The sequence below is a fragment of the Falco peregrinus genome, chromosome 4, assembly GCF_023634155.1.
Source record: "Falco peregrinus isolate bFalPer1 chromosome 4, bFalPer1.pri, whole genome shotgun sequence".
Taxonomy (NCBI): Eukaryota; Metazoa; Chordata; class Aves; order Falconiformes; family Falconidae; genus Falco; species Falco peregrinus.
Window position 1 is genome coordinate 75,355,487 of NC_073724.1, and position 72,089 is coordinate 75,427,575.

The 72,089-nt window shown below is 37.9% G+C and overlaps 2 long non-coding RNA genes across 3 annotated transcripts; one reads left to right on the top strand and one right to left on the bottom strand.

Annotated features, from left to right (window-relative positions):
• Nucleotides 1-12,410: 12,410 nt before the first annotated feature.
• LOC114011068 (uncharacterized) lies at nucleotides 12,411-37,035 on the bottom strand. The gene is made up of 4 exons (XR_003552809.2): nucleotides 36,976-37,035; nucleotides 36,269-36,339; nucleotides 32,013-32,407; nucleotides 12,411-12,798 (listed from the first exon to the last, which is right to left on the bottom strand). It is a non-coding gene; the product is annotated as an uncharacterized LOC114011068 (long non-coding RNA).
• Nucleotides 13,721-40,786, top strand: LOC114011069 (uncharacterized). 2 transcript variants are annotated; one of them, XR_003552810.2, is made up of 4 exons: nucleotides 13,721-13,934; nucleotides 21,054-21,175; nucleotides 25,908-25,975; nucleotides 40,443-40,786. It is a non-coding gene; the product is annotated as an uncharacterized LOC114011069 (long non-coding RNA). The 2 variants fall into 2 exon arrangements; XR_003552811.2 differs by lacking the exon at nucleotides 40,443-40,786 and adding an exon at nucleotides 27,514-27,585.
• The last annotated feature ends 31,303 nt before the right edge of the window (nucleotides 40,787-72,089 follow it).

Sequence of the window (72,089 nt, forward strand, 5' to 3'; positions counted from 1 at the left end):
TGGTTTTGAACACTTTCAGGAAAGGGACATCCTCAACTTCTCTGGGCAACCTGTTCCAGTGTCTCACTACCCTCACAGTAAATAATTTCTTCCCTATATCTAATCTAAATCTACCCTCTTTCAGCTTAAAGCCATTCCCCCTTATCCTATCAGCACATGTCCTTGTAAAAGGTCCCTCTCCACCTTTCCCGTAGGGCCCCTTTAGGTGCTGGCAGGCTGCTATAAGGTCTCCCCGGAGCCTTCTCTTCTCCAGGCTGAACAACCCCAACTCTCTCAGCCTATCTTTATGGGAGAGGTGCTCTGGCCCTCTGAACATCTCAAACCTGAAATTCTGGAAGGAAAACCTAAGATTATTTTTGAAGGCTAACAGTAGCCTATGGCTACTCCTCCACTCCTTTCCTCCATTTTGCAATCCATGCAGAGCAACAGATCTCTTTGAAGGCAATACAGACAAGGAACTCGGATATCCCTGTGTCCCTCCTTCATCTTCTCCCCTCCACAGTGCATGACTGGAAAAGTTCTGGTTATCCCTGACAGACATTGGAGAGGATTGATTGTGTTCATTGTGTCCCCAGTCAGCATTTCAGTCGTGGATTGATAGATTTTGGGATGCTATGTATTGTGAATCACTTAATCACAGGTGCTAGTTCTGTGTTTCCCTCTGGTCCTTGTCTGCAAGAATCACAGTTTCTCTCATTACCCTCCACTCATGTCAGATCTTCTGGATGTGGCTCATTGAGACTTAAATGTATTTCAGATTTCACAGCTGGATTTGCTGAAAGCATGTAGTGGGGGGATGACTTGGAAGTCAATAACAGTTTCACAGTTGACTTCACTTGAAAGAGAGCTCAAGCCAAAGCTCAGTGCTGTTGAAAACTGTACCGTACATGTTTCAGTTCCCCTACTCTTTCTTCATGAACTTAATTTTTAAAACAGTTTTCCTTCTTCCTCTGGGAAGACACTATCTACTATCTCCACGAAACATTATAACAAAACAATTTAAAAAATAATGATGCCTGTGTCCTTTTATAACCACTTCAGTTTATAAATGATTTCTGCTATCTCTTGAAGTCTGTACTGTCTCATAATGTCTTGCCATTGGTTTATTTCATTACTTCCCTGAGTGTATAACAATATATATTAATATAATGAAATTCATACTTTGGAGTGCTGACTACTGAGCTATTTGGAAATCAAACCAATACACAATCTTAATGAATCAGGTATTTAAGAAAAATCCTTGATACATGAAAATACCAGTGCAAGATTCATCTACATGGTTTCTAACATCAGACTAAAAGCAAGAAGACATGCAACATTCATTTTCTTCTGATAGAACTAAAAGCACAATAATGGTACTTCAGTGGCATTAGTGATTAAATTAATACTGGCTGGAAGTAGTGTTACTTTTTGCGTTAACTAATAAATAGCTAAACATAGTTCAGGTACATTCACATTCCTTCCACCCCAAAGAAAATGTTATGTCATAGCCTTTAAGTTTGTTTTATTGGTCTCCTGAGACACAGTAGGAAGAGCCTGAACACTGCCTGAGCCAAAGTGCCTGGGAAATCCTGCAGGTAAGTGCTCTGTGCTGCTGTCTGCTGCTCAAATGGTGGAATGAGACTGAAACAGCAGAGTTCATGCTTGTGGTGACTACACAAGCTTCTCTCCTCCTCAACCCCCTGGCAGCTCTTGCCCCATGATTAAGCTGTTAAATTTCAGATAATGTTTTTGATGTGGAGGTTACAGCTGTTACTATTTAACTGAAAAGTAATTGGATTAATTACCTAATATATTTGAAACTTAACAAATTACTTAACATGTTTGAGTAGCTCACCACAGCTGAACCTGTCTGAAGTCTGGGTGGCAAAACCAAGGCCAGGGAAGGACCAAAGTTGTTTGACAGACTGCGGGGCTGTGTGCTCGCTTCAGGCTCAGTGTGCCCACAGGACTCAACCTCCTGCACTATGCTGATGTCTGGCATCTGGCACCTTAGTGACACAGGACACAAATTTTTCACTGAATTGGAAGAGACGAGCTGAAAGACCCAAAGTCGAACTTCCCTTTTATTCAATTCAAAGTCACCATGCCAGATAGAAGGGTTCAGCCTGAGCAGAGAGGCAGCTTTACCTTGCCCCAGGTGGGAACACAGACTCAGATCTAATGGATGAAATCACTGAGGCTTTTGGACTGGTCCAGGCTAAGAAAGAAATGGTATAGGTTATGGCAGAGTTTCTCTTAAACAGAATTAGGCAACATTCCCCCTCCTTGAAATGGAGATGAACCTATCTGAGAGGATTCGTGAGCTCTAGGGCTTCACTATGTCCCAAGACCAAAATCTGAGATACACATGTGAATGTAAGAGGAAGATGAATAGGCCTGAGGTGCCAAGCGCGGTGGCTGAAGATCTGTTTATAGTCCAGTTGTCTATGTATCTGTCAGAACAGATCCATTGTCCAATTCACCCATTATTTTCCAGATGCTGCTTTTAAATGCAGCTTTTGTGCAGGAGGTTCACCTTTTTATTTCTATAAATTTAATTGCTGGTTCAAATGCCCAACTACAGGATCTGTTATCTACTCCCTAGTCCAGTGACTTTATACATATATATAAAATATGAGGTAGGACAATCTGAAGAGGTCAAACTGAAAGAAAATATCTGAAAATATGCCATACCAGTGCATACAGTGCTCCCTTAGAAAGGAGGGGGAGTTTGGATTAAAATTACTGCTTCTGGTCAGAGGAAGAATATGAATTTGACCATCCCTGAACTACAGAATAGGTTAGTATCATTTAAGCTTGGTTTTCTTTCAAAATGACCAATTTGTTGCTTCAGCCAAATTGAGAGCTCAGGATTATAAATAAGGAATAGAAATAGATCTCTCTCTTCACCTTAGAATTAAGCATGAATTTTTCATGACTGATGCATCCTTCAGTATTTCCTCTTAACTGTTTTAGTTCTCCCCCTTTTTCATGCAACAGTCTTCCTCAAATTTCCCCTTAAACTCTTTGTATTTGGAGCAGAGCAGTCAAAATCAGTGGTGCAAATATCAACAGGTGCAAATGCTGACAGGTGCCTAGATGTCAGACTTAGCTCCTACATTATTATTATTTTTCAGATGGAGAGTGGGATTCAACAAAACTTTTAGCAACCAAAACGCTGTCAAGGCAAATTACAGGAACTCTAGGAGGAATCGCTGTTCAGAAGACAAAATCTTACCCATTACTGTGATGATCAAACTTTTCATAAGTGGTCACTAAACAAGAGATTTCAAATGGAGTTATAACTTCCCCACCCCCACCGCCCCTCCCTGATGTCCTATCTGAGCCGTTATGCAACAGGTTGCAGTAAGGCTGGAAACTCCCAGTCACTTCTATGACAACTGGAGCTGTACTTTGGGCCTGTCCAACACCAAAATGCCAAGCCCTCAGGAAAAAAAATAAATCAAATAATTGTGCATCTCTGACCGGCCCATTCAAATCAGGAGAAATTTGAACCTAAGATTTTTTTGTTTCATTCCTTTTCTGTCTCTGAAACGGGAGCGTGACTGGGGTCTTCTTATAAGGGCATTGTGAGGTGGCATTCATTAACATTTGATGACCACAGTGATGGAAAACATGATGACAATGATAGCTCTACCCTTAAAAAAGTGTTTGAAACATGAAAAGCAATTTTTTAAACTCATTTTTAGCCCATTACTACATTCAGGAAAGTTTGATATCCTTAACATGCATCCATTTGCTGAAATGTGTTATTGAAGGGTGTTACGAGCAGTTGCTGTGCTCCACTCAAGAAGAGGTGGCAATTTGGCATCATAGAGTTACGTCAGAGAAGAGTGATAGATTGTAATTGCTTCATGATTGCCTTTGTGTTTCGATACCATCAGGTGAGAGGTGTTGGTGGTGGGCGCAGCATAGCTGTCATTAAATATAACCAGGCTGAATGCTTGATGAAGTGTGGGGTGGTAGCTGAAGAAAAGCTAAAGCAGACTAAGTATGTGGAGGCAGACCTTTAAAAACAGTCTTGATGTAAATGAGGAGAGGCTTTGTTAGCAGATCAGCAGATTGCAGAACTGTTCAATCCCCAAACAGTTTGCAAGGAAAGCATTTCATGCTATGCTACTGTAGCATGATAATTTTTATCCTATGGTTTTATAGCTGAAGCTGTGATATTATGTGTGTATATATGTACTCATACAGGCAAACCTTGTGTAAAGAGATTAATGGAAACAACAATAAATATGTTTTCAACATCATGCAGCTAGCAAAAAATGAGGATTGTATCCAGAAATGCATTAGGTCTACACAAATAGATTAATTTTTGGAGCATTTATTGTTATTATTATTATTGTTATTATTTTTATTTCTAAGCCTTGCGAGACTTCACATTCTTTCAGATAAAAACATGCCTATCAGCTTTGCAGTTTGATTGCCTTATGGGCATAAAGCTTTGCATATTTACTGCCCATGAATCATACAAGTATGTGAAATCCAGTGAAGATTCAATTTTTCCTGCTAGATGCACCTCTAGCCGTTTAATTAAAATATGTATTATTAATAAAACTAGATTTAAGTCATATTTTTTACTGAATATGACTGAAACATTAAGGGCAAATTGTTTCATACTTTCATAGTAATTTGCTTTTAATGTTTTGTGCCTTAATCAAGGTAATCCTAGGATAAGGTTTGTAGTGCTTGTGACTTCATGATGTTTAAGTTACTGAAAACAGATTTAAGAGTCTTCCAAGACAAAGTCACATTTACTTATGAAATTAGCTCCAAATCTCTGCTGTATATGGAACCCTAAGTAACAGCAAAATGCAATAAAACATACCTATTTAGAAAACTGTGCTTGGTGCACAGATTGAAGTCTATTATTAAATTAATTTTCACTAAATATGAGTCAGGTTATTGCTTTATTCCAACCACTGTGAAGCCTTTAGATATCACAGCTACCCTGTGCACCTAACTGTTCTAACATTTCACGGAAAATTTCCCTGGCTTTCCTGTAGTGTATTGTACATAGCAATAGTGATAGCTGCGGTGTAACTCATTTACACATACCTCTTGGTAAGGGATCAATAATACTCTGATTCATCTTATCTTGCTTACCATTTAATTCTGCATACGTCTGGCTTTGTCTAATGAAGCTTTTGGTTGCAACATGCTTATTAATTACTGTTAAGAAATATTTTCATTTTTAATTTTAACCCTTGAGTTATATCATAAACCTAATGGAAGTGTGAACAGTGGGAATTTGAGAGGATATCTTCCCTGAGAAGGCTGTAAAATGTAATTTAAACAAATCACTCAATTGCGATAAAGAAATCAGATATGAAAGTCTTAAGTGTATTTGTCAATCAAAAGCAGTGATTAAGTGAATAAGGGGAAGAATTTATATATTTTATATTCAATTAACTCTTTTTTTTGTCCTGTGAAAGATCACCGTATCCCTCTGCACAAGTCTGTTGGAAACCATGGTTTATTATTTCACTGCGTATTGCTCAAATTAATACACATCAGTAAGTTTCCTTGACATTACAGGTGTACATAACACTTTGACAGCTGAGAAAAAACACAGGGAAATCTGTGAGAGGTCTCCAGAGAGGAAACTACAGCTCTGTCATGAGACCAACCTCCAGAGAACTCATGAAAACTACGAGAGAGAAGATTCCCATTTCATCTCAATTTAGCACCAAATGTTAATACTATTGGGAAAACAAAAGTAAATGTTTGCGGCAAAAATACAACCAATTTTTAGAAGTCAAGTACAGGAAAATCCTTTGTATTCTGAAGTATGCCTTTGTCACACAGATATCTGCATATAGAAAGTACACCTTATACTTTTCATATATTAATGTGTTGCTGATTTTCATAATTACTGTCTTTACTATGACCATTTAAAGGTCATTTGACAACATGGGATATGCCAAATAAAAATAACATATATTAGTATAAGAAATAAAAATAATTTTAAAAATCTTGACTAATGACTTTTACTAAAAGCACAGTTTGCTAAAATATCCACTTAGTAAAATCAGAACAAAATGACACATGTATTTTCTTTTTCTTTGCCTACTTGGTTTTTGAACCTTCAAGAGTCTCAAAGTTTTCTATACAAATGTATAATTAGGAGAATATTTATTTTTAGAAAAGGAAAATCAAGATTTCCATCTAATGACTTCTGAAACTGGGGCTTTAAGAAAAACTGTCATGAGAATGACAATAACATTTTAAGAACAGCAATGCTGTCCTGGCTGCCAGATCTCTGGTTGAACACTTATTTCCATAAAGGAAAAGAGAGTATGCACTCTATATAGATGAAATATTATAAAATTACAGGTACCACAAAGACAAAATGTATTCAGGAGTACCAATTTGATTTGTTATTGGCAAATTGTTCTTTCCTCTGGGGAGCAACACAGTAAAAAAGCAAGACACAGTCTTGGAAATTTAAAACTGTGATGCAAATTCATCATAATCAGAAGTGGTATTATAATGATACATATCTGCTATATAACTGTATAGCTGTGTACACTGTTATCTTAACATTACCAAAACACATTTGACATATTTTGTAAAATAATAATACTGACATGTTCTCTCAACTGAATTGTTTATAATAATATACAGATAATCTGTTACTTTTGCATCATATACTGCATAAATACCATACCCACTACATAAATTTCATAAATAATATTCTGAAATACATACTCTAAATTCAGAAGACATTTAGATTGTCATATTTGTCTTTTCTGGTTTGTTTGAATGATTAAGTTGATCTCTCATGAATGCTAGAGGACGGTGAAAGTTAAACTCACATGCCTAACACCTTTTAGGAAATTTTAAAATAAATCTTTCATAAACATTCATTTCAGAAATTTGTTCTCATACAGTTTTGCAAAGAAAACTCCTGTTCCGTTTTCACTTCTTATTGTAAAAACTAGTCTTTAAAATGGAGTTATTTGCTTAGAGTACAGAAATGACATATTCCTCATTCACCAATCACCCCTGAAAACCTGCATTGCTGTTTTAGTAGTAGTAAATAAATTCAAAATTGGATCAACTGACAAATACTTGTGATATGTTTGAGAACCTTGGTTAAACAAACAAATAAAAAAGTTAAATTCATTATATACATTGTTTTGTAATGAATTATTCATCTAAGCCTACTTTGTACCTGATTTGTCATTGTTTGAATTAGTGTAGGAACTTCAGACCTTTGGTGCAAAGCAGTAAAAATGTTATTTTTATCCAATGCAGCCTTGAAAATGCAAAGGAGTAAGAGAGATATCCATGACATTAAAATAATTTATGCCATTGCAGTCACACCTATCAGACAATGATTTTCTTTTCTATTGATTTCTTGCACTGGTTTAGAAGAGGTATTTCAGTTGTCCCTGCAGTCCACATTTTCCATTGCCAAATATACATAAGAATTTATCTCTTATATCAAGATTTTTCCCTAGCAGTAGAACTGAAAATACAATGCTATTCTACTGAATATGAGTAAGGAACAATTATGAAGTCAAATTACTGTTTATAACATAATGCATTGATTTCGCCTATTGATTTTGTTCCAGATTTTGGAAATTCTTTCATCTCAGCACGGCTATTTTACAACAGATCTTATTGCTATGGTCCTGTTTTCTGGTGCAAGTATGATATGTGAAAGAACAGATCCTACTTATCTGTGTAATTAGTCATTCTGTTATCTGGAACCTTAGAACAAATGAACTCTTAAAATGTTTAGTTTTCTGATTAAAGGTATGTGCACAATATATTTCACCTTTAATATGACTGTCAGATCAGCAAATCTGTTTAATACTTGCTGTTTTCCCCCTTAATAATACTCCAATGCTACCGTAAAGAAAACTCATGTTTGAAGTTTAATTTCTGTTTCTACAGTATTTAACCTAACTACATGGGAAAAAGTTATTAGGAGCTACCACAGCAAAGAATAACTGAAAATACTAAAATGGCACTGATGTATGTGAATAATGATGAGTACTTCCCCAAATGTTATTTATTTTTTAATATCTGTTAATAGCTGATATAGAAGGTGAGCGACAGTCGGACAGACAGACAGCAAGTTCAGTTTGGCAAAAGAACTTGGACAGGATTCATCTAACCAACCACAGATACCTGCACCTGAAAAGTTCTTCCTAAAGCCAACGGAAAGAAAGAAAAAAGACACTTCCAGCGTGAGATTCATTTCATCCTAAAGTAGATATCTAGCTTAGGTCAGATGAGAAATACCCTAGAATAATTCAGACACTTCTTTGTAAACACCTACATAGTTGACACGTAGAGCCAGATGGAAACAATATCCTCCCTTCTGTTCATCAGGATGGTAAAAATGTCTTTATTTCATTAAATGTTTTTAGATATATCCTCTTTCACCCTGAAAAAGGGAAAATCAGTCAGTTTCTCTCACCACAGTCATTCACCTCTGGAAAAGTAAGAAAGAGCGGCTGCAGAGAAAGTCTTTGCCGGGACTGAGAAAAGTCTGTCTTATGAAGGAGGAGCAGATGATTCCCGTGGTTTGTTTTTGCTGCAATAGTCCCTGCAGCTCATTTCTCTTTAAGCAGTGCACTGTTTAGAGGACCGACCTCACCACTAGGTTGGCTGGCCAGAGGGATTATACCACAGGTCACAGGGGTAAAGTGGTATTGGTTATTCACGTTTAGCAAATGGAAGGCATTTGCCTGTTGCTAAAGAGGTGTCTGCTGTTTTTACTGATCACAATGGTATTGGCACGTAGTGCACAAATCAATACACACACTATTCCTCCTTGTACAGCAAATTTTATTGCACTGCTGGTATTTTTGACCTCTTGGAGTGAACTCAATGCTTTTGGTGGGCCCATGGGGCAAGCGTATTTGTAAAGTGCTTCACTAATTCACTGTGGGAACAACTTTCTGCTCTAGTAGAACATACTTTTAGTAAAATCAAAGAGTCTCCACTCCAAACATACACACATAAAAGAGAACATATTGTTCCGTCAATAATGGAACTAATGAGTTTATTTTCCATTGGATTGTCTCCTGTGTACCCCATACCTTTCTACTACAATAATCTTCTGTCCAGGTGACACTTTCACCATAACACCTTATCTGTCCCTCATACCATGACAGCTCTAGAATACTCTCAGGTGCTCACCTTGCCCAGCCCACTCACCAAAGTACTCTGTGAATTATCTCACAACCCCTGCTGCAGAGCAGAAGATAGCATCCCTGAGCTGTTTGTCTGAAGCGTACATTCATGCTTGTTCACTGACCAAAAAGTAAAGTATGTGAGGCTTTGCCTGTTCCTTTGTTGGAGGATTCCTCCATTACATCTACCTCTTCTTTCCCACTGTGTGAAAAACATATTCTTTGCATGTTTTTTACATATTTGGACTTAGATTCAAATGTCAGAGGCCAACTGAAGGGCAAATTTTAGATGAATATATAGCAGAGTCTTCCTGGGAAAACAGACAGGGCAATGGGACAGAGCACTGGGACATTTGTCTGGTTACCACCTTTTCATCTTTTCTTACCATTCTTTTCTGTAGAACTTCTTCAGCACCTATATCTTCCCCGCTGCTGACTCAAGAGGAACAGCTTTCCATGGGCTAACAGACCATATGACGGTTTGCTCTTAAGACATTGAGTACAACAATTTCAAGAACTAGTCACTAGGGCTATACTTGTCTTTATTTAGGCTGTAGCATCATGGAATCTCCATGAAGTCAAGCACGTTCGTTGATGGGATTTGTCTGATCAGAGATAGGTATCTACCACAGAGATACATGCATATGAGATCGTCACTGTAGGCTTCCCATATGTGGAAATAAATCAGCGTAATTAATTTTATTCTAATGCCAGCAATGAAACTTATTGATGTATGCCATGGTTTAACCCCAGCTGGTAACTAAGTACCATGCAGCCGCTTGCTCATTCCCCCCTCACCCACAGGGATGGGGAGGAGAATTGGAAAGCCAAAACACAGCACTGCACTAGCTGCTAAGAAAATTAACTCCATCCCAGCCGAAACCAGGACATGTATGAAGGCCTGAAAGTACCTTTTATATACTACTGACTCTGAAGCACCTCTATAAGTCACTTATAAATTAAGATGGCATGACTTCAAACCAGAATGCCTCCAGTTCTTGGATAGGCAGCCTAAACTGAGCCTGAGCCACATGAATTTCATTTGTCTTTGTAGCAGGTGACACTGGGGAACTCTTAGGAAGAAACCCCAGCCAATTTTTCTGACTAGTATTGGTGAGGTACCATCTCTGACCTTGAAAACACTAGTGAGAAGCAGAATCACAGAATTGCACAATCATTTAGGTTGGAAGGGAGCTCACAAGAACATCTAGTCCAAACCCCCTGCTCAAACAGGGTCACTTAGACCAGGTCGCTCAAGACTGTGTCCAGTCAGGTTGTGAGTGTCTTTACAGATGGATACTTCACAACATCCCTGGGGAACCTGTGCCAGTGTTCGACCATCCTTACAGTAAAGAAGTGCTTTCTTGCATTCTCACATATCTGTCTCACAATTCTGTCTGTCAAATGAAACTAAGAAAAACAGTTCTACTTCATAGGCTTTAAAGGCTTTGTGAGTTAATTCAGAACTATAATAATGGTAATTGATATACATATATAGAAATATATACATTTAAATATATCTGAAATGTATATGAATAAACATACATATACAATCTACCTCTTTAGGTGTCATGGTTTACATATATTATCTTAGAAAACTTCATCCTACTTTAAATCTCAAAGACCAATACTTAGCTTAGCTTAGCTTAAGTGAAACCCAGACCTTCCTGTATTTCTCTGAAAGTGATTAAAATGCATGTAAAATATTTCCTGTTGATAAACTGTATCCAAAATGACTAAGTATTTAGGATCTAAGGTACCACAGAGAATGAGTATTTGATAACTGAGCTGACACTGTCCAAAATACATATAATATTGCAAATGAAGATCATTAGCAGCTCTGTTTTGAATCTATGCAAATTGTCTTGTATCAATGTACTGTAATGAACTACTCAGCACTGACTGTCACATAGTTCCACATATGTAACCATATTATGTCTCCCATTTTGATCCCGATCCTTTTTTGATCCCTTTATTTGGGGCTTGTGAGTCTATGTTTGGAGTAAAGGTATTGCTTGGCAGAGTCAAGGAAAAGGCACATCAAAGGAAATTCCAGTTACTTATAAGGAAGATATTCTTCACTATGAGCTTGTGTAATCTGCATCCTTGGAGATACTCAAAACTTGCCTGGAAAAGAGCCATGAGTAACCTGCTGTAACTTTAAAGCTGGCAGTGCTCTGAGAGAGGGGCTGGGCCAGATAACTTGTAGTGGTACTGTAAATATAAATTATTCTGTGAACTTATACAGGGGAAGGAAGGAATTAGGGACAAAATACATCCCCATCCTCCCTTGTTTTCACCTGCTTCAAATTCTCTTGATTCCCTTCCAGTACAAAGGCAGCTGTTTCCAGTGCAAGTGCGCAGGTAAAGGGCTTCATGCAACAGGAATGGTCCTGGCTGAGAGATATGGCCAGGTGTAGCAGAACTTTTGCCCTCTAACAGGGTCATAGGAACCCCAACAAATAGGTCAGTAGCTTATGTTACTGCTGGCTTCCAGATTAAGCCTATGCAGATACTGTTGATAGTGGTACCCTGGCAACCCCTTGGCCCTTTGCAAGCACAATGGTTTATGGCAACAAATTGAGCTGTGAATTTTATCAGCTAGTCCTAAATAACTTTGCTATAAGAAATCTCCAACCACCCAAGAAAGACTATAGAAAGCAGTGGAGAATACAGAAATAAATGTGTATGTATATATATTTAACTATATATCTGTACCCAACTAAAGATGAAGGCTGGAGTCCACACAGGTCAGTGGACTGCCCAGACTAATGCTGGACAAAACCCTTGCCTGACCATTTGTGACAGTACTGAGCTGAAGTTTCTGTCTTGCAATACTTCTTTAAAAGCAAGAGAAAGAAAAACGCTCAGTAAAGGAAGGATGACAACTACAGCATTTGATCTGAAGACTCTGGGCTAGAAGACCTCATAGAAGATTTTAGCACTGTTCAGTTATCTCTGATTAGTCTTACAGGAGAACTGATGTGGTCACAATGGTCAGGGAGAAATAGGTACTCTAAATGTCCTTGTTCTCTGCTGCAGCATGCAGCATAGTTCATAACAGTTATAACACTCTATGTTAATGTGTACTATGTTAGTACATCCTAAATGTTAATTAATTTGAAGAAAAGAAAGAAAACAAAGAAATTGTAATCTGAGAAAATTATTTTTTTTCTAGGGGAAATACAAACAAGCAGCAGACATCTGTTTATTATTGGTTCAATGGTTCAGAATTTGCTGCTGAAGAGATGACATTAATAGAATTCCCTGGGACAAGGAAACTTACATTGTCATTGAATCCATGCGTTGTTGCAGAAAAACAGATGCGCAAACAGCTAAGGGTGAGGGAAACGGTTCTGTGACTCCAAAAAAGAAAGAAAAAATGATAGTTCCAAGTCTTTAGATGTCTATTCAGAGGCTGGCCATATGTCACATTAACATGTGACTGTAACAGGTTGCTTCAATAGTGCAAAGAACCAGGTGTGCCTCCTTCCTAAGGATTTTTCTGTGTTCACTGGGTCCTGAGCATCCTCTGCCACGGTTTCTAGATTTCCTGTTCTTCATGTGGCCACAATTTATGGTGTTTCCAGGAGTAATTTGTACCAAAGATGTGTCCAGCCCACTTTGATACTCCGGTAATCTGCCAATAGATGAAGGTTTAATTCTATTAGTCACTGCAAACATTGCAGCAGTCACATGTTAGTGTTATCGCACTCATGTCTGGACCAAATAGCTGCAGCCATAAAGCCTTTACTTTTCATTGTATTTGGTCATGTCTGACATTTGCTGGTTTTTGCTTTCCCCATTGTAGCTAAGTATTACTCAAAATTAAATTAACTTTGCGGTTGGTTGGTTGTTTTATTTTTAGAATAGCCACAGTAGAAATTCCTTTCCTGTTAGATGTGTTGATATGCAAAACTGATGACTATAAGGTCGTCTGCTCTTTTGAGGTCATCGGAGCCTCCAAACCAAGAAAGCAGGGGTTCAGTTCTGCAAAATGTGGGAAATGGCTCACTCCCAGATAATTTTATATTCATCACAGGAATGTTTAAAGCCTTCCCTGCTGAATAAGCCCTTATATCCAGTTGTGTCACTGGATATAGCACTGATCTGCAGTCCAGGCCAGGATTCCCATCTTCAAGGATATTAAATTTCCTCCCACAAGAGTTCAGGGACCATTGAACATTGAACATATGGACATTCCAGCATTTTGGTCTTCTTTTGTTTTCCCCCATTACGAGGTGTAAACACAGGCATAAAACCCCCTAAAGTTATTTTCAAATAAAAATGCTGAAAACTGAGAGGGTTCACTGCCGCAGTGGAAATACATCAGGTTAAGGCTATTTTTAGATTCCTCACAGCAACAGCTGGACAGCCTTTAAAATAAATAAATAGAAAGTTGTCCTAAAAAGAGAATTTTAAGTATAAAATCATCACTTTGTTATCAGAGAATGGCAAATCCCACTAGCAAATGCCCAGCTTTATATTTCTTTAATAGTTAGAAGTACTGCAAAGCCTGAACTGGGTCAAACTGCTTTTAACCTGGCTGAAAAAATCTAAGGATGGGATTGTTCAATTCTATCAATTCTTCATTTCCTATTACCAGAAATCCTGTTTGGGGGTTTCAATATATGAAAGGTAAAAAGATCAGAAGGCAACACAGAAGCAGGTAAATATTGACAGATCCAAAGCACATACCAGTGTCCTACTGAGAGTAAAAACAACTGCCTGTGCTGCTCAGGGACCAAGTCAATCCTATGGATGGGAGCTGTCAGGGTAAAACTTTGCTGTTTTCTCATTTTTTGCTGTATAAATGTGTCCCTTCTATTAGATTTCTTTATCCCTTTTAGCCTTTCTAAATGACAATTAAGTCTGCCTACCCTATCAATAGCAGGTAATTTATTTGTTTCTACAGTTTAGCCTGACCTTCATTGATTTTATTGGAGTAATTTGCTGGAAATGATTTTTTAATGTTAGATTTATTACAGAGCACTTCATTGTCCGATAAATGAAGTAAATTGTATTTTAAAAGTAGCAAAATGAAAGAACTGCTGAAATTTGAATGAGTTTTTTACAAGCTTATTAGCTCAAAAGGTCCCTTATGCATCTCTTGTATGGACCTCAGTTTGCAGACAAGAGATTTTATTCTGGGCTTGCGTATGCTAGTTTCCCTAACACACAATCCTGAACTGCACAGAAACAGACCTGGTTTCTGTGAGAAGCAGTACTGTAGGGTCACTGGCCATCCACGGTGAGGGACTGTGCCCTCCCTGCTCATCCTGACTTGTGCTGTGTGCACTCTCATTCAATTCAATGGGGCTGATACTCTGTAAGAGGAAACATGTTGAAAATGACCCTTTTAATTTGTTGACGTATTACTCTTTTTATTGTCTGTATTCCTCAGTTTTAAAACCTCTTGCTTGCTCTGTTTTAACCAGCTGCAGTTGGGAGTAGGATCTGTGACTTGCTCACCTTTCAGATCTGTTTTCTGTAGTGGTTCAATTGCTCTGCATACAGACACTGCAAACTGTCCTGGACAACAGTAAGTTGTGAATGACCACTTCTACGTCTCAGCATAGCTTTAGGTCAGGTTCTTACCTGAGTATGACAGAGACATAAGTTTCCACTGCATTCAGATTAAAACAACAGGATTTGTTATGTTGTGTGTACTTAATCTTTCAAGCCTTTTTGTGCACACAAAGTGTTGCCACACTATTCTATACCAAGTAAAGTTCATTTTCAGAAGCTTCCTCTGAGGCACTGGATCTCTGTGCTGTCTCAATAAGGGCTCTGCCTTCAAGGCATGATTGCAGCCTTGCAGGATGATGAGCAATACTGGCATATCCTGCACTCCTGCATAACACCTTCCTCCCACTATCATCATTGCATTGTGGAGCTAACATATAACATTTTCTGCCACCGTGGTGTTCATGCCACTTGAGTAAAATTGGTGTACACACAGTTTTTATCTGCTCTTTCTACTTAAATTGCAAGATCTTCAGCACATGGATTATCTGCTATTTTCTATCTGTGAATGCTTAAAACACTGGACACACTTAGAAAGTGAAGGAACACCTCTCACTTTTTTTGTGCGCACCCTACCATAATACGTGATCAACAACAGGAATAACATTAATAACAATAATAATACAGTAAGAAAAACTGCAATTATAATGGCTTGCATGAACAGGAAAGGCATCCCTTTGCTAAATTTACACGGTTTTGTTTGTTTGTAAGTTCACATTTTTTCAGGGCAGATGGCAAAAGTTAGAGTTGTAAAAGCTGTATTTAGACACCTAAATAAAAATGTTATGACTGTCAAAGTCACCATTCATGTTAAGAGAACCCACTGTTCAGATGCCACTTAGTCAGGGTCCTGAGTGCCCTAACCACTAATTTTTCTGCAATGGCCAAAGATGCCATTAACAGTTTAAATGGCTCTTTAGGCAGGTGCCTCTGAGACCCTTATGTGGCACTTCAGAAGAGGGATTCCTCTATGTACCATACTACACCTTCTTTGTTCACCTGTCTCTGAAGCCAGTGTAATTCCCCTCAAATGAGAAACCGATGGCCAATCATTTTACAGAAAGAAATCAAATCAAATGGGTTGCAACTGAGGGAAATGCTGTGCTAGTGAGAGCTGGTGTTTCTCTGTGCTTCTACAAAGGAGTGCATGAAAAATTAAATCTTGGGTTTCAATTGAGAATAAGGGATTCAGGTCTCTGCTGTTCTCTATCTGAGCAAGGACTGTGAAACAGCATCCCAACTGAATGCGTTAATCATTGGAGTGACAAAAGTGTTCCTAATCTAGGAAAGGAAAACCAGCTGGTTTTTTTGGATGTCTTGGTGCTCTGGGCATGCGTGCCTCAGTTTAAGTGACTGATCTCCATGTGCTCCTTTGCACTGCTCCCCAAGATAGATTGGACATCTTTCTACTTACGTGTCTTCAGAGGATCCTTGGTGTGAGTACCTAACTGCCCGTGTGCCTCCTACCTGGCTGCCTGACCCATAAAGCTCAACTTATTTCCAACAGCCTGGTCTGCTGGTCTATTGGTCTATCTAGAAGCAACATGCGCTCAGTACTTTTGAAAATAAAGTGACTAAAATGTTAAGTCTGACTTTAGTATAACTTTTGGCACCTAGATCTGAATGGTTTTAGGTTTTGTGGGTATTCGTAGGCAAGTCATACCAAAAACCCCACAACCGTATGAGGAATAGCTGTGCAATAGGCAGTCTCTTTTGTTATTTAAACAGCATTTGAAGTAACTTCCACAAAATATATGCCAGTGGTCTCACTTTATTTCATACTGTGTATTTTTTGAAGATTACACCAGCATGTGAAGCAAAACTTAAAAATACAAACCCATGAAAATGTTTGAATACAAAACCTAGAGTGCTTTCCTTTTAAATTTCCTAGCTTGTTTCTTGTCTCTGTTTCTGCCATCATTATTGATATAAGGAATCCATCAACATATTTTTATGGATGATTAAGAAAGGCTGACCTTTCCTTTGCAGGTACAAATAGGTAGTTATTCAGAGGCTGTAAATGAATGACAAGATAATTCTATCCATTTAATATTGAAGTGATGTTGATAGTATCATTCTTCTCATGTTTGAAACGGGAAAGTACAGAGACCTTTCTCCCTCACTCTGTTCTGCTTTATGTGATGGATTTTCTCTCTGACTAATCGCTGTCACATTAACCTGCACTATTTCATCCTTCAGAGCTGTCAAGATAATGACGATAATCGAAGTGGCTCATTGTAGGTAAAGGAAATTATATGAGCAAAGTAATATCATAAAACAGTGTTTAAATATTTTAATTTCATTTGTCAGGGCTGCCCCAACACTTCATTACACATATAACCATCTCTCATCAGTAGAATTAGTGCATTATTCATTACTGTTAATTATTTTCACATAATGGCTGCCCTGATATATTTAACCTCCACATTATATCTCAGATAATGGGCCTGTAAAATTGAATTGTGTGAAGAGCGGAGTTCCAAAGCTCATTTGCAGAACATCAAAGAACAAAGAAGAGGAAAAGAATTCTAAATGGGACATTTCACCCAGCTGGGGCCAAACATTTGTTTCTGTCTGATTTGCATACAGAAAATAGGTGGTTCAGAAGTGGTTTAACATTGTACATGCTGTCTGCTCCTATTACATAGCCAATTAGAATTTGTTAATGTCCCGAGTGTTTGCGACAACTTACCAGCCAATCTATTGTCTGAATGGCAGTGAGCTGGAAAGTTAACAGAAGAAAGTAGACCTTTATGAAGGACAGACCATGGAATCATATGGCATATTAAGATGTCACCTGTGGTTGATACTTCTTTTGACAAACGTCTGTGTTGTAGAAATAAATTAACAAAACCTGCTGCTCAGGACTGAGAAGATCCAAGTCTGTGAAATTCCAGTAGCGCTCTATTAATTACTTGGGTTTCCCTGGACCAAATTTTCTGATGCTGTCTGTCATGTAGGATGTGAAAATGGTCAAGGAGGAGAATGCAGCTTCCTGAACAAGACACTGTGTACAGCAAGCTGTGTCAGTGGACCTGGTGGACTCAATCCCACCAAGCACATAAATAATGCATAGTCACCCAGCTATCTCCAGTGGTGATTTGCTGTGCTGGGGCTGATGTATTTGCACTGATATTTCAGAGGATAGGAAATGTGAGACTTCTTCTCTCTGCTTCGCCAGGTGTTTTGAATATGTACCCCAATAAAACAAAGTCAGTAAAGGTATGGGACTTTGGCATGATTTAGCTTTTGAGGAACCAGCTGAATTACTAGAAATAACTTCAGCTCTAAGTAGCAGTTTAAAGTCCACTGTATGGACCACTCCAACAGCATGGATTTAACTGAATAGACACATATTTTTTTTCCATTTGGAGGCTTATCCATTATTTACAGATTTCAGTGGACCTGAAAAGACATTGAAATAAAACACTTAACGGAAAGAACATTTATCAACAGTTCAACATGTTATAAGGACTACAGCCAGGTCAGTAAAAACCAGACTTTTTAAACAGATGTGGAAATTTTCTTAAAACTTTAGTCTTGGAGTGTTCTCTGTAAGGTCCCCCGTAGCTATATGAAACATTTTCTACTTTTGTCAAAATTTCATAGAACAGCTTTTCTGATATTCACACACAATATATATCTTTGTTCTGTTTCACATCTACAGTACATTTTATGGATATTTTAAAAAAATGCTTCAGACCTTTCTCTCAACTATTCTGTAGGAATAACTTCTGGCTGATGATGGGACTATGAGCTCAGAGGTGACTCAGCCAATCAGAAGTCAAAAAATGTTTAATGAGTAGCAACACAATTCACTCGAGGTCATTAACATACTTTAGTCTTATTGGCTAAAAAGTCATATTTCAGAGGAATGATAAATGTCTTTTTGCTAAGTGGCAGTAGGTTTTTGGCCATATCATTAAATATTTATACAACATATACATAAATCTTCCTTCACTTGGCATCATCTGGGATTCATTTGGAAGAGACCCATTTATTTCACTTTGTAATGTTTTAAGTTTGTTGCAGGCTTCAGCCTCAGCATCCAAAGTCTAGATATAAAGTATTTAGAAAGAAAAGGAAAACCCCATTTGCATGGGCCCGGTTTAGAAAGAGAAGTCTTCTCTCCTTAATCTTTCCATTTTCAGAGTATATTTTTCATGCATTACAGTAATTTATATGTTATAGAAGCTCTGTGAACAAAACCTGATTATGGTCTCTGCTTTCTAAACCATTTTTATTTCATAGGATATTTTCAGGGTGCCATGGAATATGGATTAAAAGAAACACCAGAGAAACCACTAAATGAGAGAAGTAATTTCTCCATATCTAAACAGATTATATGGACTTTTGTCCAAGACATGAGGCATACTTGGGTTTCTCACAGGCATTCATTTGGGTACTCCCAAATAAGAATAGACTGATAGGAGTAGTCTGCCTTTCTACTCCTGCCCTGTCAGAAATTTTTCTTTCCTGAAGCAGCTACTACTAGGTGGTTAAATGTGTCTTTTATCTGAATTTCACTCCAAGAAAAATCTCAGTTTCAAAGCCCTCTACTCAGATTAACTTTTCTCCGTGTTCCCTGTATGCTGTATTGATGAGACAAATACTTAAGTCTTGACAGAAATGCAACTCTGTGATAGGAGAACCCTGCTGTACTATGCTATTTATCTTTTGACTGGAAAAAACCCCTAAGGGGTGGATGACAAAATCCAAGGAAATCCTTAAAAAGGGGAAGATGCCTCAAGAAATATACAGATCAACAGAACTAAAATAACCTGTGATTTTTGTCTACAATGTCTTTGTATCCTGGATACCCATCACGTACCAGCTTCTTCTCAGTAGTATAGCGGAGCACAAGTAAGAGACTGAGCTTTTCCTCTATAGCAAAATGAATGTAAAGCCAAGGATGAAAAATGATGTCATCAAGAGTGCTCTTTAGGCTTGCTGATATGCTATAAATGATTAGTTGCAAGAAGGGCCAGGTCTGTTGGTTGTTGAGGTGTGTTGCATAAAGCCCAGTGGTCTCAATGTTTTTAGAAGTGAGATAATCTTTTTCTCTGGAGGTGGAGTTATTAGGAAATTTTGCATTGTTGAAAGCAATACACAAGTGTGACACATCACAATTGCTAGCAAAAGTTAATCTTACAATAATATTTTTCCTATCATACATATTGATGTATATGCACACACATACACACACACAAAAAAAAAAAACCCAAGGTTGCTGGTTTTGTTATATTGTGTTGAAATTTAGATACTAATTGAGAAGAAAGAAGTGTGACTGGGATGTAAAGGGTACAGGATTTCAGTTGTTGCCTGGGGAATATTTCCTTCCAGTTAATGCTGCTGAAGGATGGCTATCTGTTTTGAAATCTGTGCTTCCAAAGTCAAGGATTACAAGGTCATATTAGACACTAAGGAAGACACTCTACTGTGTTTCAACTCCATAACTATTAGCTTTTACATGTTGGCAGTCTCAGATAGGATTCTTGTTATAACGTAAGCTAACATTATTTCAGAACTATACTTTGCCTAAGACATGCTGTTTGCAAGAAAGATCCACAGTTTTACAAGGGACTATCACTTTGAATGTAGTTAAGTGTGCTAAATATTTTGAAAGTATAAATCAGCTCTTTCAGAATAATGAGTATATGCAAATATGTTATGCACCAGAAAAGAACTATTGTATAGACTTCTACTACTACTTGGATAAATTATGTCCTTTGAATATTTACAGAATACTGCAAAACTTTTTGTAAAGGGTTTCTAAGAGGCAGGTGCCAGTGTACATTTAAAAGCAAGGACTAGAATTGCATTTGAGTGGTGATGATATGTGTCACCTCATGTAGTGGAGATTTTTTAACTAGTTTTGAGTAGAATACAATTTTTCTGAGATGGACATCAGAATTTCTGCATAAAGTCCTAGATACTCCTTCCAGTGTCTGTCTATACATATGTCTGTCCAATCTTTTTGTCATCACTACAAGATATTTTTGCAAATTCCTCTTTTTCTGTGATGGATTAGTGAGTTATAAAAATATATGTGTGGAACAATTGAATGCATAGATTTTGTAGTTGGCTATACTATATATGGCATACTATTAATGAAACGACCCAGAAGAAGGGTCTGAACATAGGAAATTGTTGTGTTAGAGATGGATATCTCAAGGCCCTGTGGCCCTATGGCAACAGCATTCTGCTGCTAGAGGCTAAATCCTCCTCTTCACATTGCACACTCAGCAGGTAAAATGCATAAGCAGCACTGAGAGAAGGTATAATGATCCTCAAATACATCCAAGAAAGTGAACAACAGAGTCAGGCTCCCTCCAGATGTTTGTCTCTTCTATACCCCTACTTACACAGGACCTCAGCTACCACAGGAAGAGTTCACAGCAGATCCCACAGGTGGCCTGCCCTGTTCTCAAGCTGTTCATCTCACTGAGGCCCCACCAAGCCATGGTCTGCAGCTTTGAACCTTTTCCTGAGTAAGTCCTATCATCATGTGTCAATCATGCAAAAGAAAGGCAGCACAATGAGTATGGTTTAGCTTCCTGAGTATTATGCAAAGAAAAGATCCAGAATTAATTACTCTATTTCCAGAGGGGGACAGGAGTCTGGATATAGTCTAAACTGGACCCAGAGTGCAGAACTCTCCCAGTCTATTCAACATAGCAGGAATGGAGCCGCAGGTGCTCTGCACTCCCAGGCTGTGTGTGATCTACGTTAGCTGTTTCTGTTAGTCAGTTTCAGCATAGTGAAGACCATACTTATTACAGATCTTTCAAAATCCAGTTGAAAGAAACCTATCACTCCTATCTCTTCTAAACAAAGACTTTCAGAACAGAAAAATCGTAGAGAATTTTGTATCAGATGCCTTGAAAACCACATAGAAAAAAAAGGAATCTTCAGGGGATGGCTCTGCTTTGTAACCTGAGAAAACCTAAAGAGGTCTAGAGCCACTAGTGAATGTGCAACCTCTAAATGTCATCTGGAACTCAAAAAAATCTTTTAACTATCATTTAAAGGGCCTGGTAGAAACATTTTAAAATTATATTTCTATTTTATTTTTCTCCAAGAAAAGCTTTAGCAATTCTATTATCTTCCCACGTTTCAATTGCAAATTTAGGTAAGGAACAAATTACCTCACTGAGGCACGTTAATTCAGATTGCATATAGCTCTCAGATTGTTTTAAACAATAAGGTTTATATAATCCAAGATAAGGAGTGTACTGTGTATTCCTGAGGTACACGTACATCCTTCCTGTTACATGCACATCCTACTAACTGTCCAGACAAAAGATGTCCTAAGGCTACCACTTCAGACAGTGAAGTACTTGCTGACAGCTCTGGGCTTTAAGACAAATTAAAATAAGCCAATTTTTCAGTCTCTAGGTCTAATAAGGCTTCTGGCTTTCAGTTCTGTCAATGACTATGAGTAAAGTTCCCTGACAAGAGAGAAGACAGGGTGTTTAGTTTTCTGATGAGGGTGATTTTAAGGTAAAGACCGATTCTGCAATTCTTATTTCAGCTCTCATCAGTGAGAATCTCCTATCATTAGAAAAGCAGGAACAAAACGTTTTCAAGTCCTACTGCTCCATTCTGACTGTTCAACTCCCTTTTCACTACTGCTCTGTGGGCTGAGTGTTATTTGAGGGTGTGATGAGCACCTAAATATATATATAACGTAGCTCTTGGATCTCTCAGAGTTTAATTTGGCGACATCTATGTGTAGTTGTATTTATCACATACAAATTTCATACGTATTCCTTTACACTGTGTCTGTTTTGTTCAGAGCTTCAAAATATTACTTCAAGTTCGTGTTCTTCCAGCGATGCACATCCTCATGCCCTCAGCCACTCACACATTCATTCCTGAATGCTTCCATTTTAGAAGTTGTAGGCTGCTAAGCCATCAAACCAAAGAACCCTGTAAGCAACTGGGACAAAACTACACTTGAAGTCTGGAAAAGTAATTGAGAAAAAGATTATATTTTTCTTTTGGTGCCAGAGCTGCTTACATTATTTTTTTATATTACTGAAAATTTGCATATAACTTGTAACAGAACTTAAGATGGAATTTGCTCCTCATTTTTTAATGCCCTGAAAAGCACAGAAACTAAATTTAGACTTTGCACAACAGATAGAAAACTTATTTTTTAGGATAAAGAATAAAATTTCCAATGAGGACATAATGCAACCATTTAATGATGTACATAGTACAGTAGATCAAAGATCAAGTCTTAATTTAGAAGTCTAAGTTGGTGAATGGCTTGTTATGATATTTCAAATTAATAATGAAAAAAAAACCAACAAAGAAATGAGAAGGTGCTCATGAGAAATGAAAAATTATCACCTGCAGAAGCTTGTTATTGTCTATGAGGAAGAAAGAAAAAGTGCATAAAAATGTAGAGCTAATTTTTATGGAAAATATTAAAACTATGTTCATTGATAATTTTCAAATCATTACCTGCCAAATTGTGAGGTTAATTCCTTCCTTGGTACAGATGCTTAAAATACAGATAGTGATCGAGTATGTGTGTGTGTGTGTGTGTCATGGCTGGTATGAACAAATTATCGAAGGTAGTCAATAAATTCCTAGAGTCATCTTTAAAATACAATGGAATAACAAGGTTTGCAAATATTTGGTTAGATTTTTTTCCCCTAAAAGTACCTTTCCAGATTTTCAGGTTTCATTTCATGTATGGGATCCAATGAGAAACCATGTGGCTTATTTTCACATTAGTGAAGGTCCCCTTTCTACAAACAGTGCTGGCCAACATAGAGGGCAGGCAATGATCACCCATCCTCTGACAGATTAAAGGCATGTCTATATTGTTATTTTAGGCTGGATTGCCAGTGCGTTTATGGAGCAAATTTTCCAGTCATTCCCACGTATCATGCTTTGGTTCACTTTGCCAAAAAATCTCAGAGAACGTGAACTGGGTTCTTCTTGGATGAAACAAACCTGAAGTTTTGAAAGCGGTCTGAGATAACCCTTGAAACATGCAGTATGGATGTCAAGGTCTCAGTGATGTTTCATCCTACAAACCTGTTCCTGTAGTTCTTGCTAAACAGAGGGAGCAGAAGCCAATTTGCACTATAGATCTGTGCCATGAAGATTTAGATTTGCACGTAGACCAAGTGGGAAACCTCATGCAAAATGAAGTTAGATAATTGTGGTGAAAATGTAGCTGAATTTAGAATGCAATGTAAAAGACAAAAAGCTTCGCCTTTCTTTTGTAACTAACTGGAAAAGGGAATGCTTTTATGGTAACTTTAATCAGTGTTTTCCTATCTTCACTGGCTATGGCTCTATATTCTGTACAGCTTTCTTGATTCCTGAAAACTCTTCCCTGATATCATCTTTTTTGATTCTCCACCAGCTTCTGTACAAAGGGTAAAGGTCTCACCCTTAGATGTTCCTTATGCTTGCTCATCCAGTAACAAACTGGTGCACACTTCTAAACATCCATGAGAAAAATTATTGTCTATTTCTTTCTTGCTATATAACTGTTTTTTAGTAATTTAAAATGTTTGTGGTTGTAATACAAACACATACACGTATGAATTTTTAAATTGGTTTTACAGACAGCAGATTGGATTTAAAGAATTCTGCAAAATTTGCTGAGGAAAACCAAACCAAGAGGATAATTTTTTACAAGTTAATTTTCTTGTCAGAAAATCCATACATTTTTGTGTTCAGTCCTGTCCCTTGGTATAGAACTTTTATGAGGAGAAAAATCTTCCCATCAACTCTACCGCTGTAGAGAGATCCTGGTTTGGGAAACTACTCATATTCAGAAAAGCATCAAGATAATTTCACATCTGCAAAAATTAAGACTGTATTTATATACCTGATTTTGTTGTTAGTGATCTCATTTAATAGGGTTAGGTCTTCAAGTCAGACAAGCTGTATTACAATATGTTCCTAATAGCTCCATACATTTATGGAGCTTCATAAGTTGTTTTTAAGTAAAGCAGGCCTGAATAATTCAAGCATTGCCATGAACATTAATGTTGGCAAGATCAGTAAAAGCATCTCTCTTTAACAAAGTGTCAGTGGAATACAAATTTGTTGCAAATTTCGTGGATCTGAGAATAAAAGAAAAATGAATTGCAGATGTTTAGCAGATGTGTCTCTCATATAAGGTGCAGCAAGAGTAAGTTCCTCTTTGAAGTATGGTAGCAGTCCAGCAATAATCCCTCATTTCAGCCTATATAGGCTTGAATTCGTATGAAAATCATCTTTGTGAGTGTGAGAAGAGGGTATAATTCTAAATTTAAATATATCCTCTATTTATAATCTCCCTTGTTTCATTGTCCCATAGGGCACTGCAATAGTGATTTATTTTCGTTACAGTTTTTTGACCTAAGAATAACCTCTGTTGTAAATCATAGCCTCTGTGGGTATATGGATGCCAAGGAAGCTGGCTTGCACAAAGTCATACATTTGATGAGTGACAGGAACAAAACTCTTCTTTGTCTATCATGTGCTTTAAAAAGCATTAAATAATGCCTCTTTTAATGTCGAGTTACATCACATGGAGGTCAGCGATGTAGCCAGGTATATTGTCTACAGTTCAAGCCAAGTCTATAAGCAAGTATTTAGAGAAGCAGACATCCTTAAAGAGATGCTTGAGTTACCTGCATGGTCAAAGAAGCACATGCTTTCGAAGCCCTCCATAGGGAGATCCTGTCTGCACATGACAGCTGTCTAAACACCAGTACCGCAGCCACCACCAGTACCACAAGCTGCATAGTGGCAAACACTTTTAGTAGTTCCTCTAACTGGCCAGATTTTCTTGACAGCTTAAAAACAAGTCTTGGATTCGTAGCATACAGAGAACTATTATTTCCTCACCTCATGCATACAACTAGAGATTAATATTCTCTGACAAGAGAAGTACCAGGCAAACTGCTTTCCCTACCCTCCTGCCCTGCGCCTCACACCCCTTATTGCTATTAACAATATTAGACGTGCTCTAGGTGGCTCTACAGGAGTAATATCAGAGAAAATTGAATGCAAAACTTTTTATTTTCCTGAACAACTTCATTTTGGAATTGATTCCTTTGGTGTAAGAAGTCTGCACTTGCTGAATTGTCTTATGTCTTCCAGCTGATGGAGCACACAGGAAGAAGGCATAAAATTTGTAGGGCTTTAATTGAATTACAAATTTTAATGTGAGGATATTACGTGTGGTTTTTCTCTTTTTTTCAGAAGGAGACACACTGACTATGGTATGCTGCATGGTGAAGGAAAAGAAGTTGTTTCTAGCTCAGTTTTGTGTGAGTGTATGGAGAGCTTTGTTTTTCATTCTTTGACAAGAGCTTCTATTTCAGCAGGTAGCCATTAGTTCAGTGCTTTTAGGCTTAAATTCAAATATTTACATGGTTAATGTGACATAGAAGCAGCTATTTTATTTAAAAAACTGAGTACTAATAAACCAGTGTTGTTTTCTGAAAGATTTGATACTAAAAATTTGATAAAGAGATTCATTCTAAAAATGTCCTGATCAGCCTCTGATACATAGAGCATTTAATAGGTAAAATGTTCCTATTTGTCCACATGCAAATACATCAGTCAATTCCAAATGGATATCTTGCCTCAGAAGTCATCAAAGATTTTGGCTCTGATCCTGGGAAATCCTTCCACTCACCCTGTTTCCTTCATCCTATAATGTCATGTTCCCTGTTAAACTTTTCCCTACTTGTTAGTCATTGCTGACAGCAACATTGGTGGTAGACAAAACTCCTGAGTTTGTTGCCACAGCATGCTTCGCTGTTCTGCTGCTAGACATTTAACATAACCCATACAACCCACTTCTCCATGTGTGGATGTCCCGGCATGTGCAACATGCACTGTGCTGTGCCATTCCCCATTTGCAATGTTGAGTTTGGAAGTGCCCTCAGGGTTTCTCTGAATTATCCACTTCTGGCTGTGTCTCTTGCTTTATTGACATGGCATCACCATGCCAATAAAGCTACATATGGCCCCTTGGTGTGTCTTTCTACAAAATGTAGAATAGACTAGACTAGAGTGTTTCAGTCAGAAGGGACCTACAGTGATCATCTAGTCCAACTGCCTGACCATTGCAGGGCTGACCAAAAATTAAAACATATTATTAGGAGCATTGCCCAAATACCTCTTAAACAGTGACAGTCTTGTGGCATCGACTGCCTCTCTAGGAAGCCTGTTCCAGTGTTTGACCACTGTGTTGGTAAAGAGATGCTTCCGAATGTCCAGTCTGAACCTCCTCTGGTGCAGCTTTGAACCATTCCCATGCATCCTAGATACCCAGGAGAAGAGACACAGCACCTCCCTCCCCACTCCCCCTCCTCAGGAAGCTGCAGAGAGCAATGAGGTCGCCCCTCAGCCTCCTTTTCTCCAAACTATACAAGCCCAAAGCCCTTAGCCACTCGCCATGGGACATGTCTTTCAGCCCTTCACCAGCTTTGTTGCTCTCCTCTGGATGCTTTTAAGGACTTTCACATCCTTCTTATATTGTGGGGTCCAGAAATGCACACAGCACGCCAGGTGAGGCTGCACCAGCGCTGAATACAGCAGGATAATCACCCCTCTGACCGGCTGGTTGTGCTGTGTTTGATGCAGCCCAGGATGTGGTTTGCCCCCTTGGCTGCCAGGGCACACTGCTGACTCACACTGAGCCTGCTGTCGACCAGCACCCCCAGACCCCTTTCTTCAGCTACCTCTCCCCCAGTTTATACTTGTACCCAGCGTTACTCCACCCTAGGTGCAGAATTTGGCATGTCAACTTGTTGAATTTCATCCCATTAACCATTACCCTATGTTCCAATCTATCTAGATCCCTCTGCAAGGCCTCCTGTTGCTCAAAAGAGTCAACAGCACCTCCCAGTCTGAGATAATCAGCAAGTTTACTAGGGGTGCATTCAACTCCTGCATCCAGATCATTGATAAATATATTAAACAGGACCAGCCCTAAAATTGAACCCTGAGGAACGCTGCTGGTGACCAGTCACCAGCCAGATGTAGCCCCATTCACTGCAACCCTTTGAGCTCTGCCCTTCAGCCAGTACTTCACCCAGCACACCATAAACCCACTCATCCCACAGCTTGACAACCTGGCCAGAAGAATACTGTGAGGGACAGTATCAAAGCCTTAATAAAATCCAGAACAACTACATCCACCGCCATCCCTTCACCCACTAGGTGGGTGACCTTATCATAGAAGGGTATCAAAGTAGTTGAACAGGCTTTTCCTTTTGTGAACCCGTGTTGACTATGCCTGGTAATTGCCTTATTCTTTAAATGCTTTTCAGTAGTACCCAGTAAAATCTCCATAATTTTTTCCAGGAACTGAAGTTACGCTAGTAGGTCTGTAGTTCCCTGGGTCTTCCTTCATGCCCTTTGTGTAGGTTGGAATAACATTGGCTAGCTTCAGTCAGCAGGGACCTGCCCAGACTCTGAAGGTCTTTGGTGGATGATTGAGAAGGGTCCTACCGTAATATCCACTAGTTCCTTCAGCACTTTGGGATGAATCCCATCAGGCCCCATGGACCTGTGAATATTCAGCTGATACAGCTGGTCCTTTCCAATTTCAGTGTCCAGAAATGCAAAGTCACTGCTCTCACACTTGTGGTCATACTGACCAAGCTCGGTGTGATTTGATCACCAGCCCCCATTTATTTATAGTCTGATGCCGTTTGTGTCCCTTGTCAGTCACCACACAGCCACAGCTAACCACCTGAGCAGCGTACCCCAACTCCCACCTTGCTGCAAAAGCAGACCTACTCTGCTACACTGGTTTCAAAGAAGCTCTAGCAATACCAAAAGCCATATGCAGAACCATATAGGCCAAGAAAGGCTGAACAGATTAGTTTTTATTTGAATGCAGAATTCCCCATAGAAACTTGCTACCCCATTGCACCCATTGCTCCACATCCACTTTCTCCTCCTCTCTGAGTTGCAACAATTAACTAACACAGTTGTCCTTGTAGCATACCCTGATTAGTCTGGTCCATGAACATGAAAGAAACACTGTACAGATACTTTGTACATGAAAGTACATGTACAAATGTATGGTGCATTTGTATGTATGTGCATACATGTATGTACATACATACATACATGTATGTACCATACAAATGTATGGTACATGTACATGAAAGTACATGTACAAATGGGTACAAATGGGGTGCTACCCCATCGCACCCATTGCTCCACATCCACTTTCTCCTCCTCTCTGAGCTGCAACAAGTAAGTAACTCAGTTATCCTTGTAGCATGCCCTGATTAGTCTGGTCCATGAACATGAAAGATACACTGTACAGGATTGTTGATTGCCCTGTGGGAACAGGGAGCATGGCACATGCTTGGGTCCATGTCCCACAACACAAACATCTCTCAGCCCTGGCACCTGCTGATTTCTGCCATGTTCTGGTAGAAAATTGGCTCAAGCTCCTGCAGGTCAACAGGCTAGCTGGGAAGGTCCCGCTCCTGGGCTGTGAGGTGATATTTCTTTGTGTGGAGTGCTGCCTTCTGAGAAAGAGTTTCTCTTTGCTTTCTCCTCTCTCTTCTCTGTGGCACGAACAGGCAAGCCAATTCAAGGTTGAAGGCGACAAATTGTACATGTAGGATTGGCACTAGTCTCACACTGGACCTAACTGGCTGCGCTGTGTGGCTACTTTGTGTGTGGGTGGACATTGATGCTGGCTCCCCAAGGGGTGCCCAGCAGAGTGGTGCTTCCAGATCAGAACTCCCCCTGCCTGCTGTATAGTCATCCTCTTCCTACAAAAGGATTTTGCAGTTATCTCAGACTTCAACCTCATCTTCCCTTCTTGGGAGGACTGAGCTTGGGCTCGAGAAGTACAAAATGATTCCTGTCTAAGTTTATCTGGCTTAAATATTGCAAGTAAATGTCACCATTGAAAAGGATACCACCATGCTGAGGTGAGAATTTGGACTTCAGAATAATCTGAGCATTACTTCCCTGGTGCTTGGAGTTGTTTGGAATCAAAGACTTCCAGAACAAAGAGATGATTTTGGGCCATATTCAGCACTTTGGAAATAAAATGTGCAATACTGGTATGTGCCTTGCCTCGAGATGCAGTGCTGGTACTGAAGAGAATGTATGGCTTCTTAAAGTCACCCTGCCACGCACACACAGAGAACAGACAGGCACCCCGAAGTTTCTTTCCAAGAGTGGCTTCTCTGGAAGAAAACATTGAAGGTACTGGAGCTAAAAAAAGTAGATTAAGTCTCCCCAGAAAATAAAATCTATGTATTTGGGAAGAAAGAACAAATCCCACTTCTCCATCACAACTTTTACCATTTATATTTGTAAGTGGTATACATATGATATATGAATATGTAAAAAGCATATTTGTATTTTTATTTATATATGGGTGTATGCATATGGTAAAAGTCATGATAGTGAAGTGGGATTTATTCTTTCTTGCCAAATAGACAGAGATATAGATATATGGTAAAATAAAATAATTCTAAAATATTTGCTGATTGGAAAGAAGGAGAAGGAGAAATAATACATCTTCTATATATGCTTGATAATACTGGGAAGTACTCAGATTGGAGTGATAGGGGCTGTATAAGTGACACCAATGAATAAATTATACTTACACATAAAATGATGGGAATTTGGAATACATTGTTAAAGTAGTTTGGGAAATCACTGAACAATTTGTGTGAGTTGCTTTGCGTTCTGCCACTGGAGCCATCTGTCTGTTGAATGGCAGCTTTTCTGGTAAACATAAACTATGTTGCTAGTGCAAATGTATGTGCTAACAATGAAAGTAAATGTCTTCAACAGAATAGATTCTATTCCCTTTAAATTCATATCACTCGTGGCCCTATTATCATTGCAAAGCAAAAATACCTGTCACATTTCAATACTTACATGGCAGAATTCTTTATTTATGTAATTGTTAGACATCACTTGAGTCTTTCTGAACTAAGTAAATGATGTCATGATTAAGATAAGAATATCTTCAAATTCACAACCGACTGAAACTTTAACTCCTTGCTGATGCATGAGTTCATCCTGAAAAACTAAGTATGGAGATAATCCCTAATCTGAAATGTATATGATATGAAATACATATTTTGCAGGCTTATTCTATTAATTAGTCTGTTTAACTTTTTCACTTGCCTTTAGTACTACCAATAAGAGTTCAATGCACTTAGTCAGTCCTTGAGTTCTAGGTTCTTATGGATCTGTGTAAGTAATAATACATTATTTGTAGTAAAATCAATTTGATAAATTATGTTTGATCATTGCCTTTCTACACAGCTGGTTTTAAAACCGTTTGTAATTTTACAGAAGTGTGTACCTTTAATACTGAATCTTTAAAAGTGTTTTGAAAACAATTGTAACTTCATCGGTATTTCACAAACTATATTCATCTACAATTTTGTCATCATTTATTTACCCATACCGCTATGTGATCATGCACTGATAACACTGTTGTTTTCTCAGGTGAAAGACTATTACACTGATAATAAACAAGAGCAAAGAGTAAAAAGTATAATTCTTCTAAAGAGAAAGAATTTGTATCATAGAGGAAGGCTGGCAGGTTTTCAGATGTTTTTGGATATTTAAAATAGTTATCTTCAATTTGTCAGATCTTTCTTCTGTACTGGTAAAATAATCCACTATGACCTAATATCTGATTTTTTTATATATTATTATTGCCATTTGATAGGTTTCCAGGTTTAGCTGATAGTAATTGTTAGAAATCCCCTCTATTTGAAACCAGATGTCCATCATTACCTTGTTCAAAGCCTGGTTCAAAGTGCAATGAATTTAAGGAAAACGGTAAAATGATCCTAGAGCCAAGTACTGCACAGCTGTAATGAGGGGTTACCTGCATGTCAGTGACTCAGCATGACTGATGCCGGGTACCTGTTGATTTCCAGGGATGAACACAACATCAGACAGTGAGCCAGTATTTGTTACCTACCTGACATCAATCCCAGTACTTCCCAAGCTGCTTTACAGCTTAAAATGCTGTGTATTAAGGTTCACATTCTCAAGGGAAAATGAAGTACTCACATGCCTTTTCAAGTGTCTAAATCTAACATGGGAAAACAGTGGCAACAATGACACTCAAACCTGCTCCTAAAAGCACAGAAATCTGAAATTTCTGTAGCTGGATGCGTAAGCTTAAGTCTTGGCACCGTTATGCTGTATTGGTCCCCTTCTTTCAGCCTCTTATTTAGGTCCTTCTGGGAGTCATAAAACAAGAGCTTGCTTGCATGAAGTGCAGGAATAGGCAGCTAAGCCTCTGCCCTCTCCACACACACATACAGGAGAAGGAAATTTTTCTACCTTTTCCCCTCATAGCTTTGCCATTAGGATAGTCTAGTAGGATGCGGGCTGTCCTGTTGCAGAGGATGCTGTCATGTCAGAAAGCAGATGAAGACGGATGTTTAGACGAGCGGTTAGGAAACTCAGGTAGAAGGCAGTACTGGTTCCCCCTCTGTGTGAAGGAGTGTTTGTTTTACACAAAGTGAAACAGCTTAACAAGAAGACTGAGAGCTTCCAGATTCAGTATAACTGTTGTTAGCTGATGAAAGCATTCTTCATGCAGGTGGGAGACATGGTTTATGGTCCCTCAGGCAGAGATGGCGGGAACTTAATGCAGTGCCGTTAATGCTCGAGTCACTCAGGAGCTGGTCCCAAAGGGTATTGAGGCATTCAAGTAACTTAGCCAAAGATAATACCTACAAGAGGAGAAAAGACACCATCAAAGACTAAGACTTTCTGGTTTTCTGACAAATGGGGTTGAAGAAGCTACTGGGTTAGAGCTCATGGATGATGGGAAATGTCAGTCTTCCTAAGTCCACAATTGTTCTGGATTTAATGCTGACCTTCTTTTATTATTTTCCCTCTTTTAAGAGATATGTTGAATTTGAGAATGTGGTTTGGACCCATCTTCATCTCTACCTTCAATTCACTGACATTTTAAATAGGTCTTAAATGTTGACTCTGAAGAAAAATTTTCTCATAGAATATATCCCAGTTCTCTGTTCTAGTCCATCTACCCTTGCTTTATTTTCCACAAAGCAGGGCCGTAAACTTGGTTAGCCTTACACTTTGTTTTCTCCAGGACCATGTTGGTTTACAGCAGGTATACCAAAACTGAAGAAGGGAACTATGGGAAACTCCAATTTGTTATTTATTTATAAACTTGACATTACATATTATGCAAAATTAAAATCTCAAGCTTGTTCTTGCCCCAGTTATTTTGAGAACAGTCTCTTCAGAGCTTTAACAGCCCTTTGCCATAGATGGCACAAATGTATGCACTTCTCAGCTGCCGAAATGTGTTCACTTTTGGCTGTGGCACTAATTCATTAATTTTATTTATCAGCTCATTCTAATAGAGGGGAATTCAGCACCTGAGCTGGTTAAGTTTCAGAGGAGGCACTGTGCAGTACTTTTTCGCATCTGAGGTATGGCTGTAACAGACATGGGAAGAAAGGATGGGGGCATGAAGCACCACGAGGCACAGGTTTGTGTTTAACTGTGCAGTCATCCTTCAATCTTACATTTATTATGGCTAAGTGTAGGGCAGCCCTAGTTCAGACATTGGCAGATGTCACCTACAGAGGAAGCAAAAAGTAAAATAAGGATGGAACTACTGGAAGAATATTTGACTCTGGCAGGAGAGTGGTTTTCCATTTTATAATTACAGGTATAAGTGCTAACCTAGCAATCTGCCATAATTTAGTTTCTACTAAATTGACCTTCCTTCTGGACTTTGCCAGAAGGCTTGATTCATTAAAGCTCATTGAGTTATTAGAGGTATTCAACTGAAAATTACTACAGGAGTACAAAATATTCATGGCAGGCTGAATCATACCTTCAAAAGTGAACCCTAGTAACTCAGAAGAGATTCAGTCCAGCTCTTCTCATCCATAAGTGTGTATGTCGGACTTCTGTGTTGGAGGGCCTAGAAATATCTTGTAAGAATTTTTGCTGTTTAATTCTGAGGATATTTTTGATGCCTAAATTATTTTCTCTTCCTACTTAAAGTAAGTTTCAACTTCAGTAGTTTACCATAAACCGAGCAGAATGTCTTGTACTTTCTTTAATCATTAGACTCAAAGATTGCTCTACAGAAATGATTCCTTTTAAGCTTTCATAAACATTTACTGTAGGATCTCACTTCTTAAAAATATCTAAGCATATCACTGCATGTGGCTCTACATTCTTATTAAATCAAGTGTGTCGTCTTGTGCTACTGCCACCTCAGAGATACAGGAGACAGTGCTCTGGAATTGCCAAGGGACATGAGAATGTGGCCATTATATTTTCTACAGGATGTTAAATGATTAATATTTGTAAATTAATGCATTTAAATTATATGTGCATGAGACACTCCACGTCTTGCAAATACATCCGAGAGACCCATTTGAAAAAAAATGCACCTGACAACTTCTCTTTTGCTATTGGAGTCTATTTGGGCTGGTCAAGTGAAAAAGAAACAGTGGCATGTAAAAATTATAATATACAAGATATAGCGTATTTCTGGGCAATTATAACATGCCTAGGAAGGTGTTGCAAGGCGTAAGGCTGAAAGGCCAAATGACTTTACCCACTTGAGAAATGCAATAATTCCCTGGAAATGCACCGCCTGGAGTATATTATTACTGTTATGAAATAGAATTCATGAATAGAAAGAAGGAAAATGGTGAGGAGGAGGACAGGCCTATCCATGCATGTACCAGCTAGTATTAAAGTGGGTATGACATCAGTCACAGCCAATCAAACAGGCGCAGTAATGTCCAAAGTACTACAGACATTTCATAATTAAGTAATGAGACATGACAGGGTGTGAATTGTGCTGTATTAATTCTCGCCGAGTGTGTTGTTGTAAGGCAAGTAAATGAAGGCTGGATGCCATCGGTGCAGCCAACTGTGAATTAATCCTTTCCCATTCTCAAAATGGAACCTCTTATTGTGGTTTTATAAAATGTTAATTTCTAAAATATTTATATTGTTAATTAAATGATGAGTTTCTAAGCCGTGACAGCAATCAGAACCGCTACTCTTGACTCAGATCCCCCACAGTCAGTCAAACCAGCTGTTTTCTATTGTCCATTTGCTAATGTATTCTAATATCCTGCCTTCTAATGCCTACTGTCATATCTGCATTCATCTGCATATAAGAAGCATCTAGATATGCCAGTAATGGTTAGTGAAGTCCTTTGAGCATATAAAGTGCTATGGAAGTGCTAAATATGGCTTTTGTTTACTATTCAAAGAAAACACTAGTGTAGCGGGGGATGCTGTGCATGTCCCTTGTCAGTCAGGACTTTGTTCTGTTCACTGTGATTGGGAGCAGTGTTTTTTAATACTAAAAATAAAGCTTTTGGGGTTTGTGCCTTTGCAAAATTAGGGCATTCATTTTTCTTTGTTAGTAAGTGACTCCCAGTCAGACCCCACTTAAAATATCAGTTTTCTATAGTATTTCTTTATGGTACTCTACACTGGTCATTAATTTAGTATAGACCATTTTTTTTGGTGATATGAGACTGGCTCAGGGACCTAGTGCTGCTGCTTTACATTTCCAGTAAAGGTTTTGGCTTTGGTTTCAATAGGAAACAATTCATACTTGGTAAGCTCATGGAATCTACATTCCTGAACAGGCTGAAGAAGATTTATCACTAGACCAGGGGCCCTCAAACTACGTCCCGCAGGCCGGATATGGCCCCCCAGGGTCCTCAATCTGGCCCCCAGTATTTACAGACACCCCACCCCCCCCCCCCCCCCCCGCCGGGGGTTGGGGAGGAAACCAAGCAGCCGCAGATGACTGCCTGACACTTCATCCACGTGCCAGCCCCCTGTTTAAAAAGTTTGAGGACCCCTGCACTAGAGGCATCCTTAAAAGTACAGCATGGTTGGTTGCTATATAAAATCATTAAAAAAAATGCCTAGGCAAGCAAGGAAATCCACCTGGGCGTTTGTCTGTGATTGCTGTTCTGCTGTTACAACTAGAAACGCTCATTAGCTTTTAAAAATCCCTGGAGTGCTACTGAAGGGGCAGAGGTGGCACTGTGACATTAATGCATGGGGCTGGATGTCACTGTGACCTGTGAAATGTCCACACCACAAACTGTCAGGGCTAGAGATTACTAACAGTGAGAAAACCTGAAACTTCATTTCTGCAGAGAAATTGCAGAGATGAGTTTCAAGATGTTTGTTTTGGAGATCCACATGAAGGTAAAAACACCTAGGCAATGTCACCAGAACACTGCACCAGCTAGCCAATAGATGACATGCTTTTCTGATCCTAATACCAGTTATTTAGTTTCATGAGCAAAGATATGAAGAAGTTTCTTTGCTGAACATTAAGCAAACGTACTGTTTCAAAATGTTAATAGAAATAACATTTCTACATGTTGTTCATTCCCAAGACCTTCGTACACTTAATTTGTCTTTGATAGTCATTTTTGGAGAGATCAATTAATTTAATAGCATGTAGTAATCCAAATACATAATCAAAACTGGAAACAACAAAAGGTATTGTCCATATTTGAAACTGCCAGTGTAATTACAGGTAGAAAAACTGTAATTACCTTGACTGGAATTGTTATTCATTATTGACATCATCACAGGATTTGAGCCAGGTCATTTATCAATGATGTTCCTGCAGAGAGAAGAAATATTATTCTTATTATTGTATACTGTAATCACACACTTGACATGCAGTACTTGGCTCCTAGCATTTTACAAAGTCTAGATTTATTTGTACTTTGAAAGAAAAATGTTTTCTTTTTCTCCCAGACACCTTTTAACTTTCTTTCCAAAATCAAAAGATGATTGAAATTTTAGAAGTGCCTCATTCTGAATGGTGTTGAGAGCTGTCCTTGGAGTAAGGAACACAGCAGTGTTCAGGTAAACGTTCAGTAGTACATCATATTGAAAATTATATATTACTGTGTATATAAATGGACATACATGTCCATACACAACCCAAAGATATATAGATAATGTTATTAAAATAAAAGGATATATTACACTAAATTTTTTGAGTAACTCTTCTCAGCCCAGCGTGTTGCAGGACCTGCCTTCATCTACTCACTGCAAGAGCAGGGAGCAATTCTGTCTGGAATCAGACAGTCATGAATCAAGGCAATGTGGGAATTCTCGATATTTGGGTGGCTTGGACCCTGTCAGCATCTGGGTGAAACTACTGGTTCCCTTGTCTGCTGTGTTTTTTAAGTATGCACTTTGCAACTAAGACTTGAGCACACTGCTAATGTCGGGTCATTCTGGTCCAAACCTTTTAGCTTCCATCATTTAACCTTCTGGGCAAATGAAGTCAGGCTGATGTCTTGGAATCTGTAACAGCAGACACAATTTATATTTTAACTGTGAATTATTTTATGTGTGGCATAAAGGCACCTTTTAGTAATGCACATGGAGTAAATTATTTAAACAAATAAATTATAATAAATAAAATTAAGAAATCTGTAAATATGCATGACCCCACAAGTAGCTCCAGACTAATATGTACTTACTATATATATTTTGGTTTGCTCTATAGGCTTCTCAAGCTTTCATACTTTCCTTACCTTGGTTTTCAGCAGGTTTTCGGGCAGGGTGTAAAAGACTGCTAAGGAAAACAATACTTGGGTTTTTTTATGGTAGATTTGCACTAAGTTGATTGGTTATTAAAGTGCCAAAAACAACATCTCATTTCACCTATTATCAAGTGCTTGATGAATTTATTTTTGTTTCCTCCCTGGAAACAAAGCCTTAGAAACACTTTTTTTCTGTTCAAATTCTTGTTTATCACAATAAAAAGTAAATATTTTCCTTTCCTTAGTGATTCTTGCTTTCCAAAGTTCACAGCTCGAGTCTGTTGTCCATATGCAGGACTTTAGTGGCATTTAAAATACACATGGTTTCAGCTTTGATTCCCAAAGAGTGATTCAAAAGCCTAAACATAGGTGTCTAATACCATTCAGATGCCTTAGGATATCCTGCCTGGCATCCAGCTGCTGCTTCAGAAGGGCTCTGGTCTCCCACAGACCGTGTGTTATCTCTGCCAGTCTCACACGGATGCTGTGAATACCCCAGGATGTTTAAAATTGTGCAAAACGACTATGCTCAGGCACCTGCACTGCTCCCCCTCATGTTCCCTGCTCACAGCAAGCTTTCCTGGAGCAAGCAGCACAGTTTATGTTCATGTTTCTGTATTTCTAAATGCCCCATGTAGGGGCAATCCATGACTATTCAGAAGCATTTGACAGCCCCTTGTCTTGCCATGAATACTTACATCATTCTATCTATTACACAATACAGTATGAAAACTCATATTCTCATCTCTTAAACAATCAAAACATACTTGTAGATTAATTTTAATGCACATATTTTTTCCATTTGAATACATCGTGATTAAAAGTTCACGACCTTGATTATATTATGCAATTTGAGAAATCGCCAACAATGTCCATGGTGATTAAATATTCCACTTTGTAATTATTTTGTAACTTTTGTTCTGCTCTTTGCTCACTCCAAAAATTATCATAAAATTTTGAAAGATGTCCTCAGTGCAGAATATGTCCATAAAATATTAAATATTCAATTTTCCTCTATCATGGCTTGAAAAATTCATAATTACATGATGATCCACATAATAACTCATTCTGAAAAGTCATATATGGCACTCCCCCTGTGACTGAGTTAATAATTTACTGCTGTGTGGGATTTTCACTCTGCACTGTTAGTCTTGGGAACATTTATTAAGCAAATGTTCATTTGCAAAGATCAGAATGTGAATGAAGAGGGTAAGAATTTAATGAGGAGTGACAGACAGGTGAACTGATTCCATATAGTTCTTTACTGCAGAAGAAAGCAGATAGCTTTATCTTTCATAGCCTCGATAGACACATGAAATGAAATATAGAAGACAGGGGGCAAAAGGAAAAAAAAAAGTACTACCTAGAAGGGCCAATGGAAGGATAAATCAGAGAAACTCATGAACATGATTCAGACCAGTTGAAATGGCTGTTCATGTTCTGTACCTTTGGACTTATATAGCAGCAATATTCAGACTTCTAGGTTTTGAGATCTTTGCCCAATTTTGGCAATAGAGTACTTTCAGCATTAAAGAAAAAAAATCAAATCCAAGAGTACGGCATCAGCTTATCTGACAGCAATATACTCCTGGAGAAGCAAGACAAATTTTTAATTTTTGTTTCAAAATACATTGTAGTTTATGATTACCCTTTATAATTTTCAGAATAAGAAACACAGACAATATAATGCAGGTACAATAAGTACCACGACTTAATCAACATTTTTTTTACTAAATAATGAAAAGGTTTGCTAAACATTAACTGTGTAACTCATTTATAGGATTTTCAGGTGTTGTCTAATCAAACATACACTAAATAATATTGATTCAGGGTTTTCTTTGTAAAAGAAATCCAAGAAAAAATGAAATGCCACAGGAAGTTTTCATAATTGATTCAGAATTCAGTTTTGCAAAATACTGAGCATGTTGTTCCTGATACAGCAAAAAGCTAATACAGTTATCCAAGACTTATGAAGTTTTCTCTTGCTTAAAGGCAGGTAAGTACAAATTTTAGTGTTTTACTGACTAAGGGACATTTCATTAAACATGCCATGACTTCAACAAGACTAAACAAGTCTTTCTCAATCTGTCACCACTGGTATGCTCAAGGATACAGTATACAGCTATACTTTCCAAAGGTTTCTCAATATAAGGCCCCGAATATTAGAATTTATACTTTTACACTCAAAAAAAGATTGTTGTGTCATATCCCTAACTGAAATCCGGCAAAACTGGAATTTCCAGTTGGTTTACATGATTAATTTACTTTCATTCCAATATGGATGTTTTTCAGTGGATTTTTCTTCTCCATGAAAATTTAAATTTCCTAAAATATTTTTGGCCTCCAGAGCCCTGAAATATCACTTCTGAAAACTGCAACATTTATTGCTGAGATCATTGCCAAGATGAAAACAACTCTCTTGAAGATGACAATTATTCTTTCAGTGTGTCATGCTTCTTTTTTTATTTCTTTTTGGCTGTGGTGGATGATTATGTAATCATGGTGCACAGTGAATTTCTTTTTTGAAAAAAAGGGACGGTACAACAAGGGACATGTGGGGAAAAAACAATGCAAAATATAACTTTCTGAAAAAGTTGCAAAAAATTATTTTTGTTTAAAAGTTACACATTTTGAAAGAGAAATTTCAAACAGTGGGTGTCAGCATAATTTTCCTGGGTATATATTTCCCTGGATATAAAAGTTTCATCTGAGGATGACTGAATTTGTTTTGGCACTTGATTTGATTACAGCTTTTAATTTTCAAAAGTCAGTCCATGACTATGTCAGACATGAGACAGAGGCTTTGGCCTAAATTTTTGATGCAGAATCCCAACTTCCATCCTCTATTAGTGGACAGTTATCTGAGAAACTTAAAAATAAACAATCAGACACAGAAAAGATTTGGTTTAGTCACTCAATGCAATGACTCCCACCTACACTTAAAAATGTAGGAATTTTTAAAGAGAAATTAAGAAACGCCTAATTCTCTCAACAGGCCAGGCAAAAAGCTGACAGAGAAGCTCCAGTATAGATTTCTGCACCTTTTATATAAGCATAGAGTCAAATTAATCCAATCTCAGTGACAAGAGCATAGAAATTAAGAGGGTTTGAAGAGCAGGTCAAAGAGAGGGTTTGTGAAATGCATATCCTTCGTTTCTCCTTCAAGGGTATGTAATATGAGGAAGTAATGAAGATGACTGACTGAAGCAGCAGTAAAAATGACCGGGAGAAGGAACATAAATGGTTGTGAAAACTGGCAGAGGTAAAGGTAACTATCTCATGGAAATTATTTACATGCAGTTTCTTAATTAAGTTGTCTAGATATGGAACCCTTTGTTTTCAGGTTATTCCCAGTGTTTTCAAGGGTCAGTTTAGAAGGATCTGATTTAACAACCTCATTTTTGACATGGCTCTGAAAATAAGAGACTGTGGACAAGGTTTTTTAACAGAAATTTCTGGGATGTATTCAAAGAGGATGAATTGGGATATCATAAAGGGAGAATGAGGTCACACTGAGAACTGAAGAAAAAAATCCAATTCATCACACAGACTCAAGATATATAAAAAGAATTTTTCCTAGAGCTTATTGGTTAGGTATGAAAGAGATGGGAAAGACCTATTCACTGACTGCAAGAAAAGAAACTCATTTGACCAAAGACAGATGTATACCATTGCAGTCAACTGAGAAAAATAGGCAGCAGTTTTATGGCATAGTCTGTTTCATCCTGAAATAGATATTTGGCAAGATTAGTGATTCCTTAGTGCCTGTTCGTCTAAATCAACCATAAAAAACAACCCTAGGTTGACTAGTTAAATATATCTGTGTGAGACTGATTTCATCTGAGGGAACTATGAGCCACAAAGGTGATGGGGCCATGGAAAAACACCCACCAAACAATCCTTAGGTATGTTTGTTGTTGTATTTCTCAATACAGATAAAAGAGCGTCAATGCCTTTTTACAAAAGACAAGTAGAAGTTTGTCTGCAATAGCCTGGACTGCTTTGCTTATTTATTTTCTGGAAAGAGTAAGTTCAGACAGGAAGAGGTATAGCAAAGAGTTACTATCACAGATGAATGGGGAGTGTACTTTGTATTAACTTTGGGTTTCAGTAGAGGTTAACAAACACTTTTTAAAGGAAAGTATAACATTTCCAAAAAAAGTATCATTATCATAATTTCAACAAAGAAAAAGTGGGTGAGAAGGGAGTTAAGAATGCCAACCCTGGTTGAGGGGGACAAGTTTCTACCCCCAATCCTTTAAGTGAGGTCCTGGTGAGAGGTGACTGGTGGTAATGCCAATTCCTTCACCCAGGTCCAGCTCTCATTGTAGTGGCCCCATATCTTAAAAGCAACAATATTCCTTGCTTCAAGATCCATATTACATACCAGCCAGGGAATCCTAACCTCTCCTATGCTGAAGTCTCTCTGTTACCAGCCAGAACTCATCCACATTTGTCCCATTATCACCATTATGACAAAGAATGGCTTGTACCAAATTTGCACTCCTAGAACATTTTATAGCAATAGAAAATAATAACACATCCATGAAGAAATAAGCAAATGGCTGCAAAAGAATAATGGGTAGAAGTTGTGGAAAAATGATTGTTTGATGTCATGGATACCTAGTAATGGAACTCAGTGATCCAAGAGTCCTCATCCAGCCCCATCTCTTCCATATTTGTTTTAAATGTAACTCTTACATATATGTATAAGTGTTACTGAGGCAGACATGGTTGTTGTAAGAATCTGGGATTAAAGGAAACCACCAGCATTTTTAAAATGTAATTTACATTTCTGATAGCTTTGATGGGTAAACATTAAAAAAGTTGACTGATTTTGATGTACCTTATTTGAAGACTCTAAACTAACTTGTTTGGGGAGGCTTCTCCAGACATAAGCTCTTCTTCAGCAGGTCCTTTTTCCTCAGCTGTTTGAATCTATGAAGAAGGTTAAAGCTAGTTGAGTCTCATGGTTTATGCATTTTGAAATAATTTTGGTTATTTGCTTTAGATCTATTTTCAATTCAACTTTACTGAAAGGAGATTGCTTTTTTTGTGCACAAGATAGGGATGAGAAAGAAGAAAGAATTGTGTTTAATCCTGAAACTTTGTCATAGGTACTTTGTGTGAAGTAGAGCAAGGACCTACTCTTCTTTCTTCTGCAGACTGGGAGCAATAGTAGCTACCAACCCCTGTGTGAGTGCCAAGTGCTAGCTTCTATTATGGGAACACAGTTATTCAGACTAGCTAGGCATCCTGCCCCCTGCATGATAAAAATTGTACCATCCAGCAATCAGTGCAATTCAGTCTTTTGCTGCAGGGCCTGGGATTCAGCTCCCGTTTAAGATACCTGAGTTTAGGTGTCTGTGAAGGCGTCTGCCTGCAAGCTAAGTGGCTAACCCCCATCAGAGTCAAAGGACATCCAAAGCTTGGTTCAGCTGCCTGAAAACAGGTGTTTACAGAGGAGGTAACTACGAGGCAGGTCTATGGCAGACTTGTAGCTTTCTGGAGCAGCAGCTGAAGGCCATGCCTTGGGGCATTTCAGCTAACAGCATGTGCCTGTATGAGGCCAAGCCAGTAAGTCAGAGGAGTCTGCAGAACTGTTCAGCCCCCACTAAAGTAACACTCTGTATTTGCTCTGCAAACCCTCTCCCCAGATCTTATCAACTGCAGAGGCTAGATTTCCATGCTCAGCTCACATACATTCACCCACACGCAGACTTCTAAATGCAGAGGTCCTAATTTTGACCTGAATCTTGCCCCTCAGACCCAATTCAGCTGCTTCAGTATAGGTGTCTGTATAAAGACGTTTCAAGCGGACTCCACTGGAGGTGCCCCAGGATACCTTATCTGGTCTCCAGCTTCCATCAGCAAGTCCCATGATCTCCCATAAGCACTGTATCAGGTTTACAACCTCCATGCAGGTGACTCAAGGTTTGATACTTTAGGTTGTGTGAAATGGCAATACATTTCTAAATTTAGATAATTGAGTCCTAAGTGTTTCTTCGGTGTATTTTAGAGGAAAGGGGCAGGGGGTGGTGGGAGCTCAGAAGGGAAAATAACCTGAATGTCAGGTGCTATAAACAATGAAAATAAGGACTTGGAATAATTCCAAACATTCTCAATTTTTAAATTTTTGCTTTACTTCATTATCACTAAAATGGCATATTTCCAAGAGATGTCAGTGTTGAATGTTTTATTTTCTAGATCATAGCTTAAATGGTACACATTTGTGTCAAAGAACACTGCAGGCTCTGTGTTTTGCGGAAAAAATATTTTCTCTAAACTGCTTTAAATTGCTGCTTTCAAAAGGTTGTTTCATTATGCCATTCATGTACTTATGTAGTACAAAAGAACAGCAACCGGTCAGATCTCCCTAGTAGGGACAAAATCAGTTCAACTGCTTTTATTCCACCTTATAAATGGCTTAGCACAAAGACTCCCTTCCAGAACTTAATGCTTTGGGCTTTCTGCACGTAGTAGTGGATGGTGCCCTAGGGCCAGAGTTCAGAACATCACTATTGAGCTTTAAACTCCACTGGGCCAAAAGGAAAAAGGAAAATGTCGCTATTTGCATTTGACAGCTCCAATTGTTTGTTAAATGTGGGGAAAAACTGGGAGAAGTAGGAAAGATAGGCCTGTTGATTATATTGGGATATTTATTGTTTCTATTGTGGCATTTTGCAATGACATATACAAACAGAAGTTTTGTTGAGGCTTATTGGAAGTTTTGATTGCATCTGTTGTAGATATAAGAGTATCTGGAACTTGTGCATAAGAATGAAAGAAACATGTCAAGACTCATTAGAATATTAATTAAAAAACCCCACCATTGCTGTTAAAAGGACAGTAAGAGCAATAAACTATGTAGTATAGTTAGGCTTGAAATGTTCATAACCTAGATAGCAAAACAAATTCCCATCTAAACTGCCCTTATATTACTGAAGCCACACTGAATTTTCCAAGATATTTGTCAAGTTAGTTGTTGACAGTGTTATGATTCCCATGATGCTATAATGATAACCAACATATGGATATACTAAGGATATTTCTGAAGTACTTAATCAATGGATTTAGATTACAAATTCATGTGAAAATCACATAGCTGAAGGGAAAACATATTTAGTGAGAAGGGCAGATTGTTCCTTTAGAAATGCCCTCTGACCTCTGCTCTGTTGTTTTTTTCTACCACACCACATAAGGAATCTATTATCAGTGTGGGAGATGGCAAACATTTAGAAAGTTTATTTGATAATAAGTACTAAAGCATGGTATAACTTTTCCTTTCTTAGATGCAGTGTCACAGTAATTCCAAGAAGAATTTTAGCAATTATCATGAGACTATTTAGACTAGCTAACTAAAGAAAAAGTATCTAATTGGCCTATCTTTATTGTTGGTTTAATCTAAGAAGCTACAAGCCATATAATTTAAAATTACAGTCCACTTTCAAGCTCATAACTCACTTTATTTAAAAAAATGAATAAAATAAAATCATCACTGAGGTCCTAAATTTCCTTGCAAATAGTAGCTAAATACATTAATAAAAGAATGAAGGGGGTCAAATATCATTCAGATCACATGGGCATGATTAATGAAAAAGCTGCACTCAAATGTTTTCAATCACCTAATAAAAATATTCACAATGATGAAAAACTGTCAGTTAGTTCTGAGGTATAGTCAAGAAATTCTTCAGATTAGATTGCACTAGATGACTGTCTGACGAGATAAACCCTGTTTTCCTTTGATCTTCTGATAATGCCAACACATACTTTTGAGGGGTCCGGCAAGAAACACACAGAGGATCCTCACTTGCCAAAATCAATAACATCCATTTCCATGACTGAGACAGAAATGCTGGCTAATAACAGAAATATGCTCACTGGAGGCTGGAGGAACACTTGTCTGTGCCTAGTTCAGTATACCAGAGTGACTGCTGAAGAATGATTCAGCTTAGTACAACTCCTACGTCTAGCACTGTCACACTTGGTCTCTGTATCTGCCAAATCCAGTAAAGGTCGGTTATGCAAGTCAGCCCTGCCTGAGGGCTCGTCTGTCTTGAACATTCGAATTTCCAAAACAATTCTATTGTTTTCTTTCATGAATCTGTATTTGTGTTTGGGGTTTTTTTCAGTTTTCCTTTTTGCCTCATTCTTCATCTCCTTTTTAGCTTGTAACGTCTCCTTGGTACATGCGGGTCCAAACTTATCTTAATATGCAATGCAGACCCAAATCCATGCCTTTAATTTATTGAGTTATGTGATTTCCCTTTGCATACGAATATTTGTTTTCTGTATTAAGCATGAAAGAAGTTTGGCAGCTGGGTGAAATCTCAAAAACAGACACCTTGTCTGATATGCTAGTTTTAAAGAGCCTTGAGCAGGGTTCTGTCAGATTACCACAAGTAAAAAGAAATTATGATTATGTGGAAGAATTCTTGTTACTATGAATATCACAAAGTAAGACTTGATCGAGTTAACAAACACCTGAGAGCTATTGGCCTGCATTATTTCACTTAATCCTCTTGTACATATTTTTTAAGAAGTAGAGCTTAAGGATGTGATCACTTACTACCTTTTCCAAGAAGCCCAGCGTCATTCCGTGCAGTGTGACAGTGCTCCATTAATAAAGAGCTGTCTGGTGCTTTTTCTTCTCCTAAGGCCACATCCATGGCTCAGAAAACAGAAATCCAAATTTTCTTGTGGGCTTTCTTACATTGCTCATCCACACATGGTAGCATACTTTGGAAATGCGTTAATTGGTATTTGTAAATTGTTCTCTGAATGGAGGGAAGTTTTACCAAAGGACAGTTGATTAAAGTGTCCACTAATCTGAGATGCCTAGGATCTGCTGTTTTTAAACATCTAGCCTTTTACCACGCTGTATTTTCTAAGTACAGTGATATTTGGTTGTAACTATGAATAACCATCTATTATACAGATCAGGCATCTTTCCTTTCTTCCTTTCCTTACTCCAGCACTTTCTACTTCTCCTGGTTCAGACTTTGACCCAAACATTGGTGTCAGGTTCTCTTGTCCCTTCCTCAGTTTCTAATACCTGTCACTTTCCCCAGTCAGGTCTAGCTCTTCATTTGAGCACTGGCTCCTTCTCAGATGCACTTCCCCTGCATTAGTTGTGTTCATTCTCCCTGATTTACCAGTTTTCCTCTGCCTCCAGCTCTTGGCCAACCTGTTCACCCACCTCCCTTTGATTCAACATTGTGTTTTCCTCTAAACGTTCTAGATGTCTTGCCTGAACAGTCTTAGCTTCAGTCATCCAGCTCTTAAACGAGTCACTTTGTAAAGCAGCTTCTTATAACTCTTGCTTTCTTTGTTTGATGTAGAGCTTCCTGCAATGGTAGCAGGTTCTCAAACAAACTCTGAAGAGGTCTGAGCTGGGAATTTCTACTGCAGCTTTCCAAAAATTTATAAAATGACCAGATGGGAATAGATAATCACATAGACTACCAGAGGCTCATTAACATTGCCTAACTACGTGTCTTTCCCAGCTTTGTTCTTAGAAACTCTCAAAACCTTCACCAGAGGGAAAAAAAAAAAAAAAAAAAAAAAAAAAAACACACCAAAAAAACCCCAAAAACAACAAAGACAAAAAGCTCTGGTCTTGACCTAAATGTTCACTGCTTACAAATACATTTATATTGAACAGTTAGACACTGGCAAACTTTGCTCTAACAAAGAATGAGCCCTTGCGAGAACGTGAAGTCACTTTTCTGGTTTAGGGGCAACAGACCCTGACTGCAATCACTGTTAGGCCCTAGCTCAGGGACTAAAAGTTGGACAAACTAAGTCTATGAGTTTAGAAAGGGAAGGGAATCAATTAGTGTAGAATAGAATATTTCACTTGGAAGGGACCTACCACAACCATTTACTTCAACTGCAATTAGATTTATTGGAGGAACTGTTAGACTGAGATGTCAAGGATGACAAGAAGACATGTACAATATTAGCTGGTTGATTTTACTGCAGGAAAAAACTGTATCCACCTCCCTAGCTGTGAACAGTCTCAATGGCCTTGGGATTGCAACACAGGGACAACATGGCAAGAGGGAAATCGCAGCTTTTATGCAGTATAGAGCTAACTTCCAGGGGAACGTGATGAACATCTTCAAAGCAAACCATATGGAGCATGTAGGTCAACAGCCACATAAACTCCTGCTGTCATAAGGACAAATTCAGACCCCCGGGAAGGTCATGGTCCAGGAAAGGACAATTCTGTAGCGCTCCGTTCTCTGCCGAACTCCCTTGAGTAAATCTGATTTACTCAAGCTTGGCACTGAGGCCAGAATCAGATCGCCACTGTACAATAAACAGTGCTATTAAATGATTCATGTTTTATTTCAAGGATTCTCTTTCCAGGAGTAATACTAAGTTAGTCATACAGTTATGACTAACAACATACAAAACTGAATAAATTTCTTCAGCGTAATAGGATAAAGCAGTTCTGGTGAGCTAGAAGCCAGTTATTAGCTACAGAATACCAACATAAATTTGTGGATGTAACGGTTGATAATGTTGATTATGTACATTATAGCAAAATATATCTTTTGAAGAGGGCAGGAAAATAATTTATGTATGTCATTGTGGAGATATATTTAGCAACTCTCTAAGTATATTTATCTTGGAATTTTCAGAGAAAGTTTTTATTACGCAAACAAATATATTATTTAGACAAAAAAAATTTCTAGTACATTTGTGGTTTGCTTGAAGTTTTCATACACTTAAAATTTTAGTTTTGGAATTCTGGAGTTTTGCAAAATTAACAACAATTAAGAGATTTGTGATTAAGATGAGTTTTAAGTATTCAGTTTTTGAAAAAAAGACATATTGCCTATTCAAAAATGTAATTCTTCCAGCTGTGGATTTGGCTCTGCCTTCTACAATTCATATGATTATAGGTGTAGATCATAGAACTGTTTCTAAGAAATTTACTCCCAGAACAGGTTATTGGAGACTCCCTACCCCTTTTTCTTCTTGCAAACAACCCATCTTCTTATTTCTGGAATGACTGAGGCAGAGTTCCAGCAGAGAGCAGCCCCACTCACCCTAAAACTAATTGTAATTCATTTCTTGATCTTCAAAGGAAGAAGTCGTCCTACAGAAAAAATAGTAAGAAGAAATAATTGTAAACAAATTATTGATTATTAAAATCTCTCTAATTAATGACCTGTTAATATGTTTCTCTCTATATTAACTCCCAAATAGGTGAAATAAATTCAGTGTTTAAGGCTGGTTAAGTAATTGAGGTCAGAAAATGTATACACAAGTGGTAAAGATCAATACCCTATATACAGTGGATAAACACTAAAGTTTATACCTGTAATAGAAACATAAAATATGTATAAATTGGATACTGATATGTATATAACATATATTTATATAGATGCATATGTGCAACTGCATATATATGTTCATATGCATGTAAATATTTCACCAAGCATTTTATATAGAATATTGCCATAAAATAATCTATGCCTCCAAAAGGAAAATATTTTGTAAGATATGTAAACTGCAGTCAAGGCTGCATTGAACGACTCAAAAATTATTTGGTTAAAGGGTAAATACACCTTGTACCTTATAATGAAAATCTTATAGGTAGGGGTGGAGATTAACACTGCAGGCTGTCTGCAGAATATTAATAAAACTCAATATATTTTCTAAAAGGTATAATTTATATTTTGTGGAAATGAGCCTCTTTTCTAATAAAATTCTTCTGTCCTTTATTCTGTTCATATAATTTTTCTATAAATCATCCTGTAGGAATTTTTTCTAAATATTCATTTCAGAGAGAACCTATTTAAATAAGCCCTCTTAGCAAGATAGTTCAGAATTAAAATTACACCATGAGCAATACTTTATCCAATATGCTTCCTTCTATAGAATTTCTTTGTGTCTAAACCAATATTTTGTAGAATTACATTATGTTAAAATAGCTGATCTGAGGTGATGCTTCTAGTATATAAATACTATGTAAAAAAAAAAATCAACAAATTATCTTTAACCATTTTAATTTAACCAGTCTCTGAACCTGTGCGAAAGTAGATGATTTTCTTCCCACATCTACATATATAGTGAAAAAAACCTAAGGGCATTGCACTCAGTTTCACCACAACGAAAGGATAAGAAAGGAGAAAAGTGCTGCTGGTTACACTTTATTTTCCTGGATTTGCAGTAAACTAGAACATTATGCTCTTTGTAGTCATGTAGAAATAAAGTCTGTGATGTCGCTGGAATTCTTGGGGAGGTTTGATCAAACAAATGGGTAAATTGTATTTTCAGAGAAAAAGGCTGGAACCAAAACAAAAGAGAAAACCCGGCACCATTTCCTAGATGGAGAAAACTTATATTCCAATTCTAGGCCATAATTCGTAGTGTCTTCTCAATTCTTAGGTTAGGTATTTGCCTGAAGAAGGAGAGGACTTGCATGCATACGTAAGTGCTTTTCTGAAGGATTCACTGATGAACTGAATTATTTTCATTGACAGATGGAAAACAAATAGTAAACGAAGGTTAAAATTCCAGAAGTGGGCACATAGTTTTCTTTTCTTATATAAGTTCATACTTCTACAACGTATAAAAGAAGTGCACAAAAATAAAGGTCACATTTATGGAAGAAATGACAGTTTTTCCCATGTTACACATAAGTCTTACCAAAGAACATATTCATTTGGAAACTGAATATAGTAATGCTGTATATGCATCACTTCATATTTACAAAAACCTGTTCCATCTTGCATGGAAACTGACATGCATAAAAACAGGCAAGCACGTGTTTCACTACACAGTCTGCAGTATAGACCAACATTTCTGCTGAAGCTAGATATTTGGCCAACAATAATGTCGTTACTAGGCAATACGTTATATTTATATCTACTTTACTACCTAGAATAACACTTAGCAATATATAGTAGTATATAATGATACACACACACATATACATGTGTGTACACACATATTACTTCTAGAGATTATACTAGATAGAAACAGCTCACTACAGTCACTTCTACTCTGTGAGGGGAAATGTTCACCTATTCCCGTACGTAGTGCCTGTAAGAATGGCCAATAAAGGAAGAAATGTGATAGTTAGTGGCTATGCGTCAAATGGAGATTAAGCATTTAAAATATGTCAGAAGAATAAATAACTCTACAAACTCTTATTTGACAAACAAAGAACACCTGGACCCCCAGAATTCACATCAAGTTGGGGGGGGGGGTTGTCCTTACTGTAGAAAGCCCAAATATTTTTGATATCCAACCCCTTCTGAGTAGTGTTACATTCTGGGCAGTGTTCCTGCATGTAATTAATTTTACAGTGCTTGAAAACATCTCCACCTGTCAGACTAAAATCTGACCCTATTAACTCTAATTTCCCATCATCTTGCTCTCGCATTATGAAATAGGGCAAATAGATATGGCCCACATTCTTTCTCTATATCTTTCTTTATTTTATTGACTTTTAATACATAGTCTCATTGTCTCTAAAGAAAAACATATTTTCACATTTTTTTTCTGAGTTTATCATCCAAAGATCCTTTTCTGAACCTTTTCTAAGGTGCTACACTTCTGCTGCTACCAGAAACAACCTGACTACATTGGGCTGGTAGGTTTGACCTAGGACACATGGGGTGTGCATGCAAGAACTGGAGGTTGGACAGGGTACATTGGGGCCTCTCAGATGACTCTAGATATCCCTGTTTAAGCAACTGAATCCAAAATATAGAGGTTCAATTCAGTTGCCATCACATAGGAATCTGGCTACGTTTCAGATGCCATAAAAATATCTCACAGGTACACATAGCACTGGCAGATATGACATAAAATCTGCAGATTTTTCCTCCTCTGGAGTGGCAGCTTGAGGTGAAGTGGAAAATTTCAGGTGTCTCAAACATCATTGGATGTCAATGTATTGACAACTAAATTGAGCCAAGAATCCCACCTCTAATTTAAAATCAGATAAATTCTGAGTGGCTTAATTTAATTTCCTTCCAGTATGCTTTTCTCCTTAGCACACCATCCTGCTGATTTTATGCATCAGAAACTTTAATCTTCTGCTTCCTTCTCTTATGACCATAAAGAAAGGAAACCATGACCACATAACCTTCATGAGAAATTGATCAAAATATAGTGAAGATCACAATGGGTAACATTGTTCTTGTGGGAAGCATGAAATGCTTTAATAATTACATTAAAGAGTATCTCATAATGCACAGTATGCACTATTTTGACAAATAATTTCTACACACAAATATTTCATCCTATCATTAGTTTTGGCAATGTCCAGCAGCAACCTGTTCTTGGAGGTTTTTTTTTCATTTTCATCCTTGTATACAATTGAAACAACTATGGCTTTGATATGCTTAACATGAAAGAAAATATTTTTTTCTAGGAAATATTTTAACAATCCATTAAGTTGTATAACTTTTCAGTGATTCAATATTCCTGTATGTTTTAAAACTCAGTGTATCCTTCAGCTTTTTTGACTGGCCCTGAATTTTCAATTTGGCAATTTTGGGCTTTTTTATTGAGTGTTTCTCCTTGCTATATCATTTCAGTTTAAATAACAATACTTGGGTTGTTAGTTCAAAGTTATTATCTTATTCTTCAGGGACAAGTGGGGAAAAGAATCTGAATTTTGAAATTTGTATTAACATTTTTAATTCATTTTCCATAATGGATTAGAGAGTCTTGTGAAAAAAAGTTGTACGCTTGCATTTTCTTTCAGGCCTCTATTTACATTGGGTAGCATTCACAATTATCGGTCTGCCACAAATACTATGCCCTTTAATAATTTCCTTCCTGGAAGACATCTTAATAAGGTGTTGAGTGTATGATGAAATACTTCAGGAGCTGCTTAACCTATATTCCAAAAGGTAGCTGTAAAAAGGTAGCTTTAGTTTTTCCCATGTCTTTGGAAAACTGCCAAATCCTACTAGCATGCCTAACTTCCTGAAGAAAGTAAACCTTAACAACTCAGTCAATATTTCCTCTGTACAAAGCAGAAATATTCCTGCTTCACTCTTTCTTTCAGGGACAAGTTATGCGTAGAAAAGCAAAATTATCTAAGAAAGTCAATAAAGAAATAATTCAATTGCTTGGCTTTTCAGGTGACTGGAAGAGACTTTCAAATGCCTTGCTTCTGTTTGTTCAGCTTCCTTTGTTAGGCTTGGCTATGTTCAGAATATTAAAAAAAAAAAAAAAAGTAAAAAAAATTTAGACAGTTCACCGAAACACCTGTGTTGGGAGCACTAATACTTGGGGTGCTCCATATAGTCAGTATGCATGCAACCTATGCAACCTATTTCACTAATCCACTTTTTTATATTTGTGGTTCAGCTTCGTAAGACTGTTTGGCCTCAGGTCCTCCTAGTCCTTACCCATTCCCTGTGACAGACTTCCACTATCTCAGACTTAGCCTTTATTCTGCAGGATGAGGTACAATAGCTGAAATACAGTCATGTATCACCACCTCGGTTGCACCTCAGGCATATTTAGCTCTCCCACACTTCTCATGCCCTATCTGTCAGCTATGTAGGTGCAGTGTCACCAATACACTAAGGGAACTAAAAAACAGCAGCAGACCAAGTTTATGCAACTGAATCCACCTCTATGTTGAGCCAGTATCTGTCTTTTGACATATAATAAACCATTTAAAACATTTTTTCCCCAAGGTAATTTGACTGTCCTTCAACAATTACTGCAATCAGTCATCCTGACTTTATGCAACTTTGTTTGGCGTGCTACGTATTTATTCACCTTTTTTTGTTTTTCCATTGCTCTGAGCACTGTCATGTCTTGGGATCATACCAGATGCCATATCCATCACCCCATACCTTACCTCTGTGCTATGTTTTTTCTCTCATCTTTTCTTGCATTATTTTGCCATTATACTTGTTTCTCTGCGCATTTTGCTTTTAATTTCATTGCTGTTTCTTCTGTCTGGGAACACAAATTACACATACTGCCCCAGCCAATACTGCACTTTTTTTTGAGCAATCTTTCATGGCACCATTTTTGTCCTGGTTACTTCTGAGAGGAAGAGAACAGAAAGGGACTACTGCATACCATCTTTGGAAAATATGAAGGAAGCTCAACCTTCTCACAGCTTTGAAAGGTACTTGAAGGAACAGAACCCAGAGAATCCTGGGGAAGAAAATTTAATTTTTATAACAATGTGCAATTAAAGTATTTTTCCTCTTAAGTAGCCTAAGAGGTAAGCGCTATTACCAAACATCATCTGCTGTTGAAAGATGAAGATAGATGCTTCTAGAAATAGCTCATCTTGAGCAGCTGCAGCTCAGTTCAGTTGCCCATGTGTAACTTGGATGCCCAGGGATGCTCACCTGGCCTCCAGGTGCCATTTCAAAAGGACCTGTGTCTCCCCTAGCTCCTGCCTAAACCAGCCTGCTGCAGGTGACTCGGAGTTGTAGAGCATTTCAAACATCGACTGCCTGTGTTGGTAACCCTGTTGTGTCCTCTGTATATGGTGAGTCCACTCCCTGGAAGTACTAATTCCTCTTTATTTACTGTAAGGAGGCTTAAATAATCACACCAGATTGATAAAAACTAGCAAGGCTGGCATGTGCTTTCAGCCAGTGGAACTGATCCCCACGGGAGCCATCAGACTTAAAGGCAGCCCTAATTTTTAGAAGGATTAGAATTATTTTTGAGCATTTAAAAAACACAACTCTTGGAAGGGATTAAAACCTTTTTGTTGCAAGGTCTAAGATGAGTTTTAGGCGCTGGGAGTAAGAGATGCACTCTCTGACTAGGTCAGTTTCTAGTCCAGTACAGCTCACTGACACTTCTGACAAGCACGTGGATTTTTTTTTTCCCACAGCCCAAGATAGAATTGCTTTGTGATTCAGCCTTTAATTATTTTTTTCCCTCTAAGACCCATCAATAAAGGGGGGGTGGGGGGGGGTGGGGCATAAAAAAAGGAAAAAAGAAAAATAAAGGTGAGGTGGGAGGGTTTGTTTGTGCTTTTGTTTGTGCTGGTGTTTGCTTCTCTGATGTACCTGATGTACTAGCTTCTGGAGTTCCAGAAAAGCTTGATGTGCCCTGTTCAAGCACCTAAATGCAAATGTCCTTAATGTCCTTTTAAAACCTGTGTTCCTATTTTTTCCTGCTGGAGCTGGGAAGTGCAGTTCTTTGAACTTCATCTACTTCAGCTACTTGCTAATAAAATGGGGGTGTTGGGTTTTTTGGAAGATCTACATCCAAATCTGGTCTGCCTAGATTATAGGAGGTGTTACACCTCCCGTAAACCTATTTTTTCACTATTTCTGTAGGGTGTGCCCCTCCCCAAGGGCTTCCCCTAAAACATACGTAGTCCTTATTCAGTCTCATATTCTCTCTGAGAAAACCATCCAAATGCATATACATGTTCTTTTCTGAATACAAGGGAGCACATTAACCTTTTGAAACAGAAACTTTAATAGGAAGATATTTACCAATTTAGCATTTTGCATGCTTCTTATGATATTTATGTAACTGATATTCAACTTTTTACTAATTTTATAACTACTATTTTGTATGGTTTCTTTTATCTCACTGACATCTTTTACACACTGATAGATTTTTGTTCTTCTCTGATTTTACTCCCTTTTAATGTTCGACTTTATATTTTGACACACTTGCTGGTTTTCCTTCTGCAAAACCTTTCCTCTTTTACTTTGCAAAATACAAAATGCAGCTAGTGTAGTTTTATTCTGATTTTATATTAAGCATAAATAAGTGTTAGATTTGTGTCATGAAAGACACAAACTACACTTGTATAATCTCTATAAAGGAACACATTAGAATAGAATAAAAACAATCCACCACCGTTTGCTGTCTACTTCATAGGCATATATTTAATTAAGTTATGCTGCTCGTAAAACTCAAAAAGCTTAATCTTTTTCTGTACTTAAATTAAACTCCCTGTGCTCTACAATGACCAAAACAAATAATCTATGACCTACAAACAAGACACTTGCATTCCCTAAAGATTTACTTCATCTTCTCCTCTAGGTTATACATCTTTGAACCTCTCTTTTCTGTAACGACCTTCTGGTGCTCATTAGCATGCTGATTACCATTAACACAGCTATAATGCAGCAATTTTCTTGGTGTATGTCGAGGAGAAATGCTCATCTGAATGCAGTCAAGGGACAAAATTAACTGCATAAATCTACAGCACAAACTGGATCTCATCCAACCTTACATGAGTCTTCCTCCCTTTGCTAGGTGTGACATCATCATCTTGCTCCCCACTGATGGCTTAATAAGTATCCCCAGGTTCCACACTATTTAATTTACCCCTTCTCTAAATTTTATTTTCAGTGATAGCTGACCACTTTGCTGTGTTTTCTCTTAATGTTTACCTTTATTTTTTCTTCTGTTTCTTCTAATGAGTCCTCAAGTTACATATACATTTATTAAACAAAGGTAATACTAATGTACGCATATGTATATATGTATATACCTGTGTGTCACTACTTTCATATTTTGTGAAATTATTTATGGGACAATGAAGTAGGATATTTTCTAGCAAATATCTTTACAGACCTAAGATTCTGGCTGATATGCATGTTCTGATTGTAAGATAATTATTCCATAAATACTGGCCTAAATATGTTGTTTACCTTGAGTCTGACAGAAAAACTTTTCCCAGGAAAACTAGACCAGCTTCATAACTTGTTTCAAAATGATGAAAACAAACACAACATCTGATAATTCTTCACAGGGTGGTGTGGTGAACCATAGTGGACTGCAGAGAGAAAAGGATTCAGGCAATGAAACTTCTTTAATTCAATCAAAGGCACAGTTTTTTTCTAATTACTGTAATAAATAATAGTAAAGCTCCACAGTTCTCTATATTTACACAGACCTTACTTTAACTCAATTATCCTGAACTAGTCTAATTTGGAATGAGGGGATTTAATTCTGAAAGTGGAAACATACAACTAAGAAACAAACTAGCTTTGGGTATAAGGAGATAGTCAAAAAAAGGAAAACTGGGGCAAGAAAAAGGATAACTGGCAAATGAAGAGGTAACTAAGAAGAAGGTTAGGAAGAAGAACTGAATCAGGTTAAAGACCTGAAAGAATGCAAATCAGATGGGAAGAAGGACAAGAAGAAAATATCCTACAAGAAGAAAATATTCCTACAAGAAGAAATAATCCTACTGAAGGGTGCCATGGTCCTGGCACCATTTGTGTTCAGAGAGAGGAAGTTGTTGGAGACTCAGCCTTTCTTGTCAACCTGAGGCTTAGGTTCCCTGGGGCAGAGAAAGAAAAGGCTCTCATCCTGGCAGTGAATAAAGGATTTGGCTAGGGTATGCATCCAGGTCTGGGAAACAAGTAGTTGCCTAAGCCTCGTGATTAACATATTGCTAGAGCGATTAGTGGGGAAGAAAGACATCACCAAGGGAGAGTATCTGTAACTTACAGGTGTAAATCAAAAGTCTCAGCCCCTTCCCTCCCTGTGCAGGGCAAGCCCTCCTCTCTGTTCCCACACTCGCAGGGGCTGCACTGCACTCCCATGTTTTGCTGGGGAAGGAGAGAAGCCAGGTAGAAGACAAGGAGGAGAAAGCAAAGCATAACTTCAGCAATGCAGTAGTGTCACCTCCTGATAAGCCTCTATTGCCTTCTGCTGTGTGTCTTTTGCATCACGACACTCTTGTGGTATTAATACAACTTCTGTGAGTGGGGACCATAATTCACACACATTTAATAGACTCCTTAGGGCAGGATCAGTTATAAGTGCACCGATCCTGGCAGAGGTTTGTTCAACCTGTTCTTAACTTCCATTGATGGAGCTCTTACGGCCTCCCTAGGCAACTTAATCTACCACTTTACAGCTAGAAATGTTTCCCAGATGTCTAACTGGATTCTCATTAATTTAAAACCATTAATCCTGACCCCTTTCAACATCTTTTAGATAGTATAAAAATATTACTTTTTGTCTCCTCATTTTTCTCTCTGCTTCACAATTCAGTTTTTCCAGTCAATGTTTCTACTCATCTACCTAGAATATCAACAGTCAAGGGAAAAACAGGCAGAATTTTTTTTCAAAAAATGGTTAAATAAACACCACTGAAATTTTGTGGCATGAATTCTATCCTAGGAACTGCAGAAGCATAAGCTGGCCTATGTGCCAGCTAAAGGTAAAGCAGAGGAGTGGATATCTTCAGAAAGGTCAGAGTATTCCAAATGAGGATTAGAACAGTGAGTAAGCATGGTTTTCTACTAGGGAAACTTGTAAGAGTTTCAGTTAGGAAATCTTTACCTTCATAGCAGTAGTCTAGGGGGCTGGGGAGGGAGGGCGAATAATCCCAAAATAAAGAATGAAAACAATTTTCAACCTCTTGAGAATCCAAACATCTTTAAGACCATTATTCTTTGCCAAATTACATTGAAAACAACAACACAGAATCATAGACAATGGTCAATGGATTCAGAAATTACCTGCGAGTCAAAGATATACAGCCAAAGGAACACACATGGGCATACACCCAGTTTCTTTAAGAAATTATCATCACCCTTCCCTAAACGAGAGGGAAATGAAGGTCCACTGACTCTATATGTCTGCCGCAGAGACATCTGCATCCACCTTAGTCATGGTGGGCTCTCATAGTTGATGGAGAGAAACAGACTTGTTTGGGATGTGATTTCTCTCACTTGTTTTCATGGCCTACACTGCGGTGTCATAAATCATTCTCTCCTTAAAAATACCTCTTCCTTTGCAGGAACAGAAAGGGAAGGTCAGTCAGCAAGCTCCAGTGTGGATGTCTGAAGCATGTGAGGTTGTGTGAACACCCTGTAAACCATGTATTTAGGCTGCCCTAGTGCCCACACATCAGGCAAAGTCAGAAGAAAAGCCCTGACTCTTAGGTTGTATTTAAATCTTTGCTTAGTTCATCACTGTGTTGGAGGAATCACCCTTACATCCATGCCCATGAGACAAAAAAACTCTTCAGTGTTAATTTTGCTGCTTTTTGAGACATTCATACAAGAAAAGTATCAATGCAGTGACAACCATATCTTTGGAAATGAGGTAACTGTCTATGTCATCATTTAAGGCTTATGTAATGTTAATCTTGTAATTATTAGCATCTTATTAAATCCATCCATTTTTTATTTTCAGTATATGAAGAAAATGTCTTTATTAAGCTCTCTCCAATGATGTCTAGACAAATCTCTAATTGTGCTTTCCCTAGTAGTTACTAAAAATATCTTTCTGACCAGCTGACAGAATTATCTGTTTACCCTTCTTCTTTTGCTTAGTGAAGTGTTCATTTCAGGGTTTCATTGGAATAGGCAGCTCATTGCAGTTTCTCTTTTATTTTGATGCAAATTCTTCTGATTATAAAGAGCTCATCTGCTATAAAAAAAGTGTATTAAGAAGATGCAGTAACAAGAAGGGTGGGGCTCTCTGCTAATTGTAGCACAGAAACAAAACTAGAAAAAAATGGAATATTTCTGCCAAATTTGTTAGCTTGTCATTCTTAACAAGAAGTAAGTGTGAATAGCTTATTTTCTCTGCCTGATGACTGACGGTAGCCAGCAGGTAATAAATTCCCTGTTGTGGCTAATAACACTGACAAAGAAAACAATAATTAGTTTAGAGAGATGTATGAAAAATCAGAGATCAATATCATATCAAGTCATCTAGAAATTAAAGTCCTTTAAGCAGTTTCCAAACACAGAATGGGGCAACAGGAGGAGGATGCTGTGGTGATGAATTGTACACCACGCTGTCAGTTAGATGAGAAGGTTACAGAGTAATCTTTTATTCTCAAGATCTCACAGAAGTATAGGATGTCTACAGCTCAGGAGTTACACCTATGGTAAGGGTTGTAGGGCTTGGTTCCCAACAATTCTTGCTGTATAGCTGGCCATGTAGCACTGCTGTATATCAAAACAAAGCTGAAGGATCCACAGCAGCCTTATTTGCACCTTAAATTCCAAGGGATGGAAATTCAGTGGAAGGCTGGACCAGAGTGCAGCTCACAAAAAGGGACTATAGGCAGTCATGGAAACTGGGATGTGCTGTAGACTGAACCACGTCCTTCACTGTGAACTCACTTGTCTTTCTGCTGAATTTTTTGCTCTCCAAATAAATTTTTTAACATGGAGCTCTGGATTCTGTGATCCTATGTGTTCCCTAATTTTAGATAGCTAGATAAAACACTATGAAATGGAGGGGGATGTCAAAAGTTCAGGGGCAAGCTGAGCATTAGGATCAAAAGAGGGGGAGGAAAATGCAGTCATACTTTACTTTTACAATAAGAAAAACAAACACTAGTGCACATGCGGTAACAGGGAGAAAAAGGCACTGCTAATGGCAATCAGCTTGTCCTCCTGGTCCAAAGAAACCTAATTATTACATTTGGAAAAAGCTGTATAATACTCTGGAGGGACCCAGTTACAGCAAGCTCAGCAAAAGTGTCTGCTGAGTAAATGCTGGCAGCTTTTCTGTCAGCATGAGTGCTGAGTGAATCTGGGGATACACTATTATCGACACCAGAAGACAAATTCAGCAAAAGGCTTGGGTGCATTGTCCCAAAAGTGGATGGTGATTGAGATAAGCCTGCAGAAACCACAGAAGCATCTGGCCAAACCACAAGAATGTTTATTGTGCCATAAAATTTATTTGGGGGATCCAAGTCTGTTGCCTGGTCACAGCTGAGCATCCAGGCATCATAAAGCCATTGAGACTTCACCAGCTGAGATTCCTCTGCTTAAGTCCCTTGCTGGGCTTTACGTGTTAGATGCTGGATCACATCTTGTACAGAGCAGCAACCCTGAAATCTGCAGTCACAAGCACTCTATCATAAAATGTACATATCTCCCTTTCATATAATAAAAAAATTCTTACAGTACTACTTCAGAAACTGGAAGATCTTAGTTTAACCTGAGCTTGGCTTTACAGTGCACAGCCTTACATCCTGTATGCGTGGGACATACAGGGAAGGGAGAGCACAGGTCTTCTTCAGTCATGCTGTTAAAATGTCCTACTCTGCAGAAAAGTTTTCAGTGTTTTGTAGAAAAGGAATAAAGGGGAAGAGGGAAGAAAGGAACAGTAAGAACATGATGCTGTTGCCTAATTATTACCCCTGGAAGTACAGTGGGCTATTTCATCCTCCTGGAACATGAGCTTCCCAGAAGATATAATACTTCCTCCCTTTATCCCAATTAGACTATGCAAGAGGCAATTATCAGGCTGGGCAAACTGTGGTAGTTCTGACATAAGTAGCTTCTTGTCCATGAGCTGATTTCTGGGTTTACCTCAATATTATTAGATAATGGGGGTGGGGAGGGGTGGGGTGTGTGTAATCATCATAATTGAAGAAATAAATCACTTTCAGAGGTAGATAAATTGGATCTAAGGGTCTTTGCTTTTGTCTGCCCCCTTGTTGCCATCTGGAATATGGTATCATACGAATGACAGCAGCTGCCTTGACCAGTACTGGGGTACAGCTGGATTGTGATGCAGAAAAAAAAATGTTCTTCGCTTTCTAGGACTGAATGCCTTCACCCCTGTTAGCCCTCCCCAAGCTGCATCTCAGCCTGCACAGTTCTATCTCCAGACTATCACTCCAGGTTTTTGTTCATTCCAAAACAGATCCCTGAAGGGATGTCTTTAGTGGTCTTTGTTTCCTTCATCTCATGCAGACCTTCACCAAGTGAGGACTTCTGTGCCCTGGTGAACAGTCAATGTAAAGTGGGACAAGTCAGAAGTTCTGTAGAACAATATCAGTGCTGTGCATTGGAACATCAGTGCTGTGCATTGATCTTGTACATATGTACCTTACAAAATATGCTGCCTTTCTCTCTTTGCCTTTTTTTTCTGCTCAGCAAAAACAAATCTCAGCCTTTTTTATTATTATTCTGATGAAGACATACACACTTAAGACCTCATAATTTATTAACCATTTGTTTAATTTCCTTCAAATCTGGTGGGAAATTCTACCTCAGATTCAGACCTCATATGACACTATGAAGCAGATATATATTTTATATAATATATATTTAAATTACATTTGAACATGAGAATCAAAATCAGACATGCATACTGGAAATGAATTGCAATTTTAAATATGGATAAGCTATTGTTTCTCCATGATCTTATGTTTGTTTACAAGTATCAAAGGATTAGGTGCTTGTGAGATATATGAGATTCAAAGTACAAATTTTTTAAATATAATGCAAGTAAAAAGAAGTTGCTATGAACTGAATATATATGAAGATCTAGGAACTGAAGAAAATTGATAAAGGAAGCAAAAGGGCACAATGGAAATCTGTGATGAGTATAATTAAAGATAATAGAAAGGAATTTCTGAAATGAATCAACAAAACATATCCTGAAAAGAATTAGTTGGATGGTACTATACAACGTGAGTAGTAACACGGAAAAGGCAGGAACATTCAATAAGCGAGTTTTTTTGTAGATGAGAAAAAGCCACATGATATAGCCTCTTTAGAGAATGATGAAACACTTTCAAGCCAAAAGCAATTCAGTTAAAACAGAGATACAAGAATTAATCAAAAATAAATCAACAGGTGCCTTGCATACAAGAAATTTACCAGGTTTCTAAAAGATGAGTTCCCTGTGCCATATGTGCTATCTTTTCAACAGCTCTTAAACTACTTTGAAGCTTAAAATCCAGAGAGGAAAACCTGAAGTATGTAGCTGAAAAAATAACGGACTTATTGTCTTGTGCAAAATAACAGATTATATGGAACTTCATTAACAAAGAATTAAAGCACAATAATATCATTAACATCAATATGAGCTCTTGGAAATTTGGTCTTGATACTGTAATGTGATTAGAAGTTTAGTTACTAAAGGTAATTGTGTGAATATAATACACTAAAACTCCTGTGAGACATTTGACTTGGTGACTCATGACATTTTGATTATGAAATTAGAACAATATATTATATAGCACCAATTAAATAGATTAAAAACAGGCTAACTGATAGCTCTCCAGATGTAATTGTAAATGACTAATCATTGTTGACTTGGTACATTTCTAGCTACATTCCAGTGGGTTTAGTTCTATTTAACATTTTTGTCAATGACCTGGAATAAAATATGAAATCATCACTAATAAAATTTTCAGATGACATAAAGATGGAGGGAGCAGCCAATAATGAACAGGAAAGATCACTGATGTAAAGTGATATGAATCCTTTCTGGTCTCAACCTTAATGCAAGAAAATGGTGTGTATTTGAGCACAAGTATGCAGAAAAAGCAGCCAAATTTTAATTATCACAGTGGGGTTAATTAATGACTGAGGTGAGGCATGGTTTGTGGCTCATGTTATATGGAAGGGAAACAGTTCATATGACCCTGTCATAAGAGGGTACAACTAGGCATCTTGTCAAGCAGCAGGCAGCATAGACGTGCAATGTGCAAGTCTTGGTCATCTCTGATAAAGCATCAGAAACCTTTGTTCTGACAGTGATGAATATGTGTAACCATCACTGGTGGAATCCAGTTATCTGCTTTCATGAACAAAAAGCAGCATTTATCCATCTCGTATGATTACATATGTAAAACTGAAATGAACATTCTCCTAAAACACATCACTCCTGTGATTTATCTGAGGTTAAAAAGAATGGACAGAGAAGCTGGTCTTCTCTGTTAACATGCTTACTAGGTCAACATATGGGAGTTACTTTGATCTTGGCTCATGCAAGTTATCAGGAAAAAGAAGCCTCTTATTAAAATTTCATGTCTTATAATTAATGATCCCTTTCATAAAATTGCCTCTAATATCTTTGAATCTTAGACAGACTGAGTCTACCTGCAGGGAGAATTTTCTTTGCAGAGATGCATGGAAGATCATAAATTGCCCTGTTTTAGTAATTTATTGGGTCTTTGAGGGGCTGAAACTTCCTTTTTCTAAAGAGCAGAATTCAAAAGAAATTTCCTGCTGTAATGAAATTAAATGTGTAAATGTTAAAGATCTACAACAGAATTAAGTATTTTATATACAATGTCTCCCAAAGAAACTTTGGATCTAAGGAATTTTTTTGTGAGGTTTATTGTTTAAGATGCACACACACATGAAAGATACACAGCTTTCTGTGTATCATAGTGTTCTGGTTAAGTTCAAACTTACAGTATCAGTTGACTATCCAAAAATTACCAGACAGTAGTTATGAGAAGAAATCAAATTAAGTAGTTCATGCAGTATTTATGAGCAGCTAGGAAACACGCTCACTGAAACTGTATCTGTTAGAAAGGTGCTGTGAAACCCAAAGCACCCACTGCTGACCAGGCAGGAAGCTGGCACAGGATGCAGCCACCCCAAGCAGACACCTGAGCAGTGCCCGGACATTAGGAGCCCAACAGAACCATCTGAAGGTCCAAGCCAAGTTTCCTATGCTGTCAGTGAAGCAGGGGCTTGGATATAGCATGTCGAATAAGCACTCAGGATCTTTCACCACAGGATTTCTAAAGCAACCTCCTTTGTCCCTTTACCTGTAGAATGTATAATAATTGCTGAGTCTCTGCAAAATTAATGAGCAGCCTTCAAAGAGACATCTGCTTCATTTACAAATATTAGGTACCTAGGTTTCTCAACCAATTATAATGTGGCTTAAACACTTTTTCTAGTGACTTTTGATTTGCTAAATGTAAAATTTGGGTAGAAATCAGGTGTCAATTCCATGCTGTCTGGATCCCCCGTGCATTCACAAGTCTGAAATAACTTTCTCCTGACAGGCTCTGCTCCTGGCTTTCATATTCATAAAATATCTTCAGAAATCTCAGAAATTGCTACTTTGGGGCAGATCTAAAGTATTTATGACAATTTACAGCCTAAACTCTCCTTTTTCACTGTTGTGTTTTGGGTTTTTTTTTAAATTAGATTAAATTATTATTAACTCTAAGCCTATTGCAGCTTCAGATAAAGTAAGGTTCCCCTTTCCCACTTTTGACTCACTGGCCAAATTATACTAGTACTGCTTTTCATTTCTGGTTATTTAGAAGGCAGAGATCAAAATACTCTTTTTTCTTTCTTTTCCTTACATCTGTGTACAGTCTAACTACTGGTGCTCTCAGATTCAAGGAGACTTTCCACTGTTAGTCCTCAAAGGCAGCCAGAATTATTATTCCAGTTATTTTTCAGTATTCCTGCAAAGCAAAGCCTTCTTAGAACTTTTTCTTGTGCTTCTAAACATACAATGGCTTGTGAAGAATTTATTCAGCTCAAATAAGACCGAGTGCATCCTAAAAATTACTGTTGTTATTTATACACTGTTTTGCATTGTGTAATTGAATTTGGTGGTTGTGAAAGCCTTGGAGATTGAAATCTTTTGCTTATGTATTCTTGAAAAGAGTGCTGGAAGTGCAAGTTTGCCCAGCTAGCCTGAGTGGTGGGCCTCAGGAGAGGCATGCTGCAGGTCTCAAAAGGGACAGTGGTATTCAGATCCAGCAGATTCCTCGGTTTTATGAAATTAAATGCAGAAATCACAACAAACTCATATTAATTATTTCCAGTATTAAGGGTCTAACTTAAAGACATAGCTTAGTTCACACAGTTACAGGAGGGGAAGGTGGGCTACTGCAGGAGGTCATAGGCAGTCAACGCCTCTGTTGACCTCCGTTGCCTTCTCTGCGGGCCATCTGGACATCTCACTTACATGCCTGACATTGTATCTCCTACCTTCTGTGTTACGAGTGCATCACAACCCTCTTCTGGGTCGTCATGAGGAGCAACCTTCAGCTACTGCTGAGATGGGCAGAAGACACTATGGCCCACTAGTAGTCCCTTGGGCCATCTGGTCCACAAGAGTTAGTTTAAGCTCCACACTGACCTTTTCATTCAGACTGCAAGTTTCTCAGAGGTGTATCAAAGCTGGTAGCTGAAGTTGCAAACTAATCACTTGCATGTAGTGCATACTGCTGCAGGCAGCGGGGTGATAAATTGTCCAATTTTACTAAGCAAGGTTGCTTGGATGAAAGAGACTCACAATAAGGGTATGTGCAGCTGTCTTTGTTACGGACTAAACAATAACAGGCATTGTTCTAATACTTTTTTGTTTTGATTTTTAATTGTCAGTCTTTCTCAAAAAGGCAAAACACCTTCAGTGAAAAGATTTTAAAAGCTGTAATTTGTATAAATATTTCGGATAATTTTTGAAGTAACAGCTGTCATGAAAGGCTGTATTTCCATTTGTTTACAAAAATAGGAAATCATTACCATTTTGATGTCCCCTGAGAACTGAAAAATACATATATAAACACAGAGCAGATTAACAGGGAGAACGAGTGTGTGTCCTTGTATTCACAATGGCTGAGTTGCCCCCACTGCAGCTGGGAGCCATAAGTTTATACTTTTACATTGGCCTCCATAATCTCACATTCATATTTTAATTATTTAATATTTTCTCTCAAAGCAAATAGCTGGAGCTGTACGTTCCTTTCTAATCTATGACTATGTACCCTCACATTCAGGTATCCGCAGTATTTGCGGATAGTCTAATATCTTTTTTTCCTTTTTGATAAATGTATTTATTCCTCATGTCAAAATTGTTTTCACAGATGCAAAACTTCCATAATGTATAGTTTAGCTTAGTTGTAATAAGACAACAAAATTATTTGTGTTAAAGCCCCAGATGTGTATTACTGACTGTTGCAGGACATGCTGGCATATGCAGTATCAAACTTCAGTGAGCATCCTCTCATAAAAGTTGCAGACGAAGTAGATGGGCTTCATTTCAGGTTTGTCTGAGATCTAGCTTTTTATTCAAAACAGTACATGACAGTGAGTGAAATTTCTTTTACCTCTTTTATGGACATGTGAAAACTAGATATGTGGTCTAACTAGACATTTTGTCTGCTTTTAAATTCATTGTGGATAGAGTTATCCACTGAGGACTGTTTCTGTCATTCCCCACTTACCAGCTACTATCGGACTGATTCATTTTCGGGGAAGTTGGTGTCAGAAAGATGGTACAAGGCCAATACAATTCTTTGTACTTTTTGGTTCCACAAAATCCCTCATGTTTCACTGAAACAAAACATTATGCAGATATAATCTTAGCCACACACTCATTGCATTTGAGCTCCAGGGAGAAGTCTGCAGCATCAGTAAAGTTTTTAAGTCTGTCTCAGCTGCTGATGCTACTGCCACACTGATGGGACCCTGGCAGCTAGCCTTGTTATGATGGCACTGCAATCAAATGTACACATGCCAGCCTTGTGCCTGTACTTGCATCAGTACCTGAGGTAGTGTGATTACGGTGATGACTGCAGCACCACAAAGCTCAGGGCAACCTAAATGCCAGAAATTTGCCCAAGGCTGATTTGGACTCCCTTCTGCCATAACTACATGACTCGTGGCACAAGAACCAGCTCAGGGACCTTCTACGGTAACTTCAGTGATAATTTTTGTCATGATATAGACATACCTTAGGTGTCATTTAAAGGGTCATAGATGACAAATATCCCTTGTGGTAACAAGGATTTGAATTTTGATTTCTGAATCTGTAGGAGTCACTGCTATGCCATGTATTCAGTGAGGACCAGATCTGGAAGAGGATTGCGATGTCATGATGTTCAGTAATGCCATGCTTACTTTTCATATGCCAGCTCTCTGTGCGATACTTAAACTCAAGTTATGCTCCAAAGTTTTTTCACAATGGAGTGGGAAATGCTCAGTGTCTAAGATTAGGACTCACAACAGCATATGAATAAGTGGTGGAAAATTATTAGGTGGAAAAAAAGGGGAAGAGTTCAATGCCTAAAATAGCCAAGGGGAAGCATAAAAGGGAAAGAAATATTTGAAATCATCTCCTTTCCTGGAGTTACGTACCTCTACCAAGAAGTGATTGAGAACCACTCACACCTAGAACCACTCTTACTCCTTACCCTGAATTGCATATTTCCCATAGGGGAGCAATAGCTGTCTGGCTTTTTTCTTCTAAGAGCAAACGGGAGGAACCTTCAACCTATGATGGTTGAGGCACTCACCCCAGACAGGTTCTGTGACCTCTTCAGCTCCTGACCAGCTCTTAGCTCCTACAGAAGGTGTTACTTCATCTAGCCAAGTGTGCAAGATTCAGAAACATTTCAAATGGATGTCAGTCTGAGCTCAGATGTAAGGCACCATGAATCTGTCACCAGTGATAATGACATCAAAGTAAAATGAGGGGAGAAGATTAAGTTTCTCCAGACTGCCATGCCTGCAGCTTTTTATACCATGATTCTTGATGCATAACACATACACTGTCACTGGGCCACAGAGGCCCATTTTGTTTGTTCCCTTTCCTAAATTTATACCTCACCAAGAGAGAAAAATAGAGAGGAAGCTCTCCTGGTCTCAGAAGAAAGGAAAAGCTGCAGAAGCAATGGGCAGGATCTGGACCAGCTGACCCCTTAGTAAATGTTTCACAACTGCTGTTAGTGAAATGCATGCACTGCAGTTCCTCTTATAGTCACTGGAGAGAGACAGTTCTCTTTGAAAGTACCCAAGACTCTGAACCACCTGGACTGGTTTTACCTTGCTCCAAATAGAGGAATAATGGAACCATTGCGTTTTCCCATAAGTTTTTGGGTTTTTTTATGGACTCTGTACCAGATTACATCCTTAGGAACCCACATCCACGATGTTCTTGCTATTTACATCCTGAGATGTTAATAACAAGAGGTTTCCCACTCAAAATAAGTAAGACACCTTACAGCTGAAACACAGAATTTAACTGTTGCTTAGACTGATTTTGCAGCAGCATGAGAACATGACATAGAAACATCAAACAACGAGCGATATCAGGGAATGTTTAAGACAGAAAATTGTGCAGAGGAGCATATGGAACAACTGAAAATATGTATTTACCTACTGATATATTCCAGACACAAGGCTTTTAGCTGCAATCTTCACCTTCGTGACTCTATTAAAAGATGCACATTGACTCCGTTGAAGTCGTTGAGTTTTTGGGCAATGTCTAGAGTAGGTGGGAAGAGGGAACCAATACAGCAAAGATGACAAAAGGTTGGAAAAATGCATTGAGGTAATTTGAGAAGGTAAATGAGGATAAAAAATGCTAGTATGTCAAGGAAGAGAACAGCTATCCTGTGGGGAAGGAGAGCAGTGCATGGGGAAAGGAAAGGAAAAGGGAGGGTGGAAGGGTGAGCCAAGCTGAATGAGGCATTTGTATAGGATAGCAGTGTGACCTACAGGCTGGAGTGGTAGTTTGGGAAGCTCTGCCTATGAATATATGCAACTTCAGAGGATTTGTCATATGTCCCCAGACCAGTCTGGCTTAATATTTCAGGCTGAAGGATCTACTTTGATCACGAGTAGGGACTTCGGTTTTGCCCTGAGTTTCTTTTGGCACCTGAAACCTCTTCACATCAGCATAGAACTGAGGCTGAAGTCTCATGCTTTAAAAAATGAAATCTCATAAAACAGGAAAATCTGTTTTGTGATATTGAAATCACCGTCAAGGCACAGTTTGCTGTGGAAGAAAACTTTTCTGTGAGACGAGTTTTGAATAACATCGTTGTAGGAAACTAACATTGAGGATTAGTGTTTGTCCAGAATGTGCTTTCTTTTTATTTTTTTTTTTTAAATATTTGTTTCAGAATATTTTTTTAAAGACAGGTTCTTACAAACAAACCAACCAGACATTGTCCCACATTTAAATACTTTAGATAGAAACTTGCATAGTTTTCAGTTTGGAAGTTTCAGTTTTTCTTGGGAAACTGGTCTAAAGTAAAACAAGAAGAATGTTCTTTCACTTCCACGTTAGTCTGCAGGATAATTTAAGCATAAAAAATGCAGTGATACTGCTAAGCCTTTTCAAGTGGTTTAAATAAGCCTAACGCATAGATGTTATTAAAAGTATATGATCTCTACAGATAAATAAAGTTTGAAAGGGTACATAATTCACAGACAGGAGGCCTGAAGAAAGCATGTCTAAAATTGACCAATAGTCTCTCAATCTATATAGTTTTTCTACTATTCGTGCATCGCACCTATAGTTTCTGTTAGAGAAATAAATTTTTCTGTGGTGCTGATAACATGAAAGGAAACAAACAATTGGACTATATAGCCTGTGTATATTTACAACTATTCTTCCCATGAATACGAGCATTGAAATATCATTTTACTGAAATTCTATTAAATGTGGCCTTGGTGCTTTAAAACATACACAGAGTCTGCTACATGCACTATTTTATAGAAAATTATTTCAATAAATTGGGGCAAACTCTGGTCATGTTTAGACTAGGGTAAATTCAAAGTATGTTCAGGAAAGGGACATACTAACAGCAAACAAAATTTTACTTCATTTTAAAAAAAGAAGTATTTCAAACTAGCAGTTGAAAATGACAGAAGGAAAGAAAACACAGTCTGATGTAATGGGACATATAAAATGTTACATTCTATTAGAAAATATTAGCAAATTAACACACAGGGTGTGCTGATTTACCATGTGTTAGAATACCAGACAAGTTACAATTTCTTGTGTCCTGATGTGTTTTGCTATGATAAAGGGTTGGTAAGGCTGGTAGGAAAAACTTTACATGTTGTATATAAACTGCACAACCTTTGCTGTATCAACTTTATGCTCCAATAAACAAGACAATAATGACAAATTATCAAAGCAGTCCTCAGATGTGACCCTCAATTGGAAGAGCAGCAATTTAATGAAGACAAAAGCTAGGTGAAAGCTGCTAATATCATTTACTGATAAACAGATTTTCTCAAGAGGCTCCTAGCTCAATCCCCTGAGGCCCCATAAACCTGCATAATTCCATTTAAAATATTGTGCAATTCACTAAATTAGTCTTTGAACATCCTTACTATCCAATTACGAAGCCCCAGCATGGACAGAATAATGAAATTTTTCAAACTGTGGAATGCATGTGGTCTTAACAAACTTATGACAAACAGTGAAATTAGCTTTCAGTTTTGAAGCCAGTGTAGATTATTTTTAATGCTTCAAGTCAGAGATAAAACAATAAAACACTACTGCAGTGGTTAAGCAGGATGTAAAAAAAAAAAAAAAAAATCTTTGACTTACACTGAATTCTCAACACAGCCTACCTTCAGGAAAAAAATCATAAGAACTTGAATGATGTTTTTGCATTTGCAAGCTATTTGGCCTGCTTAAGTTCTGGTAAAAGCTTTACTGAATAAAGGGTACAAAATACCTCCTGGACAGTTTTATCTTCCAGGCAGGCAGAAAAAGTCGAGAGTTTCGGAAGTGAAATTTATTTCTGTTCAAGCATTGCAAGCTGTATTATTAAAGTCATTTGTCATGGTTTGAATATTTCTGCCTGATTCACCATTAAATTGGCCTTCTAATTACCAACTTTGTCATGAAAAGCAGTTGGGCTGCTTCATTCACCAGAAAACTTCAATCCCTTAATAATAGCTTAGTTCAAATTTAAAATGGATAGGGTAGACTTCACAAAAAAACCCAAAAAGTTGAAACTGAAACAGAATCCATTAATGATAGTTTCAAATGCTACCCAGAGAATATTTAGAATTTATTTTTGATGAAAGATTTATTCATTTGGATGGTAAATATTTTACCATTTAAAAATGCAAATTCATTTATTTTGAATGTATATACAAAACAAATGAACCCACGTAATTTAGGGCAGTGAATACTCAGACAAAAACCTTGTGGTCCCAATTCCTAATGAATTAGAGGACCAGGACAATTGCACAGAAGTGATAGTGCAATCATTTGTCAGATTTGTGCATCCATTTAGAGTGATCATGCATGTTGATGTTGTAACTGCACTTATAAATGGTTAGGCAGGTATCAAACTGAGTTCACATACCATATACTCCTGAAACTCTGATAGCAACGTTTTGTATGCAATTGTGAATGACCTTCTCTGATAGCTGTGGCATGCCAGGCACTTCTTGTGGTTCTGTACAGTGAGCTCTCAGCCCCACAGGAGTTAATTTTATATGCCAAATCATATTTAAAGAGTTTTTTAAAGGTAAGTGTGGGCTTCATTATATAGATTACACTATATGATAAACATTTTCTCTCTCCTATGTGACAAGTATTTTAATCACATGAGTCAGGTCACATACACATATAATATATAGCCTATTATTTACATGCAGTCTACGTCTATATATATCCATGTATACATTTCTTTTAAGATTTCAGTTATTACTAATCTATCTCAAAGAATTAGGAAGATGAGGATCAGTGCCTTTTTCTGTAAAACAGATATTGATCCCTACTTTAATTTACAGAGTCTGGAAATCTTATTAGTGTAGGACTTTATTCAAGACTTGGTAAAAGATCAGGTGAAAAACCTTCCCAGCATACACAAACAAAGGTGTAAGACTTTGTTAGCTCTATCTAAACCCAGTCTGGGATATCATGTTGACCTTGTCTTCTAAGGGAAAGATGGCCTTTGCTTAAAACAAACATACTTTAGCAGCAGTTAAGATGATTTAGGTCCTTAAAAGTCAGACCCACCTACTAGGTTGCTCAGATTTTTAACACTGTATCCTTCTTTGAGAACTGAGGAAGGTCTGCCGACCAAATAAAAAAAAAAAAGACGAGCATGACTATCAGAAAAGCTGATAGGATGAGGAGCCAAAAGGCAAACTCTAAGGATTTTCTACCTTTATCACCCACAACTGTTATTGACAACATAATGATGTGTCTAAGATAGCTGAGCAACAGGAACCAGCAGAAGACAGGGAGGAACACGTACTAAATAAGAAAATATGAAGATAGCAATACATTGAACAGCCCTATGTTATTTCTTTCTGTATTTCCTTTAACAAGTGTGTTTGGGGTCAATGTGCTTATGAAGCAC